The 72,089-nt window shown below is 39.2% G+C and overlaps 2 long non-coding RNA genes across 3 annotated transcripts; both read right to left on the bottom strand.

Annotated features, from left to right (window-relative positions):
- Positions 1 to 28,607: 28,607 nt before the first annotated feature.
- On the bottom strand, positions 28,608 to 31,565 carry LOC145555146 (uncharacterized). The gene is made up of 2 exons (XR_014091237.1): positions 29,469 to 31,565; positions 28,608 to 29,394 (listed from the first exon to the last, which is right to left on the bottom strand). It is a non-coding gene; the product is annotated as an uncharacterized LOC145555146 (long non-coding RNA).
- A 4,493-nt stretch (positions 31,566 to 36,058) lies between these two features.
- On the bottom strand, positions 36,059 to 36,628 carry LOC145555233 (uncharacterized). 2 transcript variants are annotated; one of them, XR_014091339.1, is made up of 3 exons: positions 36,412 to 36,628; positions 36,270 to 36,342; positions 36,059 to 36,194 (listed from the first exon to the last, which is right to left on the bottom strand). It is a non-coding gene; the product is annotated as an uncharacterized LOC145555233 (long non-coding RNA). The 2 variants fall into 2 exon arrangements; XR_014091338.1 differs by having other exon boundaries at positions 36,063 to 36,194; positions 36,438 to 36,628.
- Between the last annotated feature and the right edge of the window lie 35,461 nt (positions 36,629 to 72,089).

Raw genomic sequence — 72,089 nt, 5'->3', positions numbered from 1 at the left:
CTTTCTGCATGGAGTTTGCATGTTCTCCCTGTGCATGCGTGGGTTTTCTCCGGGTACTCTGGTTTCCTCCCACAGTCCAAAAACATGACTGTTAGGTTAATTAGCCTCTCCAAATTGCCCCTATGGTTGTGTGTCTCTGTGTTGCCCTGCAACAGACTGGTGACCTGTCCAGGGTGTACCCCGCCTCTCACCCGGAACGCTAGCTGGAGATGGGCACCAGCAACTCTCTCAACCCCACTGAGGGACAAGGGTGAAAGAAAATGGATGGAACACAGTAAAACATATTACACATGGCTAATATTTTAGAATGTGTAGGTTTCACATTTATGTTTGGCAAATTACCAACAAAAGTAAAGATGTTTTTCATAAAAATCAAAAACAGTAAAAGCCAGTGCAGATCTCTGTAGAATCAGCTTGGAGAATAAACTAGTTGTTGCTACACAACAGAGAATTTTCTACCATTGATCTGGTTTGCCTGTCTGTTGTTGACAGAAATGCTTACCTGCCATTCCTGTCAACAACGGTTTGACAAGAATGGCAAACCGTTGTTGACACTATAATTTTTTAGCAAGGCCAACCATGAAAGGAACTAAAAGCATTTTGGTGATTCACGCAAGTGGTTTTGATGAAGGGAACCACTAGGGGGCCCACGTCTATACATTGTGGAAGAATACAGTTAACTGGAACTGTAGGGGATGAGTCAAGCTCTGCAGGATCATCAAATCCTTTCTTTAAAATACGTTGAGAAATTACTCAATAGTAGACAACTTCAAATGGAAAAAAAGCGATACTCTGGTTTACTACTGAGCCATATATTCACAAATAATATAAAAAACCATAACCAATCCCTCGAGCAATAGAGAAAACAAACAAGACCCAGGTGGTAGGTTGTGTGATCCGGTCTTACAACTGGTGTCGTAAACATAATTATGCAAACATGAGTATGCAGGTGCCCATCCCTGATCGGCTCCCAGAAGACAACGGAGACGTCCAGTTGGTGGTCTGCCGGAGGTGACAGATATTAAAGCTGCTGACTTCCTGCCATCTATCCTCATCTCAACCAACCACACTGTTTCTTTGTTAAGCACTCTTTGTAAAATTTCTTGGAGTTTGTAGGAGTGAGTTGCTGTTTGTGTTTGCTTAGTCTTCTCATGTTTTCCTTAATTAGGGAGGTGAGTTTTTGTCATTTGGTTTATTTAAGTTTTGGTTAATATTCAGATAGTTTCCTTTTGTTTGTTGTTTTTGGCACTATAGCTCACTCTGAAGCCAGATACTCCACTTGAAACATGACATTAAGAAATGCATCTTTATGACATAAATTACACTACAAAATGTTTAGCTTTGTCTCTTTTTTCTGTTTGAGATCTGAAGAGGATGGATCCTTCATGTTATGATCTGGCCACCTGGGGTCATAACATCAGGTCATGAAAGGACTTGAAATTATTAGTCTTTATTCAAAACTGTGAATGGTTAGACTGCTGCTCGTGAGCTTCCATGTGCTAAAAGACTAACTGTGAAAGGTTAAGTTGCAGTTTGTAAGAGGTAAAAATAACATTAGAGCACTGCAAAGTATTGAAAAAAAATTTAAACTTAAACAAATAAAGCTCTTGAAATGTCACTCAAGGTGAGAATGTTGAAGGGGCGTAAAGTAGAAATGTCAAACTGGAGTATTATGCCCTTTTCAAACTCACAAAAAATTTCCCAAGTCTTAATGACACTTATGAAACGCTTGCTATTGAGAATATATGCTAATAATTACTGAAGAAATGGAGTCTAATTCTCCATTCAACCGTAAAATTCCAGGTTGCGTGTTTCAGATGATCAAGTGAGTTGGACAGTGAAATGAAATACATGACTGACATTTTTACTGCCATACTGTAATAATTTTTTTGCTATTTTTTGAGACAGTTCAGGTGCTATCAAGAAAGGCAGTTATTGTGATCTTAACATGTTGGGCCAGATTAGAGCCACAGAGGTTGTAATTAAGAAAAAGTTGTGCATAAATGGCAAGACTGAAGTTAGCCTACATTAACTCAACTAATTTGTGTTTTGTTGATGTGTGGGCTTGGTTATATAACTGACATTAGGACTCAAAAATGGACTAAAATCAATATCATGGCTTATTGAGCAGTTCACATAAAGATATATTTTTCAATCACTGTGTAAAACCCCCCACAAAAATACAGACGTGGGTACACAGTCATACTTGTTGATTAGTTTTCAGTTTATAGCTCAGGCCTAGTCTTCCGTACATAAATGTTTCCACTTTGCTAATATTTTATTGAAATTTGCATTTCAGTAACATTAGCTGTGTTTCCATTACAAACGTGCAGAATTTTGTCAATATTCTTCTACTGTTGAGAAAAATAAATTTCACATTTGTGTTGTTCCATTAACTAAGGAACAATTAAAGTTCCACATGAATAAGTTTGTTTATGTGATAAGTAGTGTGAAAACATGCCATGATCCTCTAACCACTTGTCTTTGTTTGATAGACAAATGCAACTTTTCAAAATTGGGTTGTCTCTATTAAGTGAATTTATTTCTGTAATTCCAATTTGGAGAAGTAAAACAATTAGAGTTTTGAAAAAGAAATGTCCAAGTTTTTGTCTAGAAAATTTCTGTTAATAAGCTCAAAATGTCAGAGTTTTTTTCTTGCAAATGTTTTACTTAAACATCTCAGAAATTTCTCTTTTTTTGGCAGGAATTTACTTCATCTTTTTTAATCTACAATGATTTTTACTCAACCAAGCAATTATTCAACCGGTAATTTATTCCATCAGCTGAGGCTGCCTGACCTCTATCTCTTTGATACATTATTTCACCTTTTCTCGCCGGGCTTATCACGTTGTCTCCTGCTGATAAAGATCACGGTAGGCAACACCTGGAGTTTAAGAGAAATGACGCCTTTATTTTAGCTTTTTCACCCAACATGTCACACTCTCTGTCATCCATTCCTTCCCTCAAAGATGACACTTCAAATTGGTTACGTCAAATTAACTTGATGTATCACAGCACCATGCTGGGCTTTTAAATTGAAGCTGTTGCCTGATGTGAGCAATAAAAAGAGACTTACCAAGATTTCCTTTTACTGTAGCTGTCTGAAAATAGATTTATGTTTTCCCATCAGGAAGTGGCTACAGATATCTGTTAAACCAGTGTGCCTTTACTGTTGTGTGCACAGAGGCTGACACTGCAATTAAAAGTCAAGCACTCTAGAATGTATTTTCTTTTAACGTGTGACAAATTAGCATTTCAGACCAAATGAAAGCTTTCACTGTGGCACGCAAGTTATATTGGCAACTGAGTGTGTGATTGGAGGCAGTTATTTTAACATCTTTTGTAATTGTGGATTCAAATGTGAAAAAAATACCATCTTTATAGAATTATACCAAAAAATCATCTGAAAGTCAGGCTGTTTTGAATATTCAATCTCCCGCTGTGTGATTCAGATCAAGTCTTTTGGTAAAAGTAGATTTTATTTTCGTTTGGTGTGGTTTGCTTTCACATTATAATTGCTCCCATCCGTCAGAAATGACGGCGGTGGAACGGTCCCACAGAGAAAACAAACATGGATACTTTGCAAACTTAACTTCTGTTGTGTACATTTGTGGCATTACGACTGCTTTACCAATGTGAATATTAAGAGAAACTCATTCAGTGCATGTTTCCAATTTTGGAACAGCATCGGCCAACGTGCTGTGCCTTGACCCACAACATGGCAGGTCAGGTATAATTTCAGTACAACACTCACTATAACTACAGCCTCCTGGATATTGGTTTGTGGGGCTGCGAGTAATAACAATGGTGGCTCGAGAAATCCAAAAAGACCTACGTCTTGGTTCAGATTAAGGCAGGTCTGTGTTCACACGGGAAGCGAACTGCACCAGAGATTGTTTGGAAGGAGACTTCTCATGATGGTGTCTAAAGAAGGACCCAAACATTTTTAATGAGAGTTAATGAGATAATGATTTGTATGACAAAATAGCTCAGTAACTGAATTTAATCATACTTCTGAATGTATTGATATGTGACGATGTTCTCACTGAGCAAATAGTGAAGAAAATACTAAAGCTAACAATCCCCACAAAACATAATTAATTGGAATTTATCATAAATCAAATGGTTTGGACATTTTTTAACAACAAATTATAATACGTTAAATGCCCATCCCTACCAAAGCATGTCAATTTTTGTTGCATTTTCATTGTGTATTCTAAAACATGAAATAAAACATTTCAACATAAAACATGCCTCTTAACTATGCCTAAACAAGACCCACAAGACTGCTGATTTTTTTAGTTACCTTTACCGCAGTTAAAAACCTTGACTACAATTTTAAGGAAAACATCCCAGTTTATTCAGTTAAGAGTAAATTTACAAGAGTTTACAGCAAAAGCACAAGAACAGCTGACAGAAGTAAAGAAGCTGCTGTCTTCATAAGGCAGCTACCCTGTAAAGTATTTCACTGTAAAATAACAGCAAATTATTGGCAGCAGGGACACCTACTACTGTAGATTGAAGGTAAAATAACAGTTAGCAACTGTTGGGCAGGAAAATAGCCTCTTACCATTATTTTACAGTTCATGTAGTGTAATTAATTTTGACACAATGATACTGTATATGAGATTACAATAAGCTGTTTTTTAAATTATTTTATTTCACAGAATGTGTATCAGCTTACAACAGATAATATCATCTGCAAATTCACATAAATCTTTGAAAATGTACGAAAAGGGAAAATACACTCAATTCAAAAATTTTATTCACAGCACACAGATTTCGTAATGTCAGATTTTAGTGAAATTATGACTATGACCTTATTTACTGAAAAAAAATTTAACCAATAACATGAAGTTGAGGTAAAATAGCTGCAACAGTGAAACATTTATTTGGAAGCAACAGTGTCATGTAGAAAACATTTCATCAATTCATCGTCTGAAGCCTTCCTCTTCTGCCTAACAACTCCATCTTCAACAGACCGCTATCCTCTTCAACAACCTGGGGCTCCATGCATAAAAGAACAGTTTTCACACTAAAACTTGGCATACAGAAAAATTTAGAAAAGTGCGACCCACAAAAAAAAATGAGATGCATAAAGACTTGGCCACGCACCTTTTCTTTATAAATCCTAATTTGCGGGAAATAGACCACAGCTGCTGGTCCGCCATGTCGCCACCCACAAATACATATGTCAATTTGTTTATATACCAGGAAGTCTGCCACCACATGAAGCAATAGGCGACGTCCTTGTTTGTAGCAGTATATTTGTAATAATAACCATATAGTTTATTTAAAAAGTGTTTTTAGGACACACCAGGTCACCTCACAAAAATAAAAATAATACATTTTAAAGAAAAAAATAAAATTCAAATTAAATAAATAAATTAAAGAGATTGTGAAAATGCCTGTTTGAACAATAGGGCGTTCAGCTGAGATTTAAAGACAGACAGCATGTCAGAGGGTCTTTGAGTGGGGAATGTGGACGTTTATTATAAATAGTCATGTGTAAAATCATGTGTATAAATTGTATATTTACAGAATAAAGATGCTTTCTGTCCATAAGGCACATTCATAAAGCGGGTGGCTCGACTGAAGGATGGCTGCAGCTGGCCGGTACCAGTACCGCACGGCTCTTTCTTTAAGTTTTGTTCAGAGCTCCTGGTTGATCAGTCTGGATTAATCTAGACACTAATAAACCATCATCAACAGATTATAAATATAATCTCTGAACAAACGCTCCCTCTGAATCCTTCCATTGGCGATGTTCTCCATCAGAGCCAAAACGCTCCACAATGTGGCACATTTTTGCGCAGTTACGTACATAAGGGATTGTCTACAGACCTTAATCACCTTAAAAATAATCAAACCTGTTTGGAGTTAATCTGTTGATCCAAACCTGTTTTTTTTTTTTTGGTGAGAATTAAATTACTCCATAGATGCATTTCATGCGCTTTGGCACACAGACCGATGCCTTACATCTTTATGAGACAAAAACTGAGGAAAAGTACTATTTACATTCTAGTGAGCCTTTCACATTCTTTTATTTTTATTTTCTTTATTTTGTGTTCATGTTACTTTATTGTCTGTGGATAAATGTGGTTCAGTTTTATCATTTACTTTTAAGCAATAAAAAACTAAAACAAAACCATGAAAAAAACATCAGGTTTGATGCTTCTTGGTCTAAAAAACACTGAATGTAGTCAGGTTTCAGTGTATTTAGGAGAGTTTTGACGCTTTGTGGTTTGATAATGTCCACAGAAAAAGTTTGCATGGCTGCCGCACATTTTCACGCCAGCGAAAATGTGTGCGTATATTTACGCACACAAATATATAACCCATAGAAAGGTCAATCATTATTGGCATGACCTTTTATATCAATTATATGACTTTAATAAAAATGAATGTGTCTTGAATGTGTCTAACAATCTATGACTGGGAAGATGTAAATTACCTGAAGGCTTCCAGTAATTTTCTCTGCTGTATAACTGGCAGCAGATCTTTGAGGTCTTCCTGTTTGACATATTTCAGGTCATCCACAGATTTGATACCAGATGTCTGGAGCGTGAAAACAGTTTGGAATTGTGTCTCCATAAATATAGTGGGCAAAGTATTAAGCATAATCCTCTTGAGATTCTCTTCCAGTGCAGGTATTCTTCTAAAAGGTTGGGAGAGAATGATGAAGAATTAGAAGAGGCATTCTCCAACAGTGTGTTCTGTCAGTGGATAATAGTCGAGTAGGTCCTCATGAGCAAAACAGCAGTACTCTCTCTGCATTGGTGTACTATGATAAGCATCTAATTCTGGAGTGACAACTTAAATCAACAGCTCGATGTAGTGCTGACCTTGACTGACCACGGTAGTGGCAGAAATTTAAATGTTCTGAACTTCTGGAAAATTCTGTGACATCCAGGATAAACACACTTAAAAGAAGCATTAGGTGTTCAACTGTGGGTCTGCATATGGGTCACTCAATGTATCAGACAGAGTCTTAGGACACATGTCACACGATATCATCTTGCTCTACTTAAATTACTGTCTTCAGAAACAAAAATAGATTTTCAGTTGTAGTGTAATAAAATAACTTGGGTTAGAAACAGAAATGTCACATACAATAGCTTACGTAAGCCAATCACAATAACACTAGGCTAAAATGAGCAAGTGTGCAAACTAATTACTGGTGCTCAAAACTGCTGAATTCTTTTCTAAATAACTAACTGACCACAGACCTATTCCACTCACTTTTGAAAAGAATTTAACTCCCTCTTGTTTAACTTGATGTAAAGAGTTTTTGTAGCTAAAATAGCTACGTTCATCTGTAAATTGTAACTGGTAAGTGTCTTAACGTTTACAACTAAATATCTTAAAAAGGGGATGAAAAAAGTCTGTGCTCTAAATACCGGAGGTTAGCTTACATTTGAAAAACTTTTCATGAAATTAACTAAGACAAAAATCAAATCTAGCAAATCTTATAGTGCTCCACTGTTAGCTTTTATTAGCAGCTCCTTTCTTAATTTTGGCAACTTTGTCAAGTTCTAAATACTGTCTGATATATAAGATATAGGAGCAGTTCAATAACCACACATACATAACAGTTCAGGAATAATCTTACCTTCTGAACTTGTGGACTGAAGCAGAAGAAGAGTGTTGTCCAAAAACAAGTTCACAAATCTTGTCCCCTCAAAAATTCATCCTCTGAGTTGATTGCTTATGAACAATGTGATGCTATCAGAACAGAACCAGCAGCCAACAGGGTTTGAAAAGATTCTCACCCATAATGGAGGGAAATTACTGTTTTTTCCACAGCATAGAAAAATACTCTATTATGTGTTTAATTCAACTTGAATTACAGTTACTGCCTAACCAGTTACGTTTACTGTAAATTAACATGTTAAATGTCAATATTTAACAGTACGTTATTGTTATTATGAAATACAATAAGATACTGTTGAAATTCACAACAGTACAGAACCAACAAATTTCTGTAAATTTACAGAAATCCTTTACAGTGTACACACTATGTATCCTACAGTAATGCAAATGTGCCCTTTATTTTACAGCCAGTTTCTCTTATATTTACCTGGATTATTAGTGCCACATACTCCCTAAAGATTAAACTTTATTCATCACCGGATCATGTAGTCACAACACATTCCTGAATGTATTCTAGCATTGTATAATAAATATGTTACATGTGGAGAAGTTATCCTCTCCGTTGGGTACCAGGAGACAAGGGGTTACCGTCTGCTGTCACGCTGAGCCAACACCTGTCTCTCTGAAGCAGAACTCACACAGCAACATTTTGTAGCGCTGCAAGCATGCATGTTTAGGGCTTTTTAAATGCTGATCAGGAACGACACAGTTCAGAGAACCCCCATCCACACCTCCACCCAACTCCCTTCTGGGAACTGCAGCCAGAAGCTGTGAGTCAGTTTTACACATTTTAACATTACTTGGCACTTGCCACAGATGGATTTCTTTTAACAATCGTATAAAACTCAGAAATAACGGGACAGATCACCACATGACTGCTCGGCTGTAGAAAAAGGTGCCAGACTGCATTAAATAGATGTTCGTCAACACCATGTCAGCATCCTTCACTTTCCTCCGCAGACCATTTGTTTTATTTAATTTATATCATGGTTTTCACGTCAGAATGTAAAAAAAGCACTAAAAATAACACAAAATCTCACATGAACTCCAAGGTAAAAAAAAAAAAGAAATCCAAGCAAAATAACCAGCGGATATTAATTTACTTTATGACAGCATCAGAACTGAAGCTAACACATCTGACTAAATATATCATTACGTATTTAACAAACTTTCTAACAACATTTTATTTCTAACAAGAAATAAATATGGATTGCAAACTAGTATTTAGCTAGCCTTCTTTACAAAACAATCAATTATTTCTAGGGCTGGGACTTTAATGCAAACATTTCAATAAATTACTACATAGATTTTAGCATGTTAAAAATGTTCATTAATTGGATTTTGGTTTTATTTTGTTACTAATATTTTTTATTTTTTAAATACAAAGGTTCCAGACAGAAGCTTTGTATTTGCGCGTTTTTGTTATGTCCCGTAATTCTGACACACAATCGAAATCCACAAACAGCAACATTACAAGAGACAAAATTACTTCTTTTGGGCCACGGGGGGTTAATTTTAGCTTTCAAAAAACAATCTAATGAGACATTAGAATAGACTATTTTAAATGCTGATCACTAATGATAAGCACAACTGTCAAAGTTGTGCTAAAAGGAGTTAGCCTATCAGTGAAACTATTCACCCTTTGGACCCCCCTTTTGTTTACAAATGGGGTCCAACCGACCCCACACCCATCACTTGTATCATTTGCCTCAGTCCTCGCACGCACCAGGGTTCAAGCCTGAAATAGCATCTCAATGCTAAATATGTGGCAGCAGCACAGACACTAATGTTAGCATCTACAGTCCATGTCTCTAAAAAAGACAAATAAGTCTCTAAAACACTTGAAAGCTGAATGGGTATATAGCACTCTGCGCCACTCTGTAAATAACAGTTTAAAAATATTAAATATCTTTGTTGTTGAGCTTATATGTGTATGTATTGAATAATTTAGCAGAAAAGGGTTTTGGCATTGAAAATATTGCTTATTTTATTGATATATAATTTTTAATTAAAATACTATTAAAAATTTTTATTGAGTTCCAACATTAGTTTTCACATTTTTGTAGATTTGTGTCGTTTTGTACCCAAAAACAACCAAAAAGGAAGTGTCTGCACCAGGAGGAAGCATGTGTCAATTCATCCCCAATACGTTGATGATTCAAACTCCTTTAGTTAGTCATGATTTTAAGTAGCTTTTTACAATGTACTCACTGTCTAGAGTAGTGGTTCTCAACGTGGGCGGTACCGCCCCCCAGGGGGCGCTCAGAGGACAGCAGGGGGCGCTGGCGGGCATTTTTACAAAAGGGGGCGCTGGGATGCCTTTGGGGGGCGTTTGGTCGAAGGTAAACTTTACACCTTAAATGCACAACAATACCAGTTTAGACTTTGAGCAACTTGGTAAAACTGTATTGTGTAACATTAAATCATGCCTGGCTGCAACTGTATCGATGGCAGCTCTTCTTCTATTCAGTGTTTGTTAGCTTCTCTTAGCTTCTTGGAGCAGCTCCGTTCTCCTTCTACTGGTAGCTAAAATCACGATACCCTCACTGTGTATCCCTCTGAAAAATGAACCCATTTAATTAAAGAAATCCCTCCATGGGTGATACCATGATAGAGAGCGTTCATTTTATAACGTTAACACCGGAGCTGTAAGTGGTCCGGTATGAAACAGTGTGATAGAACAACACAGCACTTTTACATTTCAATAATCAGAATGCATAAATTGTTTCCGTTGTTTTAAAAAGTTTATGTCAGTCTGCTTTTTCCCCATAGATACGCTTCCCGACCGCCCTGCACCTTAGGGGGTTAAAAAAAAGAGCGCGCACATTGCGCAAAACTCTGAAACAGAAGAAGCGGGACATAAAACGGAGCGACAAACTAGATGTGAATTATGGCATAAAAACAGAGAATCCAATGCTGAACAGTGAAAAAATCAACACATGATGTGAAACACATGATGATTAGGTGGCGCAGCAGGTGATGAGTGAAGATTACTGATGGTCAATAAACAATAAAATAAATCTAGCAACAGGAAAGAAACTAAAGTAGACAAAGCAATAAACCAAGAGAGGATAATACTAATCAAAGGAAACTAAATGGAAATGAATGAAGAACAAAATACAAGAATAAACTAAGAAACTAAAGTAAATACAGAGGAATAAACTGGTATGGCAAGACCTTTAGAGCAATAATTAATACAGAGGACTGTATGGCAAGAATAAATAGCCACTATTTCCAGATAAAAGGTAAAATAATATTGTTGAAATGTCATGGGTTTGTTGAGACCACATCTAGTACTGAGAATCAATATATCTTACAGACCATAACAGTAAAAAACCTATCACTTATTTATGTTTTTAATTAGATTTGATATATTTATTCAATATTATTTTTCATGTCAGTGTTAATGTCATGAGGCTGATGACTCCATGACACTTTCAGTTTGACTCATTAGGATTTGATTAAGAACCAGATTTGTTCTTTGTAATTTCTGTCCAGTAAAACTATTAATCTATAAATCAATAGACAGGTCTATATAAAGATATAATCCATGTTTATGTCTCATATTTGTATGGCATTAAAAGGATCTGGAACTTTTGTTTTTCCACTGAAAGCTCTGGTTTGCACAATAAATGCCATGTGGGTGAAGTTTTATGGTTGATACTCTGATGTCCCATTCTCCTGAAGGCAGCACAGAGCTGCACCACCAGAAACTGACAAACACTGAAGAGAAGAAGAGTTATGATTAATGTAGTTACATTCTATCCATGTTTTAATGTTGCAGAGCTCAGTCGTTTTGCAAATAGTTTAAAGTTTAAACTGGCATGTTGAACATCTTTTATCTGGTCATTTTGTGGAATATTTAACAACTAGAAAATGGCAAAGAATAAGAATATTTTGCACTCTGGCTGCTGCTAGGCCTACAGATTTTAACTTGAATGTTCATTGCATTTTTCGTAGACGCCTGTGAAAATAATTTCTATTCCCATGACTTTGTTCTCTGGAAAATTATTTTTGATGATAAATACAGAAACACGTATAAAAATCAGAACATCTACAATAGTGATAGGAATATTAATAATAAAATAATAGTCAGTGCAAAGTAGCCTACACATTCTTTGGTGGGGGCGGTGAGAGAACTGGATAAAGGCTAGGGGGGCGCTGGCCCTGAAAAGGTTGAGAAACACTCGTCTAGAGTAAGAAAATGTTAAGCTACAATTGTTTGCTTGTATGAAAGGTGTCAAACTCATTTTAATTTTAGGCCATATTGAAACCATAAATGTCCTTAAAGGGCCAGTTGGGGCAGAAAGCATTCATAAAACTGTCCATTAACAAACCGTTTAAACTTTTTAACTATAAAAAGTTGTCCTTGCATGCGATGAGTACTTATTGAAGTTAAATATGGAACATCTTTTCATACTGATGTAATTTGACAGTATACAGATAATAAACACTTTACTTGGTTTGATTGATACAATTATAATTGAAGATTAGAGTCAAGAGTGTAAAAGAAAAAAAATATTGTTAGAATTATTATTTGTTTAATCTTACTTATATGAAGCTTATAGTGTTATGCCACTTTTAGAAGTTTGTTCTGTCTGTTGTTTGTTCACTTCTTGTGTTGCAGAAGATAAGCGGCAGTACAGGAACACACTCCAACGACCTCGAGGAGAATGTGCTGTTCAGTTATCTTATATGGATAAGAGTTTGCTGTGTCAAGCTCCAACAGAGTATACTTCCCCCCCCCCTTTAGCTTCATGTAATTAGGGCATTCCTGATCTAATAAAAGAGCGAGGCGAGCAGAGAAACTTCAGAGTGTTGGTCGGAGATTGTAACTGAAGCATTCTCTGCGCACTCTCCTCGCGAGTACGAAACTCATCACTGACTCTTTGTCTCTGTTTTTTGCAGTGTGTAAGAAATGTCTAGTGTTTGAACCTGACATTTAATTGGTCCTTCGAGCCGGATACCGATACACCAGACGATTCCAGCGGGTGAGTAAAAAAACCAGGAAGCCTGTGCACAGCATTAAGACCCTTTCCGGGACTGGTTTTTTCCTCACGAGCTGGAGTCCGACGGTTGACGGTTTTCCTCAGAGACTGGAGACACAGTGAGTAGTTTCAGTTTAAAAACCAGTTAAAGTCCGCGGGAGGGCAGACTCCTCTAACTATAAGTTAAAATCTGTGTGGGACGGCGGCGTCCTCTGGTAAGAAATTAAAACCCTGAGAATCCTAGGCACTATCAGGTAAAATAAAAGCAGTTAAAGTCCGCGGGAGGGCAGACTCCCCTAACTCTATCGATCAATCAATCAGTCAAGTTTTGTTTGTGTGGTACGTTTCGGCGGCGGGGCATTTCAGGGTGCTTTGCATTATTAGAATAGGGACAGAGGTGGTCAGTGAGAGGGAGAGAAATAAAAATAAAAATAATAATAATAAACATTACATCATTAGAACGTTGAAGAAAAAAAAAAAAAAGAAAAAAGGTTAGTTAAATTCTCTGAGTTAGTTAAAGTCTGTGTGGGACGGCGGCGTCCCCTGCTAAAGGACGACGGGAGTCCTCTACTAGGTAGTTAAATTCCGCGAAGGACAGGAGCGTCCTACTTAAAAGTGTGAAAGTGTGTGAGTGAATGAAAACTGATTATCACTAGATAAACAGTTTTATACCAAAACAACGGGAAACAAATGGTGAGATTTTGTGGATGTTTGTAGACAAGAAAACTCCGCTCTCTGAGTTGAAGTGAGTTTTACCACAATCTATTTATCACCATCCTGTTGAAATTTCCAGTGTTTAGAACACAGCAGGTGTTGAGACCACACTGGACTAAATTTAGTTCAAAATGGGTACCGGGGAAGCAAATATAAACAGAAGGTCTTAGAAGACCTGTCCAGTAAAGACTGGAAAAGAGTTGAAAAAATAAATGAGGATGCAGCAAACCAGCTTTGTTACTGGGTAAAACAGTACGATTTTAATGGCAGGTTAAGTACCACAAGCATAAAAGAACTACAGCAAAAAATTAGAACAAAATGTAATGGAAAAGAAAAACAAATGGCAAAAGAGGGTTATGAACAAACAAAAGTCTGGCTCCAAATAGCTGAGAGAAGAGAAGAGGGAGAAAGAAAGGCTAAAGATAAGAGAGGACAGGAAACGGAGGAGCAGAAAAATAAGGCGGAGGGGAACCAGTCATTCTGTTCACAGCCGATGTTTTTTCAGTTTGTATTGGAATAGTTTGTTTTTGATATGCGGAGGGCTCCATCCTAATCAGACGTCCTTGAGCCTGTTCTTCTGAAGCGATGGTCACATTGTTGTTCTTGTTGATAAAATGAAAAATGTTTGCAGTGAGCAGCCTTATTCCGTGTTTGTTAAGATTGCGTCCTCCTCTTCCAAAGAGGTGAAAGCGCTGCCAGTAGATCCAGAGGTTATCGATGAAGGTCACTGAGCTGGCAGAGCAGGTTTTAATCAGCCATTTGTTTATCATGTCCAGCCTGGAATGTTTTTCGTCTCCCCATTGAGGTGATGGAATTGGACCACTGAGAAATAACTTCATTTTTAATTTTACCATAGTGTCCAGAAGAATATTAAAGTCCTTTTTCAGAATCTCGGATTTTTGCTTTTCCAGATCATTGGCTCCAACAGGCACAACTAAAGTCTCCATGTTTGGCTGATCAGTGGTTATAGAGAGCACTTTGCGGAGCTTTGTGCGGTGGATGCGTGGGTTTAGCCTCATTGCTGATGTTTGAAGGTGGATTTTCACTCGGGGGCTCGTGCTGAAGTGCAGAAAATCTGTTTTTCAGTGGGATTCCCACGGAGTCAGAATGTTTTGAGGCTCGGGCTGGTCGCTTTGTCCTTGGGAGTGGGCTCGGTGTAGTCGTTTTGGTTCCAGCTACTTGTTTGTTATTCTTTGGCGAAGCAGGTGTTGAGGTTGAAGGTGTGTTTCTGCTCAGAGCTGGCCACACTGATTCATCTAGGTGAGGGGTTCTCCCCGTTAGTCGTCTCATGGGATCTGCAGTGTGAGACTTTTGGTTTGGCTTGGCTCCCTGAGCGATCCAGGAGGAGCTGTTTGGTGCGGGGTGTACGACCTCTCCGCTGATTTGAGGAAGAGTTGTTTCATATCCACGGGTAGCGTTGATCTCAAAGTTCACCTCCAGCCGTTGAATCTTTGTTTCAAAAAACTGAAGTCGTTGTAGAATACTGCTAATGTCCTTGGGGTCGAACGGGGGCATTTTGCCCTAGTTCAACTTGGAGGTGAAGAAAAGTGAGGTAAAATAAAAGTGAGAAAATCTCCTGGTCTTTAGGTTTGAAGTAATCCAGTTATGATGTCGATGCAAAAACAAGCAAGCAAACTAGAACAAAAAACCTGGATAAAAAGTGGAGCAACTGTAAAAAATGACTTATACATCTGACCAGAAGGAAAACCAATCCTACCAAAAAATCTATACAAATGGGCAGCAATATTGAGCCATGGGAAGACACATGTCTCAACAGGAGGGATGGTAGGATTAGTAAATCAGCATTATACAACCTATGGTTTTAATCTATATTCAAAAAATTTTTGTAGAGCTTGCCTCATATGCGCTAAGCACAACGCTCAAGGTAATCTACGTCCAAAGCGAGGGAGGTTTCCAACACCTAACTATCCTTTCCAGAGTATACACATGGACTTTATAGAACTAAATCAAAGTGAAGGGAAAAAGTACTGTCTAGTGATCATAGATTCATTTTCAAAATGGATAGAACTGTTCCCAACTAAAACACCAGACGCCCTAACAGTGGCAAAAGCCCTATGTAAAGACATAATACCCAAGTATGGAATACCAGAAAAAATCTATAGTGATAATGGTACACACTTTGTGAACCAAGTGGTAAAAAACATAGGAACTGCCTTCCACATAAACTTAAAAAACCACTGCAGCTACCACCCACAAAGTGCAGGACTGGTAGAAAGAATGAATGGTACTATAAAAATAGATTAAAGAAGTGTATGGAAGAAACAGGAAGGCCCTGGACACGGTGTTTGGACCTAGTTAAAATGTATATAAATATCACTAGTACATCAGGGCTAACACCTTATGAAACACTATTTGGGAGACCATACAGACTTCCATTATTTAAAAAAATGGGAAACAGAGGATGAACCTAACTTAGCAGACTATATGAGAAAAATGTTGGAAAGACACAAGAAAGAAACTAAGACTGATGAATCTGATCCTTCTGTGTCTTCACAGGACGTCCCGTTAGTAAAACCTGGATAATAACTCTCTTAGTAATAGCCTTCACTGCTACAGTATCGCTAAGTGTTTTGGTCATCAGCCTTTTCTACCTTTTATGAACAAAGTTTTGCCTACCTTCAGTTAGACCCCCAGAGGAAGCCCGTGGTACAAAGGGAACTGTATTTCTAGTATACAGTTGTCTCAAACCGGTGAAGATAGTCCACAACTCTGCCGAGGGGTTCTTAGGAAGGGAATCAAAACATAAAACATGATGACTGAAAGAAAAAGGGTGATCCTTGGTGTAGGAGCTACGGTCATAATTATTGCAGCACTTCTGTTGTTCTGGTATGAAATAAAATTAAAAGAGGAACACATTACGCCGAGGAAAAAGAGGTACGATTCCATCGCGGCCGATGCGGAGTTTGATGAGTACGTAAAAACTACAGAAGGTTCTAAGGTTAGGAACATAGAAAATCCATGCAACGGGTCAGGTGAAGTGGTTGTAGATGAAATATACCTGTGTGTTAATGCATCTAGATTGGCAACTGTGGTTTCCCTAGACCTAAATAAGATCGAGATAGGGGGCTACCCAGGCTCTGCCTGGGCAGGTTATGATTGGTATATGGCATCACGGGACTATAGTGTAAGCTGGAACGACGTTTTTGCCTATACGGGGGATAGCTGGAGGCCAAATCCAACGAACAGATACCAAGCACAGTACTGGGCTAAAGTTATGCATCTGGGGAAAATCAATAAAGAGCTGAAAATAATCATAAACACCACAAACAATCCGATTCCTTTCAAAATGATGTTCCTTGTTTCTACTTCTCCCTATGGATCGAGAAAAGTGGAAACGACCCCTATAAAATGTTTTCCCTGTGCCAGAACTTCACAGAGTCAAGTAACACCGCCCCAGGCATAGTAGTGGCGGGCCCACACTCAACCAAACTCGCAAGTTCTGAAATGACTATATTCAATGCAGATGATGATGATGATGTAGATGAGCAAATTAGAATAACCACAGGAGTTACCAGCCGAAGCAACAACTGCAGGAAATTGTTCGACTATAGTAAATGTTACTCGGTACTTCAAACCATTATCCCGTAGTGACATCTGGTGGTGGTGTGGAGATAACAGGTTGTTTGATAAACTGCCATTAAATACTACTGGTTTGTGCACTGTAGTGACTCTGATGTTACCTGTTTCAATATACCCTATGACAAGTGCCACAACTACTTGCCTCACTAGGTAATGTGCTTCCATCAGTGTGGCAGCAGCGTCAGAAACGCTCACTGAAAGATGACGATGATCCTACCTATATAGACAGTATTGGGGTCCCACGTGGTATACCTGATGAAAATAAGCTGGTAAAAAATAAATAAAATGTTGATAGAATAAAACTACATCCACTACAATGTCCAGATGTTAGGTAACAAAACAGAGCAAGTTTTCTCAGCCGTCCACGAGCAACTGTCAGCTACCTCCCTGATGGCTTTCCAAAACCGCATTGCTGTTGACATGTTTGTTGGCTGAGAGGGGTGGGGTCTGCGCCCTTTTTGGGGAGCAGTGCTCCGCCCTTGTCCCCAACAACGCCGCTGCAGATGGCAGCCTCACAAAGGCCTTGGATGGGTTGAGGGCTCTAAACAGCAAAATGAAAGACCACTCTGGAGCTGATACAGAAATGTGGGACGTTTTGGGTAATGTATTTGGCCAATATTAACAACTAATAGTCTCTGTCTTAATTTCCATAGCTGTGTTTGCAGCAATACTGGCCTTGTGTGGATGTCGTTGTATTCCCTGTATCAGAGCTTTAATTCAAAAGCTCATCACCACTGCCATCACTCCGATGCAGGAACAAGTGTATTCTCTCCTTCCTCCTGACGACAATAAAAATGTAACAGATGCTGGGTCCAGTGATGAAGAAGATGAAATGTCTCTCAACTTTCCAGACTTGTATCCTGACTCAAATGTTCCTATGTTGAACTTGTAAATACAATGTTATTGATGTAAGGTGTGAAATGTGTCCTTTTCCCTCTGAGTGTACCTGTTTTGAACCACTTAATGAATTACCAATAGAAAATCGAAAGAAGTTATTGAGTAAGGACTAGCTCTGGCTAAAAATGGCATAAACAGGAGGGAAATGTTAGAATTATTATTTGTTTAATCTTACTTATATGAAGCTTATAGTGTTATGCCACTTTTAGAAGTTTGTTCTGTCTGTTGTTTGTTCACTTCTTGTGTTGCAGAAGATAAGCGGCAGTACAGGAACACACTCCAACGACCTCGAGGAGAATGTGCTGTTCAGTTATCTTATATGGATAAGAGTTTGCTGTGTCAAGCTCCAACAGAGTATACTTCCCCCCCCCCTTTAGCTTCATGTAATTAGGGCATTCCTGATCTAATAAAAGAGCGAGGCGAGCAGAGAAACTTCAGAGTGTTGGTCGGAGATTGTAACTGAAGCATTCTCTGCGCACTCTCCTCGCGAGTACGAAACTCATCACTGACTCTTTGTCTCTGTTTTTTGCAGTGTGTAAGAAATGTCTAGTGTTTGAACCTGACAAATATTTAGAAATAAGGTGCAATACAAGACCAGTAAAGTATAAAAATATATTAGACTAGAGATTTATGACATATTTATGATAATTTATCTACAAATAACTCAAAAAGTACAAAATATGTTTTGCAAATGAAATGGAAACATGAAGGGACAAAAAGATAAATGATTTATGAAATCAGAGTGTCTGTTGTTTTTATTCTATTTCTTGGAGGTATAAAGTTTATAAAACTAAAAATATTAAATTCACTTTTGTGAGAAACCATATAATGGGATTGAGATGTTCACATTTATTACACCAGTAAACTTTCCTTGTAATAGGAGATTAACACGTTTGGGATGTTAATTGCAATATTTACAAAATTATGACAATAGACATGACATAAACAAAGTATTAGTAAACTGCTTTAAAGAGCGTCCTTGCAATTGGACATTAACGTTTCCTCAGTGGTGTCTAATTTTCCTCATTTTCAGTTCAAAAATGATGGAGAAGTAATTACTGCCTTGCGCGGCCCCTCTGGATTGAAGCTTGTCGACAGCAAGGTGACTCCAGCTATTCAGTCCTGTTGTGTATGATAATGTCATGGTAATTTCTGCACATGCTGCTAATATATTCAAGCCTGGAGCATATCCAAAAATATGTAAGTCCTGGTGACAAACAGGCCCAAAAGTGGAAAAACCCCCAGAAAAAAACAAACAAAGCTGTCAGGTTTTATTAGCGATCCAGACGGCGGTGAAATTATAATCAGCAGTATGTCGACAATTATGTCAATTATTCACCAAACAGTGTTTATTTTAGTTTTTGGAGAAACTAAAATGTTGATTAGATTCTACAACATGTAAATAGGTATTTTGTCACGGCTTCAGTAAAAAGCTGTCATATATGTTGCCACAACATTAAAAATCTGTTGAAGAAAAAAGAGCTGCGATTTTCAAAGAAACGTCCGATACCAGCTTGAACAAAGGAACAAAGTTAAGCAAAAAACTTTTGTTGTTTGCCAGAAAAATTTTTTTATGTCTTTATCCCCATCTGTTATATTCGAAGTAGGAATGCTAATCGTTCACTGACTAACATTTTGACTCTGAAACCAGTTTTTCTCTTCAGATTTTGCTCAAATTATATGATGGACAAGAGGAAAAGTCAATTTAAGAAAATAATGTTAATTTTAAAACAATTCTAAAAGGTTCCATAATGTATCAAATTCAATCAGTTTATGTTTAAGCACATTTTGGTTTGTGCATAAAAGTGTGTAGGCATTGCAATTATATTTTGTCCCTGCTAATTTTCTACTTTTCAAACTCATAAATTTTCAATTTTCTGGAAATTTCATGAGATTAATCTCTAAATTTGAGAAGCATTTTTGGTGAAAATACTCCTATTCCTTAATACACTGTCACACTTATATGTAAACTATATTACCAAAAGTATTAATCACCCAAGTCATTCAATTCATGAGTTCCATTCACTTCCATTTGCTTATTAAGTCTCAATAAGGAGCATTTAAACTGCTTACTATAAGTATTATGTGGTGATGTAGCTTCTGGCTGATTTTTCTGACTAGAATATACACAAACTGATTTGCAAACAGGTAGAGGCTCTTTCAGATGAGTTAAGAGACACTGAATCACAACTAGCAGACCAAGATAGGAGTGCAGCCTGTGTTACCATGGTGATCTAGCTGGGCTGAAACAGATTCATCTTTTTGATTTGAAACCACAAACTATGATTTGTGTAGCTCAGGATAGCTGATAAAGCCTTTAATCCCACTGTGTAGTCCAGCTCCTCTGGCTTCACAGAGGAAGCCAGAGCTGAGCGTAATGTGGTGCACATGCATAAAGGAGGAGGACGATCCTGACTCCCACAGCTAACACACAGCAACTCCTGCAAACAATTCATAAGGATGACATTTCCAGCTTGTCCTCACATCTCATAACACAGTAAAGGAAAATAACTTTTGTTTTATTTCAACCAAAAATGTATCGTAGTAGGCCTATTACTACAATCTTTAATATCGTTTCTTGGATTTTATGTGAAAAATCAACAGAGGGCATTCTCAGTCCACACATCCTGAAAAGCCCATGTCTCTAAAATTAAGAACTTAAAATCGAGGTTGCAGGTCTTAAATTTAGTGGCAGCAGGAGAATTTGATCTCATGTAATCTGTCGGTTTTTTTCCTCATGGGACTTTTATGTCAGGAAAAAGTTTGAGTCACGGCAGACATCGTTGTATTCTGTGATTTGAAGCAGTTGCAGCTAACAGTAACTACATGCCAACATACCCTTACTAGCTAGCTAGCTTTTTTGCATCAGCTGTGATGACAAATAGGGAAAAAGATTAAAAGTAACAGTATTATTATTGACCTCAAAACCTCAAAATAGTGATATGTAATTGAACTCAAGGCCCTTTATATTTGATAACTTAAAATCCAGTGTTACTGACTAAACTCATTCATCATCTAATTGGTAAACAGAGTCCAGCTGTGCGTAATTTAATCTCAGTATAAATTCAACTATTTTCTGAGGGCCTCAGAGGTTTCTTAGAAAACATCAGCAGACAACCTCTGCTCTATGATTGTACATTATTTTAAGAAATGCTTATAGCAGAATTTTTGTTTATTGAGGAACGTAATATTTAGGTCTATAACGTGGTAATAAGCTTTTAATGTCGTTAAATTCAAGCCAATCAGAAACATCAACCCATTCTTTCACTTTAACTAAATGGTATTGGCCAGAGTGCCATCCTGTATTGTATATCGTATTTTCCGCACTATAAGGCGCACCAGATTATAAGGCGCATAGAATAGAAGCTACGGTAGAGGCTGGAGTTACATTATGCATTCGCTAGATGGAGCTGCGCTAAAGGGAATGTTAACACAACAGTCCGACTGGCCAGGAGAGCCTTCCGTGACTGGGCCGGGCGTGGCCGGACGATGGTCACCCTTCTCCGTTCGAGCACAGCATGTTCGTGGAGAACGTGGTGCTAAATGACCTGCAGACGACCTGATCATAGACGGTCGGTAGGTAGATAGGTCAGTCAAACTTTATTAATAAATTACACACCAGCGTTCTGACAACTATCCCAGCATGCACCGCGCGCTTCTTCTTCTACGGGCAAAAATGAAGTCGGCGGCTCCTTACCGTAGTTGCTAGACCTGTTGTGGCTCAATATTGGTCCATATATAAGGCGCACCGGATTATAAGGCACACTGTCGGCTTTTGAGGACATTGAAGGTTTTAAGGTGCGCCTTATAGTGCGGAAAATACGGTACTTATATGACATACAAGAAAAAACCTTTAATTTTGGAACTTGTTAAATAGTTTTCAGTTAAATACAATACAGACAATAATACCCACTGACACAGCCTTGAGATAAAAGCACGTTTGTTCTTCTGTACAAGTCATTTACAAAGATGTTTTGATGCATAACCTTTCCAAGCACGCAAAAATCTATATTGGATGCAGGTATATGGATTAATGTGGGAGGGCTTTTTACCCGTTTCACAATGAGCAGCATTTACAGTTCCGGGCGTCTGCTCAGCTCATTTAAAACATTTCGGTAGCTCTTTCAAGGAATGCAGAAGGGAAGGGCAGGAAATGAATCCACCAGTTCATGGCCGGAAATCCCAGGGGGGTCGGATGGGTCTGGACCCCATGACCCCTGGCCCTCAATTTTGAAAAAGAATTGTCCCCCCCAAAAGAAAATTATAAAAGAAACCCTTGTATTTAAACAATATCAATATGAAAAAATGAAAGAAACAAAGGACAAAGTAAATCTGCCATTCATCAAAGAAAAAAAAAAAATTTTTAGGTCACTGTTAGAACAATGGTTCAGTCCAAAGTGTAGGAGGAGCAACAGCAGCTGCAGAAGGCACAGGCTCCGTCAGAGCCGCGGAAGGGAGGAGCTAGCTGTTAGCGGTGGCTCTGCAGCACAAACAAAATACCCTGCAGTAAGTAAAAGACATGTAACACATTTTATTTACTTTCACTGTTCAATGGGAAGAAACACATTAGCAATAAAAATCAAACTGTAGTTTATTATTTCATTATTTAGGCTGAATCATGATAAACTACCTCGTTATACCATTGAAATCAAAACTAGCAAAACTGGCTATGTTGCTTTGATAGACAAACTTATATTTAGCCATTTAACTCTTATGTTGATGAGAAGAGTTTGAAATGGGAGGAACTAAGTACTAAAACTGGCCGACAGCTCAGTGTGTGGGAGCCGAGAGAAGAGAAATGTATGCCACCAAAGAAACTTCTGAGGCCACCACCTTTCCAAAATACATGTGCATTGATTTTACCTTAATTAAAAGGACTGTCAAGTTATATTTTTTAAACTGTGCAACTCCCCCACTTGAGAAGGGATGGATGAATTCATGCAGACTCTTAATGACAGGGTTTTACTCGAAGGACCAAACAGTTTTCTTGCTTTTATTTTCCATTTATTTCACAGTGTACGGACACGTTCACCGTTGATCCAGAAGATTCAGGTAAAAACCTTTAAGCAAACCCAAAAAATAATTACTAATCTGTATAAATTAATTTCACTCAATTACAAAGGAAATAGCAAATTATATAGGTAATATCAAGCAACCCATCGCGAATTAAACCCACAAAGTAATCAAAGTTAAATAAACAAGTAACTTAACTTAAGTTCTTTAACTTTAAAGTGCATTTGAAGATAAGATTTATATTTACATTTATCTACATTTCTTAACATATAAACATCTGCTTCTGAACATTAATCATAAATATTATAAATTTAGCTTGAAGTTATTCTTTTGAAGTTGATGATAAATTAATTAACAGTTGAATTTAGCCCAAATCCATTTCAGCAATACAATAATCATCCATCCATCTTCTTTACACCCTTGTCCCTCAGTGGGGTTGGGAGGGTTGCTGGTGCCCATCTCCAGCTAACGTTCCGGGCGAGAGGCAGGGACACCCTGGACAGGTCAGCAGTCTGTTGCAGGACAACACAGAGACACACAGGACACACAACCATGCACACACACACTCATACCTAGGGCCAATTTGGAGAGGCCAATTAACCTGACAGTCATGTTTTTGGACTGTGGGAGGAAACCAGAGTTTGAGATCCTTGGGTGGCGAGCGAGGAGCGGCGGTCGAATTAAGAAAAAAGTTAATATCAACTAGGATTGAGGGCTGATGGACCTTGTTCCACTATGGCAGTATGAAGTCTTTGCTTCTCCGTGGTTCTCGGGTGGGGTCCTCTGCTGGTCTTCTGTCTGCTTCAAGTTGGCTTGATTTCACATTGGAGAGAAAGTACCCCGTTCTTCTCCTCGTGGTGCATTTTATACCTTTTTTCTACATGAGTGTGTGTAGCCCTGGGGTTTGAGAACCACAAGAAGTGGGGGTTTATGTCTTCTGATAGGTAACTGGGGTTAAGAATGGGTAATGGAGTTACATAAATGTATATTTCGGTGATTTACCTATTGTAGAGTACGGAGAGGGATGATTTCCTGTGTCCGAGAGTAACTGAGATTTACGAGGGGAAGTGAAGTGTACGGAGGGAAAGAAAGAGAAGAGAGGATTCTGGGAAGAGGAAGAGAGAACGAGAGCGGGAGGAGAGAGGGGAAGATAAAAAGGAAAGAGGGATTGGAACCATACGAAAAAGAATTTGTGTAAAACATAGTTGGTGAGTTAGAAATAAGATTTTGCGCGGAGTATAGTTCACAATTAAGTAATGGGAAGCGAGGACTGTTACTAATTAGAGGACACTGCAGCGGAGCACGTTTTTGGGGTAACGCAGCAAGATGGCGGGACGCTATAGGAAAAGAAAAAAAAAAAAAAGAAAGTGGACTCGCGAAGCAGCGGTGAGGGTGAGGACGTCGGCGGAGCGAGCCGGTTTCGGGGGTCCACCCGGTTCCAACAAGAGGAACAGTAACAAGGACTTCTGCGTTCGAACTCAAACATCAACAGGCCTGCAACGGAAGCGTCAACGGATACTGGACTGTATGTGTGAGAGTGTGGGCCCTGTGTGCGGAGATGTGTGAAGTTATATGCTGAAATGGGAAGTTGGTGTAAGTTTAGGAACTGTTAATGTTTGTAAATATATATAAGATGTTATAGAGACTGATATGTATTAAATTCCTACCAACGTTCAGGGTAGAAGAAGTCAGGTTTGTGTGTTGAAGATAAATAAGAAAAACAACTTTGTGCGTCGATGTCTGGATTATTTTACTGGGAAGGTAAAAGAATGACAATAGTGGTGGAGTAACGGCTACTCATATGAGGTAAACCTGCGTGGTATCTACCTGAAAATCACGAACCCAAGTAGCCACCCCGCAAGTGAGTTAAAGTTCTGCCCTGAGAACAGGTGATGGAGCAGTGGGGTGCTACATGTGTATTGCAGAAGAGTCATGTGACAACTCAAATGTTTGTGTACGAAGATGATCAACGTGACTCCTGGAACCTTTGGTGGCTGTTATTCACCACCCTCCAATGGCTAGTTTCACATTCAACTTACTTCTTTTTCGTTACCTCTGGTAAGATGCTGGTTCTGTTCTCATTGTTGAACCTCCGCTACGCTCTGCTGGTAGTAATATTTCACAGACGTAGCGCCGTTTCTGCTCCACCTGCAGTGAACTCTCACACCGAACCTCTGCTTAAAGCTGCAGCACGTAACTTAAAACAAGAAAAGATTTTGAAATTTTTGCTGTCCTAACACGAGACAGATAATCTCTGAAAAAATAATCGCTCTCCTCTGCCTCCTCCTGTGTTCTGCAGAATTACTCAGCTCGGTCAGAAACAACCAATCAGAACCAGCATTACTCAGCTAGCCAAGCAGTCAGGAAGGATTGTTTATTTTGATGCAGGCTGCGTTTGACTTTGAATGAATGTTTCCTTCCTTTTTTACTTGACATTATTTCAGTGATTCTTGAGAAAAGGGTTCTATGGATAAAGCACAAAATTTGAATAAAATATACACAAAATTTAATTTTTTCCCTTGTCGCGGAGCAGAACTCAATACATGAGCAAAAGCAAAAATTTAACAGTCAATCCAGGTGATCGGCAAAAGATCAGTGATCGGCAGAGATCAGCCTCTGGTGATAGGTAACAGCAGCAGAAAACCTGATCGGAGCATCCCTACTACTGACTGATGAGTCAAAGGAAGAACTTTTTGGAAGAAGTATTTGTGCTCTAATCATGCATTTGATATCTAGAAAGAAAATGTCCAGCTATCAGTTTATACATGCAGTCTTTTGGTTCTAGATCTGTACAATGACTCAAGGCAAAAGGTTTTGAAGTGGCTTAAGTGAAAGTCCTGACAAAAATCCGATTAACATACTGTGACGTGCTGTAAAGTTCCTCCATGTGGCTAAATTAACACAAATCAGCAAAGAGGAGTGAAAATTTCTTCCACAGTGAAGTGAAAGACTAATTTCCGGTTAACACTTCAGCTTGATGGGCGGTGTTGCTACCAAGAGTGTCAAAAACATTTACAGTTAGTGAGCAATTTTTTTTTTCATAATAAGCCAAGCTGGTATAAGTAGTGTTTTTCCCTTAATCTTAATTACCTTTGTCTGGTTTAAAAATATGTTCAATGAGCTGAAATATTTAAAAGTAATTGGGGATCGGGACGGGGGGGGGTTGATTACTTTGAATAGCCCTGTGAATGCGATTCACAAGGCAGAGTATGAAACATACTCTGGACTGTGTTCAGCTCATATATTTTTATTTTTGTTCAGATTAAAATAAAATAAAAAATAGAACAGAAATTTAAATTCCACTTCACCTTCCACAAGATGGTAAATAATAAAGCAAGTCTGAGCAATTCTGAAGAAAATAAATGGATTTATTGCAATATATTTGTTCTGAAAATGTCCTTCTGTTTATTTGTTTTTATCGCAAGCATTACTTGAGTGGTTGCTAAAAGCATTTCTATGAGGCTATGTTCAAATTTATTTTACTGTGTTCTTATGATCATAAATATTTATACTTTTCTGTGATGTCCTTCTGGCATACATTCATGCAAGCATGCACACATGCATACAAACATCCCTACAAACCCAGGATATTCTGAAAAACGATACACACAGTTCTCTTGTCTTAATGCATTATTCAGACACTTGTACTACAATTTCTTGCAGTCCTTTTAAGTCAACAAGCCAACATAAAATGAATCAGAATAATGATACAGAGGGAATGATGGATTTCAGTGTCTGTCACTCTGAACATAAGATTATTTCTGTCAATTCCTTCATATTCTCCACTTGCAGATCACCAGTCCATTACAAGGCAACACGACACAGAGGACAAATAGCATAAACTAAGGTATTCTAAAGAGCCCAATGGTCCGAGGAATATTTTTTGGACTTTAAGGAGAATATGTTGGATCTGCACATACTTCAGTAAAATGTTCAGGACTAAATACCATATTTACCAGACTATAAGTAACAGTTTTTTTTAGTTTGGCTGGTCCTGCAACTTATCGTCCAGAGTGACTTATACATGTGTGTTTTATCCTTTCCATGACACATTTTTTGACTGATGTGTTAAATATTAATTCGCAATGACGAACATGAATCAAGGATTAGACATTAGCTGTGAAGAAAGCTAAAAAGGAAGAGGGCCAGAGCTGGAGAAATGACGCCACAGAGGACAGCCCACTGTGGGGCTCGTACACGGTGCCATTGTGTCTCCAAGTCCTGGTAACAGCCACGGAGGTGAATAAAAATGACTTCGCAGGTGGGCCTCCTTGGTGCAATGGCTTCAATAAACAAAATGGCCTCTCTATGACTGAATTTACTACAGGCGTCTCTGCACCACTCTGCTCTGCTTAACCAGCTGCGGTAGTGACAGAAACTGCCAACAGACTTCCAAGAAAAACCGACAGTTTCCATATGTTTGCTGAATAGTCGATACCTGAACACAACGTGTCACTGGAACCTTTCATCAACATGGACCATGTCAGATGGATTTCAGAATGACATAGTTGCAATCTCTGGTGATGAAACTTGTTAACTCTGCTGTTGCACACATGTCCAGGTTGTAAAGTTAAATTATCATGAGCTTTATTATTTGGGCCCGGTCATTAGCTCCGCCCGACGCCATCTTGTTCCGTTACTGCGTCACATGTTTGCCTGAGGAACAAAGGCAGCATTATGGCGTCTTGTCTGGAGCTTATTATAATAAGGTAAGTTCCATGTTAAAATGATCATATTTTTGACTATTTTTTATGGAGGCATTATTTTTCCATTTACGCAAGAGTATCGATTCATGTACATAGTTTGCTTAACGTATGTTTATTTGTTTGGATATCACGGTATATATGACTGTTTATTATCTTAACTGAACATTAAAACTGTCAGGAAAATCTGGAGATAATTTGAGTTAACATTATTTAGCTGCAGAGGTCGTTTTCTTTAAGTTTTTGGCTGTAGACTGCAAGATGGGGGAGTGGCTGTGCTGGACGGTTGGCTTGATCTAAGACACAGGTGTCAAACTCCAGTCCTGGAGGGCCACTGTCCTGCAACATTTAGATGTGCTGCTGCCTCACCATACCTGAATACAATAATTAGGTGATTAGCAGGACTCTGGAGAACATATCTACACAGTGCGGAGGCAATTGAGCCATTTGAGTCTGGTGTTTTGTACCTGTGGCACATCTAAAAACTGCCAAAATGTTTTTTCTTTGTTAGTGTGTCATGTTGGTGACTGAAGCCTGTTATAATGACTTCAACACATTTCTTCAGACAGGTTGGTACGACTTTTAATGCTGTCCAAAAATTTTTCTATAAGCTGACTAATTTCTTTAGTAATTATTTCTGACTTTTCTATGCTTTATCTTGTAAACCGGGTGGGCAGAGTAATTTGAATGACGGTGACACACACACACAGGTGAGTCTGATTAGTTTTGCTCACACTTTTTTAAAAATATTTATTTATTATCCTAATATTTCTGCTATATTTCCTGTTTTTCCTTCCAGCCTGGAAGTCTTCCTCCTTCATGTTGGCAAAAACAAGAGCAGCACCAAAGACACTTCATCAGTGATCACAAAACCATCCATGGCTGTGTGGCGATACTAGACGGAAACTCAGATTTGGTGAACTTTTAGTTTTAATAGGTTGCACAACAACGCCACCCTGGGAATTTCACCCAGAGAATATTTCTTTTGGTATAAGGCACACAGGTTCAGTTATGCATGAATTTAGCACATCTGAGACAGTTTCAAATTTATAAAACAACCATTTATTAAGCTCTTTTTAAAACACTTTTTAAAACCAGTTTCTTTTTTAAGAATGGGACACAAAGGAAAACAAAGAAAATCAAAGTAAGTGCAGTAGCTGAAGTTACCGGCCAGAGGGGGCGCTATAGGGACGGAATCCACCAAACACAGCAAACAAACAAAAAAAAACCCTTTGACACACCAGACGCAGTGAGACAACCCAAACTCAAGAATCACAGCACGCAGAAGAGGAAGACACCGTCACCACACCAACACCGCCACCGGACCTCAGCAACTGCAAAACAACAAAAGAAAAACAGTTAACCAAGATAACAATCTTAAACCTAATTAGAAAAAAACAATATCAGCCCAACAAAATAAAAGACAAAAAGGGCCGTAAGCAAAATAAGTAAAGTAATAGAAATTAACAACAGCCAATGCAAGTTAAAACATCAGGACCATGCGTGGCCCGCTTGTCTTGCCACAACAGGAGGTGAAATGGGTGCGCCGATGCCACACCCCAAACACCGCTTCGATGGAGGCGGATAATACCGCCGCAGTCCAACTTTAAAAACGACTGAGATGGAAGTCCGGGAAAACGAACGCCGACTGACAGATCCGGGAAACGAACACAGACAGAGCAAAGCAGAGTAGATCCGAGCAGAACAGAGCAAAGCAGAGTAGATCCGAGCAGAACAGAGCAAAGCAGAGTAGATCCGAGCAGAACAGAGCAAAGCAGAGTAGATCCGAGCAGAACAGAGCAGCAATGGTCCAACTGTGGGGGGACCTAGGAAAAATTAATTAGCCACCATTTTAAATAAAACTAACAAACTATTGCTTAGATGAGCGTTAGTTTCCTACCTGCCGATCCAAACACGCACACACACACTCGCAGAAGGAGGAAGAGAAGGAGCGCAGCGCAGTGGCGCTTTACCTATAATCACAATTCAATTTAGATTTTCTGGCCAAGATCAGCTGAAGTGCAGGGAGAGAGAACACCTACCACCAGGATCTTAGTGTAGCACGCACCAGCCAGAGATTTTGTTACTTTCCGCTGCCAGAGTCCACAGGATGCAAGCCACACAGCGGAAGAGCAAAGACGACACATCCTGAATGAACGCCGCAGCTCCTTATATACCACGCCCACCTTAACAACCGGAACTTCTCACCTGACAACCACCTGTGTGGAATTAGGTGCATTTCTATACCACTACATTCTACCCCCCCTTCTTGCATCGTCGACCCGACGATGACCAATTCAAACCAATACCATTAGTTCCAAGGTCTAAACATCGCTGATACAGTTGACAGGGATGCAGAAGAACCTCCAGGAAGATCGTCTCCTGCTGGCCGTGGAAGATGGTACACATTAGAATGTTGTCCAGCAGTTGTACGTTTGGAGCGACGTAGGGCCACTGGATCAAAACAGCTGACAGTTGGAACAGTCCCAGATGTAGAGGGTTCAGCAGATACAACTGGTTCACATGGTGACCCCGGTTCCCGGGATGCAGCTGGAGGCTGTGATCCACCAGAAGGTAAGTCAGAAGCAACCACCAGGGGTTGTTCACAAACAAACAGATCATAATCAAATGGGCTACTGTCCTCAGACAGTCCCTGTTTTACAGGAGGCAAGTTGTGAGGAGGAATGTGATCAGGAGGAACAACACCAACCACAGGCTTTAGCATGGTCCGGTGCACCTGTCTTACTTTACTCTGGTCATTCATAGGTGCAATGGTGTAAACAGAGCCATCCTCCTTTGGTGCCCTCAACACTTTATACTTAACCGAGCTCCATCGGTCCCTGGTCTTATGAGGCCCCCTAGCAGTAAAGTCACGCAAAAACACAAATTGACCTTCCTTTAGTGGCAGATGTTTCACATGAGTGTCATGGGCATGCCTTCGGCGATCTGCAGCATGTTTCAGGTGCTCTCTAGCCCCATCAAAGGCTAGCTGCAAACGAGCCTGATGCTCTTGAACCCACTCATGGACAGAACCACCAACTGGACTCTCAACTCTACCCAACAGAAAATCTAGGGCAGTCTAGGTTCCTGACCAAACATCAAAAGGAAAGGAGACTCTCCAGTAGATTGGTGAGGAGTTGTGTTGTAGCAATAAAGAACCTGGGGCAAACAGGCATGCCAATCTCTTTTCCGAGATACAGGCAGCGTCCTTAACAGATTGTGCAGTGTCCGATTAAAACGCTCACATTGGCCATTTCCTTCTGGGTGGTATGGAGTGGTGCGTGATTTTATAATACCATACAAGCTACACAGCTGCTGGATAAGTGAGCTCTCAAAGTTACGACCCTGGTCGGAGTGCAACCGAGCTGGAACACCGAACTTATAAAACCATTCAGACACCAAAACCTTAGCCACAGTGGCTGCTCGCTGATCCCGTGTGGGGACAGCAACAGTATATTTACTGAAAACATCCGTCAAGACCAAGACATTTTCTAAGCCATTCTGAGTGGGCTCTAAGGTGGTATAATCAATAGCCAAAATTTCATTAGGACGTGATGCTAGTAAATGTCCCATGTAGCCATGAGCTTTAGGGTGGACATCCTTTGCCACCTGGCACCTCTCACAAGCCTGGCACCATTGGGCCACTTCAGAGGCCATATGAGGCCAGTAACACCGGGACCGCAAGAGCGCCAAAGTTCGCTCCACTCCCTGGTGACCATGTTCTTCATGGACTTGGGTCAGAACATCTTTAATTAGCACACTTGGTAGCACCAACTGGAACACAACATCACCCCCGTCAGATCTAAATACCCTTCGATAGAGAACTCCATTTCTCTCGACAAACCGGTCCCACTGTCGAAGCAAAACCAACGTGGATGAGGACAACTGGGCCCGCTCCTCTCGACTGGGATGCTGTCCCCTCTTCCAGAACACCAACATGTCTTGTAAAACAGGATCTGCCTGCTGCAAAGCACAAAGTTCAGCTGTAGTATGCTGTGGCAAACTGCAACAACTGCTTGGGTTGCCTCAACCTTTTCAATCCCCAAAGCTTCCTGCAATGCTCTAGGCATAGCTGTACCTGGAAGCATGACTTTCACATCTGGTGGATCAGGTGGGTGCTGGCGAGAAAGTGCATCAGCATTGGAGTTACTCCGACCTGACCGGTACTTTATCTCAAAATCAAAAGATGCTAGCTGAGCAGCCCACCTCTGTTCAGTGGCAGCCAATTTAGCGGTGGACAGATGGCTGAGAGGGTTGTTATCGGTGTAGACAATACATCTGTTCCCCAACAGATACTCCCTAAACTTGTCAGTCATGGCCCACTTAAGGGCCAGAAACTCAAGCTTCATGGAGCTGTAATTTACCATGTTTCGCTCTGTGGGTCTCAAACCTCGACTGGCATAAGCAATCGGTCTCACCTTGCCTCCTTGCATCTGAGAGAGAACTGCTCCCAAGCCACCATGGCTGGCATCAACCTCCAAGATAAATGGCTGAGTGAAATCTGCATAGGCCAACACTGGTGTTGTTATCAACTTAGCCTTCAGGATTTCAAAGCTCTTTTGACACTCATCAGTCCAACATGCAGCAAGTCCACAATCTGATTTCTTACCAGCTTTGGCACCAGTACACTGAGCCACAGCTCTATGCAAAGGAGCTGCCAGTTTTGCAAAACCTTCCACAAAACGACGGTAATAACTGGCAAAGCCAAGGAACGACCGAAGTTCTGAAACTTTAGAGGGAGTTGGCCAGTTGGCTACAACTTCAACTTTACTAGGATCTGTAGCAACCCCTTCACCAGAGATCACATGTCCTAAATAACGTACCTCTTTTTGAAAAAGGAACATTTACTGAGCTTTGCTTTAAGCCCCTGTTGTAAAAGTCGATCCAGCACCACCTTCAAGCGTTCCAGATGTTGATCCACACTTGAAGAGAAACAACAATGTCATCAAGATATAACAGGACAGATTGGCACTGTTGATCCCCAAAATCCGCTGCATTAACCGCTGGAATGTGCTAGGCGCATTACAGAGCCCAAAAGGCATCCGGTTCCATTCAAACAGCCCAAAGGGGGTACAAAAGGCAGTTTTTGAACGATCTGCCTCCACAACTGGAACCTGATTATACCCGCTAGCCAGATCAAGGGTGGAAAACCAACATGCACCAGACAAAGCATCCAACGACTCTTCTATTCGTGGAAGAGGAAAAGAATCTTTTCGGGTCTTGCTATTCAACTGCTATAGTCAACACACATCCGAATACTTCCATCTTTCTTTCTCACCAAAACTATGGGAGAAGCATATGGGCTGCTACTCTCTCTAATGATCTGTGAAGCTAGTAATTGGTTGATATGGTCCTTCACCACCTCATAATCAGAAGGGGGAATACGCCTATAGCGTTGTTTAACTGGGACATCGTCAACCAAAGGAATTTCGTGAGCTATCACACTAGTACAGCCCAGGTCACCATCATGAGATGAGAAAACTGTCATGTACTGATGGAGCAATGATCTCACCTGACCTTGTTCTTCCACAGGCAGTGAAGACAAATCCAAGTCCTTCACCTGCTGTTGCACACTAACTGAAGCTGTCTGGCACCCCAGCGTGGCTACTTTTGCTGGAACTTCAGTAATTCCTGCAGGGAGACTCACCACATTAACAACATTCAGTGTGCCAACAACAGTGCGGGGGTATAACACCACTTCAGTCAAACCAACATTAATAATGGCACATAGCTGTACCCCTGATTACAGGAACCAAAGCAGGGGAAGCAAGCAAACCAGAAGGCAATCCGGACTCTAAAGGTTCAAACAGAGCGGTAGAGCTCGAGTACCCATCAGAACATGTGGCAGCCACAATTTTCATGACTCCACCAGGGATCCGACAGCCCTTTCTACCCTGACCTTAGCCCTTCCAGGACTACGAGGCTCTTGCAAGTAGGCAGATTGACACTGCTGCAGTGCCTGCACAACTGCCTGGGGTGCCTCAGAGACACCAGACAAGAAGACCAAGCTACACCATGCAGCCCAAACAGTTCCTGATAACACTTCCTGATCACATTCATCCCCAAAACACCTGGGACTTTAGCTGGGAACTCACCACAAGGGTCCTGCACAACTAAAACACCACAGTTGGGAATCAATTTGCCACAGGTTGTACATCAGTTCTAAATAGCCAAATAAGGAATCCTAAGACCATTGGCAGCTCTAAGCTCCAACCATGACACGAATGGAGGCGCTCCCAACCCCAGGACTCCATATGCTGACGAAAAAAACTCTCAGAGACAGTGGACACCATTGAACCAGTATCCACCAAACATGTGATGTTACACCACCCATGACTACATCTGCATGAGGACAAGCTGAAATCAATTTAGAAGACCCAAGCTTCCAATAACGGCTTGTGAGCCAGTAGCATCCCCACCCAAACTGTGGCTCTGCAGTTCGGTGGGAACTAGTTTTCCGCTGCTGAAGCAGAATGGGACCGAGTAGCTGAATCTGACTGAACTTGGGTTCGACGAGGGGCACGCACCCCGTCACACTCTCGTGCAAATGACCAGGCTGATTACACCGCCTACAGATAACTGGACCAGCAAAGGGTGGACGGTTAGGACGAGGAAATTCTGCAACTGAGAAATGCTCTCACTAAGCTGCTGGAGCTGCTCTTGCTGATGCTTTAGCATTTCTTATCTGACTCATTTCCGTTGCTGATGTCAAAGAAGCTACCTGAGGACCGCCATGAACCCCATACTGGACACCATAAACTGAAGGAACCGACTGACTGCGGCTTCTCACAGGATGAGGTACCCTTCGCGTTCCCACTGGATCGCTGCAGTCCTGACATCAAGCAAAGTGATGTCTGGCCTCACGCGTACAAGCTGCTTCAGCTCACGACGCAGAGAACCGTCCAACACCTGCTCAACAAACTGATCTCTTGGCAGCATCTCAGAATTCAACATACCAGCAGGTGCGCGTTGCTTTACCTTCTCCATAAGACCATTAATGCGAGGGAGAACTCCTGAAGACTCTCTCCCTCTTGTTGTCTTCTGGAAAAGAGGCCTCTTGCAGAGCAACATTGACTCTGAGCAACCATACCAATTCCTGTAAGATTTCAAATATCCTAGCAGGGTCCTCTCTCTCGCACTAGAGCGATACTTTTTCATTCCTAGCCTCTCCATCCAAGTGATCAACAGGAAAAACGCTTGGTCAGCCACAGATAATGTCGCGCTCTCATACACACCTTCGCTTCCTCCATCCACTCACTCAATCCTATGCCTGTCCTTCCTCTAAAGTGGGCATTTCTATCTCTAGGCACAAAAATCAGTCTCTCTGCTACAGGGAGACTAGGCGTAGGAGGGGCATTAGGCAATGCTGAAGAAGTGGACGGCTGAGCACTTAAGCTAGCCTGCCCTTGTCGCAACTGCTCATTGTCAGCTCTTAAGCTTGCTACCAGCTTTTTAAGTTCCTGAATTTCTTCTTCCATTGTCACAAGCTTATGCTGCTTCTGATTACTGCAGTGCAAAAATAAATTAAAAAAAATCTACGGTTAAACTATTAACACCTCACCCACCACTTTAAAGCTCTACATGGAACCACTGCTGCTCTGTCTCTGGATCGGCCAATCTGCACAAATAGGAGGGGAAAAAAAAAATACACAAAATATTGAAAAACAAATGCTTGTCTCAGATGTTCATAAAAAGCATAATCCTGCCAACAACGCCAAAAATGTGGCGATACTAGACGGAAACTCAGATTTGGTGAACTTTTAGTTTTAATAGGTTGCACAACAACGCCACCCTGGGAATTTCACCCAGAGAATATTTCTTTTGGTATAAGGCACACAGGTTCAGTAATGCATGAATTTAGCACATCTGAGACAGTTTCAAATTTATAAAACAACCATTTATTAAGCTCTTTTTAAAACACTTTTTAAAACCAGTTTCTTTTTACGAATGGGACACAAAGGAAAACAAAGAAAATCAAAGTAAGTGCAGTAGCTGAAGTTACCGGCCAGAGGGGGCGCTATAGGGACGGCATCCACCAAACACAGCAAACAAAAACCCTTTGAAACACCAGACGCAGTGAGGCAACCCAAACTCAGGAAAGACAGCATGCAGAAGAGGAAGACACCGCCACCACATCGCCACTGGACCTCAGGAACTGCAAAACAACAAAAGAAAAACAGTTAACCAAGATAACAATCTTAAACCTAATTAGAAAAAAACAATATCAGCCCAACTAAATAAAAGACAAAAAGGGCCGTAAGCAAAATAAGTAAAGTAATAGAAATTAACAACAGCCAATGCAAGTTAAAACATCAGGACCATGCGTGGCCCGCTTGTCATGCCACAACAGGAGGTGAAATGGGTGCGCCGATGCCACACCCCAAACACCGCTTCGATGGAGGCGGATAATACCGCCGCAGTCCAACTTTAAAAACGACTGAGATGGAAGTCCGGGAAAACGAACGCCGACTGAGACAGAGCAAAGCAGAGTAGATCGGAGCAGAACAGAGCAAAGCAGAGTAGATCGGAGCAGAACAGAGCAAAGCAGAGTAGATCCGAGCAGAACAGAGCAAAGCAGAGTAGATCCGAGCAGAACAGAGCAGCAATGGTCCAACTGTGGGGGGACCTAGAAAAAAATTAATTAGCCACCATTTTAAATAAAACTAACAAACTATTGCTTAGATGAGCGTTAGTTTCCTACCTGCCGATCCAAACACGCACACACACACTCGCAGAAGGAGGAAGAGAAGGAGCGCAGCGCAGTGGCGCTTTACCTATAATCACAATTCCATTTAGATTTTCTGGCCAAGATCAGCTGAAGTGCAGGGAGAGAGAACACCTACCACCAGGATTTTAGTGTAGCACGCACCAGCCAGCCAGAGATTCCGTTACTTTCCGCTGCCAGAGTCCACAGGATGCAAGCCACACAGTGGAAGAGCAAAGACGACACATCCTGAATGAACGCCGCAGCTCCTTATATACCACGCCCACCCTAACAACCGGAACTTCTCACCTGACAACCACCTGTGTGGAATTAGGTGCATTTCTATACCACTACAGCTGCTTACAATGAACTTTAAAAGCACACTTCACCTTCAATGCAAAGTACCATGAATGTATGACATTTGTTGAATATTGCTGTCAGTGCTGTTTGATGTTTTGAAATAAAAGTAAATTATAGTCTGTGAATGGTGTTGGTGTTTTCGTAGATTCAAGTGGCATCTAATGTCTTTTAAAATGAATTTGGGGATTATTGATGGCCAGTAGTTTCTGGGGGGAAAAAAAGTTCTAATTGCTCTAGTGGCTTTTATTTGGTAGTAAATTGACAAAAAAAAGTGGGTAATGAGAGAAGGGGAAGACCTCAGAGGCGAACCCACAACGGTCGCATTGAAAACTAGAGCCTCCATATGTGGGTTGTGCTTAACCCCTGCACCACCACAGCACACCTTGCAGTAGTATTTCAAAACTCAGATTTCTATGTTTATATACTTTACACCATTCTGTTACATTAACATGTTCATAGTGTTAACTTTTGACAAAATACACTAGTGTTGGGTAAGTCAACACTGATGTGTGTTTAATTTCAACTACTGTGAGTGTTGATTAAACTGTATCATAAATAACACTTTCAAAAGTGTCATTTCTACACTGTTAGTCCACCATCCAGAGTGGACTAATATAGACACTTTCAAAGAATTGAATTAAACTCTGCAGGAGTTGACTGAATACTTCCAAATTTGCTATGCAGCTTTTAGTCTCACGATACTGCCATCCATTAAGTGAAAACATCAAACTGTTCCTTATAGAAATGCAACAGAGGTTGAATTATGGAACAAAGTATCTTATTGCAGTGGAGGGAAATAACCATTTAGTTTTGTTTTATTTTATTTCATATTTCAAACTGATAAGTTTTCCACTTGGCAAACTTGTTGAGCCAACATGTCAACATTGCTGTCCGACATGCTAACAAATTTCTGACTAATCACGGCTTACAGTATGACTCAACTGTAGCTTTGCTTTGTATATTTGAAGTGTTTTGAAAGTGATCAATCTTCATGTTGCAAACCTTACACATGTTGAAGGTCACGGCAGGCTCATTCTTCTACTCTTTCATTTGTCATTTCCTCTTTGCTCTGGTGCCAGTACTGGGGTACCTTCCAGTACTGTCAGAACGTCCCGCCCGTTACAAAATGAAGGCCAACAGACAGCGAATTTGTTTTATTTATTTTTATTTGTTATATTTATTTTTATTTTTAAATCAAACTTGGGACATTTGAAGTTGATTCTGAATTGTAGAAAAAGAAAATCCTGATTTTTACGCAAATCGATTTTTTTGGCACTCTGAATCTCCTGAGGTGAGCCAAGGGAGGACATGGTATGAAGGTAGGAAATGGATGAATGGATGTCAAAAATTCCAATAACATGATAAAAATGACTATTTTGGAGTCTTTTAAGAAAGTCTTTTCTTTCTCCAGCAAAGTTGCTATGGCATCCATGTGTGCCGATGTTTTGATGTGTCTGAAGTGGTAACAAGTTAGAAAAATCACGAGGTCCAAATATAGTCACACATACATCCGCCTACATGCATGCAGGCATATACTGTGTTAATGTGTCATGCTTGGTGTAGGAGAAGCATACAAACTGTATTCTTATTAATGCTATCCTTACAGAATTGAAATAATGCAAATATTTTAGACTGTAAGAAAGTGTGGTTTTTTCATTCGTTAAATAATTTTAGATCTATTTTGATACTTTTACAGCATTGATAAGTGAGTGAAAGGCCACCACTAATGCTTTATGATGCTGTAGCCATGACTTATGATAAAATAAAAACGTCAGACACACAGAAGATGATTTTTCTGACAAAGTAGAAAGGTTGTCAGTGGGCAGCATTTGGCAGCAGAACTCATAACAGCGACTAACTTTGGACTTCCAGTGATGCTGCCTCCATTCTCTTCTGTATCAAAGTGTCATATAAGCCGTTATACAGAAAAGATGATGCGATATGTTGACCGGGAATATAATGGCCTCTTTTAATGACCTGCTTACAGGATAAGGAACAGGAACTGACGTTGCTTGTACTTGAATCTAAATATCAAGATTGAGTTTCAGAATTTCACCTTATTTTAGAGTATTTTCAGTGAGACACTAATTTTGTTTTACATGTTGTGCTGCCTTGGTGATTTTTGTAAGCATCTCTGGCACTGTAATATCTCCTATAATGAGTAGCCATGGCAACATGACAAGATTTTTACATGAAAGAATGGATGATTAAGCTTTCCAAGGCTGGAGTTAAGGAGGAGACATCACAGATGTGGGACGTGGAGAAAAAAGTTTAAATTAATCCTGACATCGAACATGAAATCCCTTGGGAGTGCTGATGAGAACATAACTTAAATATTATGAATTCTGAAATTTGTATTTTCATCAATACATAGCTGTAGATATTGGCAGTATTATTTTTGTTTTTTATAAGATTAGATAGGAAAACTAACACCATAAATGATGAGATTCTTCAGATTAGCAAACTGTAATCTGAAGAATTCATTCATTCATTGGTAAGAATTCATTCGTCTTTGTCTATTAGAGAGTTCACCGGTTCTGCTGGCGGCATGCTACGCCTTCAGCTTCTGTTGACACTGAGTGTGTGTTGCCAGGCTACAAACACAATCCACAAACAGAGTCCTGACGATTACTGAAGATTTCAACAGCTTCTTTGTTTTTTCACATTTCAACTCCTTGCTAAAAAAATATCCCAGAAAATAAAAATCAGACACGGGTGCCGTTTACAGATTTCTTCAGTTTCTCTCACACTTAAATGTTTCAGATTATCAAATAAGATTCAGTATAAGTAAAACTAAATCAAAATGTAATTACTAATTATTACAAAAAGTCAGTGATTTAAGTTAAGAGAAAAAAATGTCCAAACCAAGTTGATCCTTAAGAGAAAATATATCTGTTCCCCATTTGAACCAATTGGTTTTTTAATTTTTTTTTAATAATTAGGTTTTATATCACTGTAACTGGAGTCAAACAATGGAAAGAACTTAATATGGAACTAAAACCACGTCCAAACAAACTATGAAAAAACAGGGAGTCCAGTAAACGGGAAGATCAAACCTGAAGGTAGAAATCACACTACACCCTCAGCTACAGAGTTAGTGCCACACAAAAATGATCAGTAAAAATGTTGAGCATGTAGCACACTAAGCTAGCTTCTCACCCAACTGGTGACTTCTGATGCTTGTCTCTTTTTGCACATTATTAACCTATATGCTTTCCATGCGATCGTCCTCCCAGCATCACATCTGTTACCTTCCCTTTAAACAGATATGCTCTTCCTTCAATGCTCATCATCAGCTGGAACGCCTGCAGCATGGAACGGAGTGCAGCCACTAACAGGGAAAGGTTGAGCTTTGGATATGCAGACGTGGACTAATCCACACGGAGATGATTCAAAATAATCGGCGGCACACAAGACAAGGAGCTCTTTAGAACAAAGCAAAATGACAACCAACAAGCTGGCAGGTGTCCTGGCACATCTGAAGAAAGTCAAAGTGTTGGATAGGGATAATATAATCTAACAAAAACAGCTACAAAGCTGAGGATAAGAACATAATCTTTGATTTTTGAGACTTTATAATAAGAGTTCACAGTTAGTGAAACTGTAGTGAGAAACACAAAATATCAACTATTGCACACTCTGAAGGTATTACAAAAAATGAAACAACAGAAGAATGCCTTGGAAAAACCAGTTGAACAGAGTTTACCGGACTGTCAGGTGTGAAAACACCTTTAATCTCACTGTTCAATAAGTTGTTCTGTGAAGGCCTTTTAGAGGTTGCAACAACACTAAAGCCGTTTTCGCACTACAAGGAACGGAACGCTTCAGTCCGGTTCCACCCGTACTGCAGCCCTGTTGTGATTGCATATAACTGAGGGCGGCATCGAAGCTGTACCTGACGTCATTCATTTTTTAAAAACTAAACAATGGTTTCGATGTAGCGGCCGAAGCCTTTTCCTCAGAGATGTGGCGGAAAACTTTCTCATTCCTCGTTGACAGATCTAGTTCTGTACTCGTTCATCAGGGAGTAAGCGGAGGAAAAAAATTATCTCATCTTTAAATCTCAACTTAAAACCCACCTGTTTAGAGCTGCTTATTGCTAAATTAGGGTTAGAGTATGGGTTTTGATGTCTTTGATGTTTTTAATGTTTTTTATCTTTACTTTTTATCTATTTATTAATTTTCTTTTTTTTTCTCTTTCTCACTGTTTACGTTTTAATTATGTAAAGCCCCCCGGTTTAACTGGGACGTTAAGATTTTTTTTATCTTTTTTTTTCAAAATATCTTTCTCTTTCTCACTGTTTATTCAATGTCACATGCTGATTTTATTTTAATTATTTAAAGCACTTTGAAATGCCTTGCTGCTGACATGTGCTATACAAATAAAATTTGATTGATTGATTGATCATCTTTACAAAATACAGTAAGAACAGGTTAGTGAGAGCCAGCTAGACCCGATCAACGGCTGACTGCAAAACAACCAACGGCTGACTCTAAACCAATCAGCTGCTGAGTTCTAAGCAGCCCTGCTTGGCCAGCCCGATTGGAACCACAGCTCTTGTAGTTCCAAGGAGCCAGGTGGAACCGGGTCGGAGGTTCTAATGCAAACACCGTCGGTCCTATTTTGAACCTGTGCCGTTTCGTTCCTTGCAGTGCGAAAACAGCTTAAGCATGAGCTACAATGGAATAGTTTAGTTCTAAGCATATTAAAAATGGTCTAGTAAAAGTCCAGACTTAAATCCACCAGAAAATCTGATGGAGAATTTGAAATATCTTAGTTTTTAAATTTCCAAAGCTGGTTGGAGGCACAGCAGAGGTAGAAGAATGTTCTCTGGCACCTGCACTCTGACCACACCATGCCCACAGGAATGGTGATTATACAGAGAATTGACTCAGACAAACTTGATGGAAATGAACACAATACTTGTCATATTTGTAACTGTTAAAAATTGAAAACAAAATTATTTCAATCCCACTGGAATCCATTGCAGATTCGGGTTGTAACGTGCCAAAACATAGAAAAACTGTCTTCTTTTGGGGCGTTGCTCATGCAGCTCACGTGGAACGACATGTTCCTGTAAACATAAATATTCAACACTTCTTTGGTGTTCGACACTGATACTGATGCTGAAGAGCAATTACTCTCAATCCCCAGTCCACCCGCCACATTTGACCCCTCATTGACAGTTCGCCTGCCTGCAAGCCATTCGGCTAATTCTCCAGTTCACTTCTCCTATTAACATATAAGTGCATTCAGTGTTATCTCTCCACTGGTGCAGAAACAGAAAATTAAAAAGCCTGTACAGAAAAAAAAGCTAATAGAAAAGTCATTCAGTTTCAGTTTATACTGCGCTGCATTAAACTATACCATTTCTTTTATTTCTATTTAAGGGAAATGTCTTTGCAAGTTGTAAAGGTTATGATTTAATGTGCTGTAAAAGTATTTAGCTTCTGCCCAGTGAATCTTTCTCACTGTGATAATTGGCAGCCGCCCACTGCTGACATTGAACAGCTGCCAGATAATTTTTTGAATAAAATATTATGTGGTGAGTGCCATGCGAGAACTCGTTCCTGCTGTTAGTGCTGCTTGGCTCTTTCAAAGGGAGATTCACATGGATGTTAGGAATAATTTGTCCAAACCTCAATTTAATTTGTAATCTGTATTTTAAATAATAATGCTTTAAGGTAATTTTATTCCAACACTTTCAAAAACCTAAATACAACTCCAGGATTAAAAATAAAACATATTGTATCTTAAATTTTTTTCCTAAACCCTTGAATCAAATGACCGGCTTTTGAGGAGATTGTAAATAAAAAAAAGAGGTAGTTATCTACTTAAATGTGACATTGTTCTGTTTATATACATTTACATCCCTGGTGTTATTACCCAGTAATCAGCCACGCCCCTAACACCTCCCAACTCTAACGGACTGACTACTGACCAGCTCTCCAACTAAAGGGTCCGAAAAGCCTCTAATTCCTGGGTATTACCACGGCTGAATCGTAGAGGACATTTTGTTTAAGCTGGCTGCGAGAGAGACACGTCTAAGCTCTAACTACCTTCAATTCGAACGTTATGACCCGCTACAGTTCCTGTATCAGACATCGGAGTAGCCTGCCGGTGCCCGAAAACAAAACCCACATTCGTTAACACATTCGCTCTCTCTCTATTAATAACGTGCACTTGTTACAGCTTAGATAATTTTAGAAACTCGGCGTGAGTCCCAGGGTCATTATTTATCATTACCAAAGAAACGTCTGAAGCCCCCAATGTACTAGGATTATGAACATTGATTTTACATTAACCTGAAAAACTAGTTTCTGAGTGACTTAATTAATTTAACTGTCCACAGCATCAATTTAGACTTTAGTATTTTATTAGCAAGCTTTAGCAGGGGAAAATGACATACAGCTTCTTCAATTAAAATGAAAAAATTAAAAGATTAATATAAGTAAAATATTTGGAAATCACACTCCCTACAGTCCCTACTGTGTCACTAACTAAAAATGAGAGGCTTTGGGATGCAGCTCCACTCGGCCCCCGATGATGAGGTTAAACTTGGCAGCAGAAAACTTTAACATCCATGGACAAGGTCCTGTCTTGAGAAGGCGGAATCCCATTTAGAATAAATCCAAAGTTGAACTGGTGGACATCCTCCATGAAATCAGTTCTTTATCCATATGCGATCTTTGTTTATTCCCCATGTCTGCTGCTGCATCGTTGAGATGGTCTTGGGTTGAGTGTAGGGCGGTTGTCGAATCAGAACTCGGGTTGTGGACAATCGGATCTTGTTCCTTTCTCGAGCGGCGCAAAGTCTTCACCTCCCCGTAGTCCCGTTGCATCGCCTTATCTTAATTCTGCATCTTCGTGTGGTCTCGACTCGAACACCTAGGAACTAAGAACACTGTTTCCTCGCCTGCATATATTTTTATACCTTTTACATTTCGGGGGGGCACGTACACAGTTCTTTCACTTCCTGCATCTCCGGTGCGTATTTTCCCTGACGTCAGGTGCCTTCCGTTAGCCTCGACCTTTATTCCACTCAACTTCTGACCTTCCTTGTTCTTTAAAACTTCTTGCTTCTTCTTCCTCTATCTGTACTCATGCCGGGTGCAGATATAGTCTAAAAATCTCACTACCTCTTTCCTCTCTGTTTCTGACCTTTAAAGAAAGGGTTACATGTATTTTACTCACCTTTAAAACATAATAAATTCATATTGCATTTTGCTTTTTGTGTGTCCTGGAAAGATCTCAACCAGTTCCAGCCAGGTTTCACAACACTGGGCAATACTGCATTCTTATGAAGAAATACACAGTATATTTAAAAAACAGTAATTGCGTTGACAGTATAGACAGAACTGTTGCCTTTTCTTTTTTTTTTTACTCCAGTAGTAAAAATGGAGCTGATAAAGCACAGTGGTGGTTTGGGTCAGCATCTGGCTAACATGTAATAGGTAATAGATGTGTTTTGTACCATAATGGGTCACATAAATAAAAGACAAACTAATTTTAAGTTGGAACAGTGTAAAAACAAGGCACAGCTGCCTCTGTTCTCTAAGGCATTCTGAAAGAGAGAAGTACAATATCAGTAATACACGATGCTGTCCTTGATGTTTATTTCTCAGAACACTTAAACGTGACCCATTATGCCTGCGTAAGCAGCTTAGGACATATCTATGGCATATGCAAAACATGTTAATTACATTTTTTGGACAAATACATTCTTAGATAAAGAGGTTTTAGGCTGTTCAGTTCTGCCTGTTTTGAGCTCCTTTCAGAATGTGCTGTTTTAGGGACTCTGTCCCTTTAAATCCACATAAGCTGCTGCTTAAACTCAATGTTTACTCTTTTATGTGAAAATGGCTGCAAACAACAATCATATAGTGGTCTTTGAAAAGCAGAAGAAGAGCCTCCTGCACAACCAACAAGGAAACAGCAAGTGATTTCTGGATGGTAAGTCAACAACAAAACATTTGTAGTTTCCAGCAGCCATTGTGTGTTGCACACAGTGGTAAACCCAGTTGACCAAACATGCTGGATCCGCTGGGGTTGCTAGGTGACAGGCTAGGTTGGGCTCCAGTTGCTTGGTAATGATGCAGAGCTTGTCAATTGTAATTCAACAATCGGAAAGTTTTTGAAAGGAGTCCTTCTCTACACATCAAAACACACAAGCTTCTTCCCAAAAAAATAGCTGAGATCCAAGAAGTTGAGATCCAAATGAAAGTACAAATGTGCAAAAAGTGAATTTTGCAAAATAGGTCCTGTTTAATCTTTACCATGGTCCAGTGTAATTCTCTCTCATATATTTACATCTCTTTCATGAAATAATAACAGATCTAAATAATAATTGCTATTTAAGTAAACACTTTCTTTCAGTCATGTATCACAAAGGCTTTTTCCCTTTGGTGAAAAAATATGTCATACCTCAGACTTGTAGAACTGTTGCATATTATTGTTTACATCTGGAAATTTTGGGCACAATGCTGCAGGCCAAAAACACAATTCTTTTACTTGCCATCCATAGTCACACTGCAGTGGTGGAACAACCTTTCTATTTGCTTGTTAACAGAAATTGTAAATTTGACAATCTCAAGGCTGCAATTCATCAAAGACAACTTGCTAAGATTGAAAAAACAAATGCTAGATGTTGGAAGGTCAGGGATTTAATGACCTTGAACCTGCATGGCTATAGGTTCCATAGAAACGGTTCCAACATACCAAAGTAGTGAAAGCTGTGAGAGGAACTTGTCAGAATACACAGACTAGTTCTACAAGACAGAAATGCTACAGTTGCCGAAAAAACTACTTCTTACAATGAAGATATGAAGAACACATCTAGTGAAGGGAGAACACATTTCATCCTGAAGCAGAAAATATGAAATAAAGGTTGGTTTCTCTCCATTCATACAGATTACTGTAGACTTCAACAGCATATCTGATCAAAGCATCAACAAACAATAAAAACTTTTCTCTTGGATATCAAGTTACCACGACTACTGGAGAAATAAGAACTAAAAAAACTGTGACTCATTGCTACATCAGTAATGAAAACGCTGATTTCCAGAAAACAGGTTTATTTCACTAGAAATCTCCCAGGAGTCTTTTCATCTCAGTAGCTCTATCTGTGGTGTGTAAAGATTTCACACCCGTGAGGATGGCTCATCCTGGATGGAGTGTACCGGGTCAGCGGGTCTGGATGATGTACCAGTCTCTGTTTATTGGATATTAATGGACATACACAGATTGCCTTGGATAGTTTGAATATCAAACACAAGCTTCTGACCCGAGCAGCAATATCGTGATTCAGAATGATAATACACACTCAGCAGCGGCCATTAAAAATCAGCCAAGCTCAGAAGTTTACATGCACTCATTATGGACATGAATGTTTGACATTTATAGATTTTTCTGTAGCGTTTGACTGGCTCTTTGTGTTTGAGAGTATCATTTTACCATTCATGTTTCATTTTCTCAACTTCATACCGGGTCAGAAATATTAATTGAAACTGAGATATACATAGGTATTCTGTTAGATATCTCTGAGTGAATAGCAAAGAAATCTGAAATCAGTTACGGTTAAAAAAAGCTATAGCCTTTATTTACTGTTATTCCGATTTTTAATTTTTATTTCAATGTCTTTGAATGTTCTACCTTATGAAGCCCCCTAGAGAACAGCGGAAATCTTTGTTTTTGTTTTGTTTTACGTTCCCTTGCAATATGTTAACTGCAATATCTGCTGGTCTATTTTGTATACAGTCACAAATGTCAACTTAAAATTTCACATATATGCACATTTAAAGATCCGCAGTGACTCTGCTGATGTTGGTTCTGAGTGATAGAGAAACTCCTTCGAGCCAAGATGCTTTTAACTGAAACCAGCCCTAAGTGGCATTCTGCCACTTTAATTTGTTGACTTATTTATTGTTATTAAGCAAACAGATGCTATCAGAGCAGCTGGGTCTTTATTGGTTAGATAAAATTTCGGCACATTGTCTTTCAGATTAGCAAAAGAAGAACAAATTTGATTTTGAACTCCTGAAATGTGCCCAGTAAGTTTATATGAGGAACTCAAATTGACTGAATTTGCTTATTAATTACTTCCCCTTCGGCAGATACGCTACCGTTGCTTACATACACAAAGAGCAATGAGTGATTGATTATGGTTCTAATCAGCAGATGAGCAGCAGCTGCTTTCCTGGTTTCAAGAGCAAGTAGACAGATGTTAAAAGAGCAGGGGGATATTATGCTGCAACGCGTTCTCCATTTTTCTTTCTTAACCTGTTCTCTCGTCTCTTTCTCTCCTCTCATTGCCGTTCTCGTGTTATTTCACCTTTCTATAACCCCTTTTATTGAGATTCGTCTTGTTCAGAGGCAAGGTGATTCTCTTATTTCAACATTTTTTGAAGGTTGCCTTATTCATGATCAGTATGAACTGTTGCTTCTCTTGTCTGTCCGTCTTATTCTTCTTTATTTTCACCGTGTTACCTCAGCCAGGTCATGTCTCGCTCTCACAATCTTTGATAAAGTGCAGATAAGACAGATTCTTTTTTCTGTTAGCACTTGAAAAAATTTGATTATTAGAATGAACAGCTGGAAAAAGGTGCATTCATCAAGTCATTTAGTTAATTAGTGTAGCTCTTTTATCTCTCTACAAAGGAGTTAACTAATAAAAAGAGTAAACAACCATAAAGAACATGACTGATGGCAAAAGTTCTCCCTGCAGAAAAACATCTTTCAAATATTGTGAATATAATTCCTCCCTGGACTTATTTTAGAGTGAGATATCTTTAATGTACTCGTTTCATCTGGTTGGCATTTCTGGGTACCTTCTGGTAGTGATTACTGCATGTAAATGTTGATTGTTTTACTAGCAAAAACTTACATTTGACTGCTTCATAATTTGCTAATATCTGTTTATTGAAAAACATTTTAGAATATTTCTTTTAAATTTCCTGTTCTAATTGAAACTAACTTTAAATTAATTGCACTTCATGAGACTGAAGTGGTACAGAACCCCCTAGGGGACATAGACGATTTTTTTTTCTTTTGAGTTCTCTCACTGATCAGTCATGTGGTTTTCTATATATATAAGGCCCAACTCTTCTTTCCCATTATGTAGAAGATGAAATTTATTGCAAACAACCAGTTATTTGCTTTAAGGGCCAATTTCAAGTCAGTCAAGTCGTTATTTGAAAACTGCTTTTTATATTTACTCAAATTGTCTTTTTCTGATGTTAGTTTGTTTTATCTTCTGAAACATTTAGGTGTATTGAAAAGTTGTCTTCATTCCATCCCATCACAGTAATATGGTGGCACACACTTTACTGCTACAGAAATGATCATAAAGAATTTCATCTCAACTCCTAAAACTTATTAAAAACGTTACCATGGCTTAAAATAATTTCCCAAATTATGGCATATTGTATTTATCATCCTACCTTTTTAATTATTCTTTTGTATCCTGTCAAATCAGCCATCTGTTCAAAAGTCATGACACTAATTTAAAGACTATAGAGAAATTAGAGTTGGTTTTGTTCAAACAAGTCAACAAAAGTAACTGAATGAACTAGGGCTGTTGTAAACTAATATTTTAGTAATCGAGTAGTCTATCGATTATTCTTACGATTAATCAAGCAATTGGATAAAAAAAATTATAAAATAAAATATTGGTAAATCTTCCATAACACCGGTGTTACTATCACATATCAATATCAGTCAAATTTTTCATATTTGAGCATCTCTAACAGTTACTTTTTTGTAGTTTAAAAAACTAACCTGTAACAATAATAGCTCACTTTTTAAGTTAACCTAAAGAAAAGTTATACAAAGATCTGAAATTATATTGAATTTAATAATAAAGAGGCAGGCTCACAAATAAAAAATGTTTATGATCCAGCTTTTTGTTTATGTATTCATCTTCAGTGATTTTAATAGATGAGCTCTCACCTTGCCCCATACCTGTCAAGCTTTGGGTTTGAGAATACGGGAAATGTTGCCTGGAGTGGTGGGGGTGGGAGGCAGGCGAGCGAACGAACGAACAAACGTAAGATGGGGGTTGAGAGGAGGAAATAGACCAGGGGACAGACAAACGTAAGTCGGAGGGGGAAGACGATCGGTAGATCAGGGGACGAAAGCCAGAACTGAGGGGACCAATACGGGATATTTCATTCGTCACACTCAGAAACTCATCTACCAGCCATGTACCGTCACAATGATTTCCTCCACCCGTTTGTTGAGACCGGGATATGAAATTTATTGTCCGTAAAGCTACACTTACACTGTAACCATCAACTACTCAGCCGCCCGCCGTGTTCAGTCTATCCGCCCACCTGTATAAATACTCCTCAGCAATCTTCCCGCCGTTCACTTTGAACCAGCAGCTCACAGAGGAGAAAGGCTGCAGTACTCCAGGCATCGCGCCATTCATTTTAAGGATGGTTATTGGTCCCCCAAAAACAATGAAAACCTGGGCATTAGCATCAATCAATAAAATCCCCATGGGCCAAACTTGAAAATTGGACGTTATGTCTATGGTTATGCTGCTAACATTTAGCTTTTGTCAACAACTAAGAGGCGGAAGTCAGAGCTCCGCACAACGGAACACGGTGCGCTAAATAATAAAACATAAATTAACAAAGCTTCAAGGCAGGTAAATGTTCAAGGAATTTTAATAATCGAGGTACTCGAATCATTCGAGGAATGTTTCAGCCCTAGAATGAACCATTTGGGACTCAGATATTTGCCAGACACAAACATGTTCAATTGTTTTCTATTTCATGGGAACTAGTGCATGAAAACGAATAAACTGACAGGTCCAACTCTGTGTGTATATGCGTGCTTGATATTAGGTACCGTATTTTCCGCACTATAAGGCGCACCTTCAATGAATGGCCTATTTTAAAACTTTTTTCATATATAAGGCGCATAGAATAGACACTGCAGTTTGGGTTACCAATTTGTTCCGTACTCTATTATTAGACATCCACAGTTGGTAGTCCCCGAGTACTTTATATAGTAGTCTGCCCCAGTCATTGTTTCACTCATGGTGTTGGTGTTGGTGTTGCGATATTGTGCCCAACTGCTTTCTGGGTAACACAGACCAACCAACACGCTGCCGCCGCAGTCCCTTCTGTCTCTCTAAGAAACTTCAGCTCTTTCTGAAACTCTGCCTTCAGGAAGTTATTATGTTATAATGATGAAGTCAACATAACATGGTGTTTGCTAATTGCTGCTGGCTAGTCTAAAGGAGCTGAGGGTGTGGACATGGGGGAGAGCTGCTCTGTAAGGAGCTGCATCTGCGTAGGTGGGACTAGGTTCACCTGGGCGTTTTTGAATGGTTGCTATGGATATTAAAGGATTTCTTAAACATTCAGGAAAGAATTAAGGCAACACTCCAGGTTTGTTTTTGATGAGGGAATAACAGCATAACACAATAATAAGATATAAAGCTGAAAGAAGTTGATTTTAAACATGCAATCATATAATTGAATTAAAAGTTATTGGTTTAACTCTGTCAGACCCCTCGTCCAAGGGCATAAATCCCATCTTATTATATTATAATTATCCAATTCAATTTGTTAATTTTTTAAACAAATTTATTAAGTATTTTTAAGATAACATATTTAAGTCAGTCTTACTCAAATCATTTAGTTTACTTCAAAAATGATAAATAATCTTATATAGCACTTTTCCAGGCATTTTGACCACTGAAAGCACTTTACACTAGAGTCACATTCACTTAATAAGCAGATTGGTAGGCAACTGCCCTTGCCCAGGGGGCACATTGACATGTGGCAGAAGGAAGCTGGAATCGAACCTACAGCCTCCCAATCACAAGACGACCACTCTACCCACAGAGCCACGCTCACTTACCAGGGAGTCTGTTCCTGGAAAGCTTGAGTTATTGTGTCAGATGAGGGATACAAATATGGTATTGTAAAAAGAGCATTAAAATTTAGTTTGGAACTACTTAAAAGTTTGAGTTGACTTTCTGTAGAATTAAGTCAGAGATTTTAAACGTTTATTAGAAGAAAATAAATTATTTGAGTAAGAGTGACTTAAATTTGTCATGTTAGACACCCTTATGAATTAAGTTATAAAAACTTAGCAAATTGAGTTGGAAGGACTTAGTGAATTGAGTTGGTCAGACATAGGATACAGAACTGGCATTGAACTCAATTGTTTTAAGTAAAGTCAAAGTGAAAAGTTCCTTTAGTTTAAAGATTTGTACGTTTTGAGTTAAATGAACACAAAAAAGTAAATTGTCATAGCAAAAGCAAAAGAATTAAGTGAAATTAATGTAAATAAGTCCATAAGATGAACTGCAGCCCAAATACACTTTTTAGAGTGAGCATCGTCAGACACACGGTCTTCCACTTCCATCCTGAATCCATCGTGTATCTAGCGACTAATGTCCCATCGGGATACGAGGGTTCCCCTTTAACCGGTTTCCCAGTGGAAAAATTTTTATCAATTGCGTTGAGAGACCAGCTGACCAAATCCATAATTTGCAACTTCAGAAGCTATATGCAAAGGAAAGACTGACAACACAGGACACAGATGCTGAGCAGGGAAGATAGGGAGGGCAGGGAGACAGAGAAAGTGTGTCCTCCTCCTTCGAAGAACAGAGCAGAAGAGGATGCAATCTACCTACATTGAATATAGCTAGTGTAAGCCTCAAGCTCTGATGGAATGAATAGCCTTGCAACACGTTAATGATGGATAGCTGAAAAGTTCCCGGGTTTATCAACTGTGGTAGCAATTTTGCTACAACTCCATTCCTTAGCATTTCTGTGGATATTCTTTGTACTAAATGCTGCATAAACATTCAATCTGTTTTCACGTATCATCTCCTATGTCCGGCATGTCAGTCTAGCTGTTTGGGATTCCCCTCCTTGAGCTACATCACCGCGCTTTCTGACTGGCTACCTGTCACATTCAACAGGCTGAGTTCTTGCTCCCAATGAGGGAAAACCACACACACTGCAAGTATATGCACGATTTTAGATCGAAGAGGTCCCAACATTCAACCGACAGGACGCGATCAGTCTTAGCATGCCACACACGGCAGGATGATCGGTTACGATTATTGCAAGTGATGTTCTAAGATTGTCTAAGGGGAAATTCAGGGGGAAAAAAAAGAAGACGGGCTGCAGAAAAATTGCCAAGTCTTGACCGGTCTGCGGTGATAAAAAGGTTGGGGACCACTGATATAGACTATATCAGTGGTCCACTATATGTAGATGACATTGTGTAGATGAGAATAGAACACAGGTAGAGAAAAAGCAAGAGAGGTGGAGATATGTAGTCGAAAAGAGGAATGAACAGAATACGTGTGTAAATGACAAGGACACAAGTAAAACTTCAACCTGGAGCATCATGGTTACAGAGATAAGAAGAAAAGAAGGTAGAAGACCATAAGTACTGAAGGTCAAAAGTCCAGATCAATGGAGAGTGTGGAAAAGCGGTGAAGGTGTGTGTTCAATCAGGTTGGAATAGGTGGAGAAAAGTGAGATGTGTAATTAAAGGGTAAGAAAAGAATAAAAGGGAAAGTGTAGGAGACAGTAGTGAGATCAACAATGTATCATTTAGACACAATACCAATGAGGAAAAGACAGGAAGAGGAATGGAAGTCGCAGAGTTCAAGATGTTGCAGTTCTCTTAGAGAGTAACGACGATGGATGGGATCTGGTATGATACATCAGAGAGACAGCTCATGTTAGATATTTGGGAAGGCAGGCCAGACTAGGGTGGTTTGAGCCTGTTCAGAGGGAAGGCAGTGATTATATATTGGTAGAAAAATTCTGAGATTGGAGCCTCAGGGAAGGAGTCTGTGAGAAAGACCAAAAAGTAAATTTATCCCTTGTGCGCGCGAGAACTGAGGCAAACGTAGAGGACTATGGCAAATGATACAAGTTTTACATGTGTGGGGTCGATTGAACCCCATTTCTACTTTCAAGGGTTAAGGATGTGGTGACAGAGAACATTGTCACCACATGTTCTCTGTCACCACAGAGAACACCTGTGAAGGGTTTATTCACAGGTTTGTAGAGAATAAACCTGTGAAGGGAAAAGCCAATAGACAAGAAGCGGGACATTGCTTTGCCAAAGTAAATTGTTGATGAGCAGAAACTTTCTAGTCCTGCTGCAGATTCTCAATAGAAAGAAAAATAACATACACTGTATTTTTTAGGATTATCACCACATCATGTCACTGCAATCATTGTGTTACACCATTATGATAGGAAAACTGCCTTTTGAATAATTCAATGACTCACCTTGAATCATTCAAGGTTTTTCACCAAACGTAGTGTGTGGTATGTAGTCCACCCATTGTCCACATGTCTGCTCTGTCCACTAAGTTGCTTGTAAATGGCGTTCTTCTTAGAGTTTTTATGGCTTTCTTCCTGACTCTCTTCCATGTCGGCTGAGTTCTCCAATTTGAAATACGGATCTCTGTCAAAAGCGGACTGGCCATCAGGAGCACCAGGACATTTCCGGGCCCGCTCAGGATCGTTGATGGGTGGAACCAAGTTTGGTCACTCATAATAACATTAAATGCAAAATCATTTATTAGCATGCAAAACATTCATACATGCCAAGTTAAGCTAAAATATGATTAAGCCATTTTGCTGTTTTCTCAAAGCTTTTCTAGTTTCAGATGATGGATTGAACAGTGCTCAGATGTTCAAAATTTGGGACTGTTTTAAAACCTAACCCTGCCTTAGACCAGAACGTTAGCCTGGAATGTCTGCTGTGTCTTTTCATCTTCATTATTAGGCCTGTCATGATAATACATTTTGCAGGGCGATAAATTGTCCAATGATTATTGCGATGTGTTTTGATAATGGCATAATAATACAAGTTCACCTTCTCAAAAACTGATAAACTTTAATTTTGTACAGATCACTTGACAATGGAACTATCTAAAACAAAAGAACTAAAAACAATTAATAAAATGAAAATAAAAAACAAAACCATAACTAAATTGGATTAAGTTTCTGTAAACAAAATTGATCATCAAAAAATACTAATCATCAGAATGGAAATGATCAAACTCATTTTAATTCATCATGTGATTAATTGACTGATTTCTTATTGCGACAGGCTGTCTGTATTCATGACAGTTTTTTTCCACTAATGTTCTCTAAACAGTTCTCAAATCTATAATTAATAATCCAGAATGACACTATCGTAGCTAGAGACATATTTTTAACCAACTTAGAGAGTTTTATAAGAACAATGTTTTGAGGTCAATGTAAGCAATGTAGCAAGTGAAAGATCAGTGCTGTAGAGATGAGGTGAGGTGAGCTCAGGCCCGGTGCGGCTGTCAGCAGCGGCGTGTTTATCTGAATCATGACCTCTATGTCTGAGGTTACCTTCCCACAAGGGGGTCTTCACTCCAGGACTGGGATTAATAAATTCATCCCAGGCACAGCTGACACCTGGCAAGGATGTAGTAGAAGAGAAGTTGAAGAAGCTGGAGTGGGGATTTGTCCTGCATTAAGCGTAATGTTTACATGTTGACTCTAAAGCCTCATTCTTACTGCGGCCAGCATTACCTGGAGATCTGAAGTGGAGCAAATATTTACCCTTAACAACATAGACGGCGTTTAGCTAGAAGGTACACATCCCTGGGTGTCTCTGGATTTGCAGCTTGATGCATGACAAAGTGTTCCCAACAGAAGCAGCCATACATCTCTCTCTTTTTCTGTCAGCTTCTTTCTTTGTAATGTTTTCCTTTGTTGTTTTTCTCCAAAACACCAGCTGTAAAACTTCCTGCACCCCTTGCCAGGCTCCATCTCTCTCCACAGAGGTGACTCGTAAAGAGCCAGCCTTCATGCATGAAGAGGGAATAAGGGATCTCACTTTCTGTTACTGTGAGGACAGAGAAGAAAGGCTCACAAGTGGAGAAATGAGTAGAACTAGAGACATGCCAAGATTACTGACAGATGGAAAGCCTGCAAGCGAGTGATTCTCTCAAGTGGCAACGTTGAGAAAAGAAACTCTTGATTAGACAAACCAAGAGGGCCAGTGCAACCTTAATATTAACTATGTTTTATGTTGTATAATTAATCCGTAATAGTAAAGGAATCCTAAAAAAGGATGTAGGAAAAGAGAAATTTTGGAAGTGAGAAATTTTATTCTATTCCAGATTAAGAACAAATATTTTACATGAAGGTCTATCTCAATAAGTTTGATTATTAAAGAGTCAGTTTATTTTACAATTATTTTCGCAAAGAGAAACTTTTACAAATGTTAATAATGTTCATACCAGCTCTGTTTAATGGGCTTTAATCAAACTCTAGCTCATTTGTGCAAAATGTCAGAATTGTTTGTGGACATTTAAATGCAGAATCGAACAGAACTGCATTCATTCAACACAGTGCTTATACTGTATCGAATGACATGTGAATACCAAGGAGATCAGAGACCGCTTCAAAAGCAGGAAGTGGATGATAGCGCAGTTCATTCTGGGTAAATATAACCTAAACAAATATGAGAGTCTAGTTCTAGCTCTTTACCAGAGACAAAAGACAAATCCTTCAACTGCTAAAATCTGACACTGCTCCATTTTATTTTTACATTTTGTAAAAAACAAATGTAAAAAAAAAAAGGGAAAAGAAATGTTCCTTCTTCACAATTTTTTTTACATTTTGTGAAGAAGGAAGTTGTGCTTGTATTTTCATCCGAGGTTAATTGTGTCATTTCCTTCAGTGGTTCTTGTTGCAGCGCTCCCACAGACGAGAGATTGCAATTGTTTTGCAATTTTCAGCAAAACAGCTGAAAATTGCAAAGCAAATGTTACAACTTTGGTCTCCAATCGAACCGAGTCAACTGGACCTTCAGGTGTGCAAACATCTAAATGAAGCCTAGGTGAAAATTCAGCCTGGAAGACTATTATATTCATCCCACCTGCCCAACGAAGATGTCGTCATGCGCCTCGATTCCAACCTATCGGTGATGGTCTCCTCCTCCAATCATCAAGCGTCGTTCCCTTTATAAGGTCCAGCTGTTCACCGACATCCGCTCGTTGACTGAGCTTCAACCTTCCTCCACCACTCCTCCACCATCAGCCCAAGACTTCTTCAATGTCCATTCAGTCTCCACCATCCTCTCCACCACCAGTGTCTGCGCCCAGGGGGGAAGACGTCTCTAATTTTCATACACACAGCGGCTCATTCTTTCTGACAGCGGTTTTCAGCGTAATGTTTGCCTCCTGGGTCCGAGCGCCAAAGACTTTCATTTGTCAATTAAACTTTCTAATACCACTCTCTCTCTCTCTGTGTGTGAGTCTCTCCAGGTTGAAATACTATCGATACAAACACAGTTGTTACAGCCTGTCAACTGTCAAACCAGTTGACTGGCTGGTCAAACCAGTTGGTAAAATACCTGAAATACATTTCAGGTATTTTACTTCTATCAAATGATGATCATGCTTTACATCTAATAAAAGATAGAAAATGCAGTGTCTTCTGAAAACTACCATGTTACATGGTATTGATAAAACATTGCCTTTACAACTCAGAAATGTTAGAATGCAGTGGATCCCCACCTACTCGTGGTTCAGTGATTCATCTGAACGTGTATTCTAATTCAGTGTTTCCCAGCCCCGGTCCTGAAGGCCCTTCAGGGGCCCATGTCTCTCTGCTTCAGTTCATTAGCTCATTAGCAGAGCCCTGTAGAGCCTGACTGCATGCTAGTGAGACAGTGTCACTGTTTAAATGTGTCCCTTGTCCTACACACTTTAATTAAAATTGCAGGACTATGGTCCTTGAGGAATGTGCCTATCAGACCACCGATTCAGGTGTTTCCTTGCTTCAGCCCAGCTGATTTTTATTGATGTCTGATTAAAAGGCCTTTGTGAAACTAATCAGCTGAATCAGGTGTGAAGCAGGGAAACAACTACAACATGCAGGGCAGTGAGCCTTGAGAACCAGGGTTTGTGTATACCTTTGTATGTGCGAGGACTGAGGCAAACGTAGAGGACTATGGCAAATGATACAAGTTTTACGTGTTTGGGGTCGATTGGAACCCATTTCTACATACAAGGGTGATGAAATACTTGTCATTTTTTTGAATGTGACTGTACATTGCTGGTGTCTCTCATCCAAAACTCATTGGAGAATCCATTCACAGTGGATTCTAATTCAAGCAAGTTAACCTAGAACCAACTTCTTGAACTACAAAATCCAAGAAAGTTCTTGAACTTATTGAACTCACAAGAAACAACTTCTAAGCAGGTATTGGTTCTGCTGGCACAATGGCCAAGTCTTGCTTGCCAGCAGAGGAAAGGATTAAAGTATGCTAATATGTCCTGATTACTGGCTACATGGCGGACGTTGGACTTTATAAAACACAGTGGACCAACAGCAGCAGCAGCTGACATGGCTCCCTGAATCTTCACTGACTGTGGAAACTTCTCTCTGGATCTCAAATAGCTTTGACTCTATGGCTGTCCACTCTCCTCCTAGATTCAGGAACAATACTTTCCCATAGAAATGCAAACATTTCCTTTAATCTAAAATCAGCCGGAAAGTGGTTGAACAGCTTTTCAGTCATTTTCCTCCTTCTGACATCTATTGTTCAGATGTGGCTCAAAACAAGGAATGCAGCATTGAAACCAGATATGCAGGGTATGGCACTTATTTATCCATAACCTTTTTGATGTTCACCATCCTTGAACAGTATGTCAGTACTCCCTTTATAAAAGAAGAAAGGCTCACAAGTCTCTATTATAAATAATAGCGATAGTCTCTATTATAAATAAGTGCAAAATTTTGTTGATATTCCACTGTCAGAAAATGAAAATTTTGCTATTGTGCTATTTCTATTAAATAAGAAACACAATTAAAACCTGCATGAATAAGTTTGTTCACATCATAAGCCATTAAAAAGCCATGATCCTCAAACTACTTCCTGTCGCCTTCTTTGTCGTTTCCACAAGTAGCAACATCTGGCTGCTGATCATGTGACTTGTCATGTCAATAAAGTGTTTCTATCCAAATATACCAATTTTGATAAAGCAAAAAACCCACCTCATTCTAGCGTAAAACCTGTCTAACATAAAACGTGAGTTTCTTCAAAAACAGCGTATTTCCATGAAGCAAATTTATTTTTGTACTGTAATTCCAATTTGCACTATTATGTGGTCAAATGCAACTAATGACTGACAGACACTGTCAAGACAAAGAAACTGAATGGTTTGTGTGTAGTGAAACTATTTTAGTTTTGCTTTTGAACTGAGTTGCTGACATTTTTTATGGTATACTGATTTAGCTAGATGCACCTGTACGTAAGATAAACTCCCTACTAGATGTGAAGCAGAGGTTCCTCCACTCCCAGGATGCACTATTTCAGACAGAGTGCTTTTAAAGTGCTGCATCCTCATAAGAACCAATTATGCTTGTCCTTGTACATTCATGCAACATCCATGATTGATTGTTAAGTTAAAGCAATGCATGGAAAAGAGTTAGCAACAGAGTCACGGGGTCTCGCTGCCCTCATTACAGAACATTTCCAAAACATTTGGTTGTGAAAGAATCCTCTCATGACAGCCTGGCGACCTGTCCAGGGTGACCCTGCCTCTCGTCTGGAAAGTTAGCTGTAGATAGGCACCAGCAACCCTCCTGACCCCACTGGGGACAAGGGTGTACAGAAAATGGATGGACGGACGGACGGAGAATCCTCTCACCTCCTCCCCCAGGCACCTTAACCTTCTGCCATCTGGAGAGAAACATCCCTAACAGGAAACAAGAACATGTGAGGGTCCATCCATCCATCCATCCATCCATCCATCCATCCATCCATCCATCCATCCATCCATCCATCCATCCATCCATCCATCCATCCATCCATCCATCCATCCATCCATCCATCCATCCATCCATCCATCCATCCATCCATCCATCCATTTTCTTCCGCTTATCCGGGGTCGGGTCGAGGGGGCAGCAGCTTCAGAAGGGAAGCCCAGACTTCCCTCTCCCCAGCCACTTCTTCCAGCTCCTCCGGAGGAATCCCAAGGCGTTACCAGGCCAGCTGAGAGACATAGTCCCTCCAGCGTGTCCTGGGTCTTCCCCGGGGCCTCCTCCCATGTGAGGGTCATAATCCATAAACAGTAACATGGCAAAACTCCCTATAATAGTCACAATAGGAGTTTAACAAAGCACCCAAGACAGGTGGGGTGGGGGGCAGTGCCCCCTCCCCCCCTCCCCCCAGACGATTGACATGTAACAGCACCAGGTCATTCCTGTACATTATTTGGAATCATTCTAAGCCAACCTAATATCTAAAGAAGAAAAACAATGATAAATATATGAAAAGAAAATGTATAAAACTTTATATAAGTCCATGTGATGACATAAATAAATAGATTTAGATCAGGCGCAATACCAGCCTCCTTTATACTCGTACTCATAACAACAAGCTGATATTCTTCTCCTGGATATTTCAGTTGTGCTGCGTGGTGCAACTCAAAGGTTAAAGCACTTCATACCTGATGGTGATGGTAAAACACCAATAAGTTATTTACTAATCCTCCGCAAAAAGAAAGAAAACGAAGAGGGGCCGACAATGTTCGTAGTTTGGAGCAGAGGTGGCGCTAGAGTTTTTTCGAAAAAAATCATTTTATTTCCAATTTGTAGTCATGAAACGAAACATTTAGTATTTCTCTGAGAGAACGTTTTTGAAATCGGGTAACAATTCACGAAATTACGTGATCAGAAGACGGCAGATCGTTTCCTGATCCCGACTTCCCTCAGCGGGAGAAAAATCCCGCAGAAGCGGATCAGCTGCGCTAGACATTCCAAAGTCTCTGGTTCGTTATAGCGACCAGATCAGAGATGATTCTCTGACAGATATTGTTCTTATAATGATTAATAATGAGCTCCGCAATGTTCTCTGTGCGTAAAGTTGAAACTGTCTGCGCACCAAGTGGTCAGCTGCGCTTGATCACAGTCTGGACAGAAGACGAGGGTGAGGAGGGAATCTGACATGTTAGCTAGGTTAAGTTTTTACTGGTTTTGTTTTTAAAACACCATTAACTAAGCAGTGTAACTATATATTGTATATTTGGCGTTTGCCATCTCATGTGTGATTAATTGGAGCGTAACCGTGGAGCATTTAAGCGCATTTATTGCCCAGCGCACTGCGCTTGTTTCCGTCTAACAAATCTGCACTTTAATGTCTTTCCTCCCTCAACAGCCGGCTGCTACTCCTCTATTTAAACTACAATAAGTAGATCAACACAACTTGATCACACATTCTCTTTAGTTTTTCTCTGTGTGCTGCAAACTCATTAAATGTAAACTCATGAGAAGCCCGAACCACCATCAGGCAAATAATTCTGGTCCGACCAGAACTACTTTTACCTGTCAAATTACCTGCCAAAACATACTAACATAGACTATTTTGCCGCATTTTTATGGGTAGGTCAATTAATTAATTAATGGCATGATGAATTTAAACAAGTTCACTCATTTCTATTTGCATAATACATCATTTTTTCTCTTTTGCCTTTCTACCAAAAACTGGATGGTAACATCTTCAGTTTGGTGTTTAGGTCTCAACTTTTTTTTGAAGGACAGTTTTGTTGAGACTTCATAATTCATTTTATTTACCAACTTTTAAAAGTTTAAGCAGTTCTCTGAGATTTCCATGACATCCCAACTTAATTTGGTGCTCATTCAAGTTGCTAGCAATTTGTTCATCATTTATTGCTGTTCATATTCAGCTTCAAGAAAAAAAAAGCTGCATCCTCAAGGAAACCATGAGAACGGTTTGAAAAGAAGTCGTTTGTGTTGTCAAGCCGTTCTTAAGTCCAAACAAAAGGATCAATCACAGCTGATATTGAACAACTCAGGCCACATCTGACTGAGAGGCAGACTGAAGACGGAACCATACACGGAGATCTTTCTTTTGATTCTTACAGTCCTAATCTCCATTGCAAAACACACTGACTTAATGGTAAGACTCCAATTTCCAATATGCGCTTCTGCACATGCTGTATTCTTTATTCTGTAAGAATTGAAATATGTACTGCAATAAACAGAAGCACAGGGTAAAAAAGGATGTAAAACAGAGATATGTTTGCTGCTCATGGCCAAGGACTGCTACTACTCCTGAGGGTAGACAGCTTATTGCCGGGGAGTGAATTCATTGCCACTTGTAGTTTGGATGGAGGAGATAGACAAGAACGAGGAGCCAAGAGTGTGGCTGATAAAGAAGAGGCGAACAAACCGGAGAACCCGATAGAATATAAAGCAGAGCTGAAAAGGAAGATAAAAACAAGGAATTAGGAGAATGTCAATGAAAATGTCAGAGAAATAACAGTCCAAGATTTTTCATTATCATTCAGTTTTATTTCGTTGTAACTTTTAGTCTAATCCAGTCAGTTTTAAATAGATTTTGAGAGTTTCTAGGTTTTATTAGTTCAGTGATTCTTGGGAATAGGGACAAAACAGGTCCTATGGATAAAGCACAAAATTTGAATAAAATATACACAAAATATTATTTTTTCAAATATCTGACTAAACTAACCTGGGTCATGTGAGCACAACAATGTATATTTTCCTGGTGTTTACTGAATATTTTTTTATTTTAAACATTGTCCTGGAGCAGAACTCAATACATTATAATAGTTTAAAATAGCGGTTCTCAACGTGGGCGGTACCACCCCCCAGGGGGCGTTCAGAGGACGGCAGGGGGCGCTGGTGGACATTTTTACAAAAGGGGGGCGCTGGCTGCCCTGCGATGCCTTTGGGGGGCGTTTGGTCGAAGGTAAACTTTACACCTTAAATCCACAACAATACCAGTTTAGACTTTGAGCAACTTGGTAAAACTGTATTGTGTAACATTAAATCATGCTTGGCTGCAACTGTATCGATGGCAGCTCTTGTTCTATTCAGTGTTTGTAGCTTCATGGCGCAGCTCTGCTCCGCATCAGTTCAGCGTTACACCAGCTGATGACGCTGCTGTGATTCACTTTGTCTGGTATTTATGTAGGCTACATATGTTTTGGCAGTTCTGTGATCATGTCAAAGCAGCAATTTATATTAAAAAAGTGTTTTATGAAAGCTGCCCGCTTCCATGGAAGGACTACAGAAAATTGCTCTTATAAACATATAATAACTAAAATCACGATACCTTCACTTTGTATCCCTCTAAAAAATGAACCCATTTAAATAAAGAAATCCCTCCATGGGTGATACCACGATAGAGAGCGTTCATTTTATAGCGTTAACACCGGAGCTGTAAGTGGTCCGGTATGAAACGGGGGTGATAGAACAACACAGCACTTTTAAATTTCAATAATCAGAATACCGAAATTGTTTCCGTTGTTTTAAAAGGTTTATGTCGGTCTGCCTTTTCCCCATCGATATGTTTCCCAACCGCCCTGCACCTTAGGGAGTTAAAACAAAAACAAACAAAAAAAAAAAACGCCGCGCAAATTCTGAAACATGAGAAGCGGGCAAACGGAGCGACGAACTAGATGTGAATTATGGCATAAAAACAGAGAATCCGATGCTGAACAGTGAAAAATCAACACATGATGTGAAACACATGATGATTAGGAGGAGCAGCAGGTGATGAGTGAAGCGTCAATAAACGATAAAAATAAATTTAGCAACAGGAAATAAACTAAAGTGGACAAAGCAATAAACCAAGAGAGGATAATACTAATCAAAGGAAACTAAATGGAAATGAATGATGAACAAAATGCAAGAATAAACTAAGAAACTAAAGTAAATACGGAGGAATAAACTGGTATGGCAAGACCTTTTGAGCAATAAATAATACATAGGACCGTATGGCAAGAATAAAAAGACACTATTTCAGATAAAAGGTAAAATAATATTGTTGAGGTGCCATGGGCAGGGGCGCAACCACACATTATTCAGGTGGATGCGAAAACATAAATTGGCGCCCCCCACGAAGGAGAGTAGAAACATACGCTCGCCTCCCCCCCAACCCCCTGTCCTCCAGACGCCGATACACTTAGGCAAAATTCGCTACATTTACCCCGTTATGTGCGCGAGGTGAAGGAGCGTAAGGCTCGCTGAAGTGTACGGGAAAACATAATCGGTGCGCCGATTCAAAACATCTACAATAATGATAGTAACATTAATAATAAAATAATTGTCAGTGCAAAGTAGCCTACAAATTTTTTGGTCGGGGGCGGTGAGGGACCTGGATAAAGGCTAGGGGGGCGCTGGCCCAAAAAAGGTTGAAAAACACTGGTTTAAAACAAATAAAAAAATAATAAAATAATATATTATGACAATTAAGTATAAGTATTCATATAAATAATTATAAAAGTATCAATAAATTGAATAAAAAATAATTTTTATATATTTTCCAACACCATTGAAATGTGTCCCTAGTTTTTGTCAACACTGTCGGACATGAAAAGAATGTCCAGAACTTCTGAGGACCCCATGACCATTTCCTTTATCTTCCTTTGCTAAGCTAACCAGAACATAAGCTCTGGTTAGCTTATGCTATTCTTTATTTTTTTTTCTTCTTTTTATTCCTAAGTTGTTTGTCACAACCATGACGTGTCATCTCCATAACTGCACGTTAGCATCTTTACATTTCCAAAACATTATTTGTCATATTTGCATACATAAGGTTGAGAAATAACAGAAACATTTTTTGGGGAAAATTAAAACCCATTTTCTCCTTATTTTCAAGAATCACTGAGTTATTTAAAATTGTTTTACTTTAAAATTTTTATTAGTTTTTTGTTTTTTTTTTCCTATTTTGACCTTTTTGATTTCTGCACCAAAAAATTAACCAAATAATCGTAATGCGATTATGAATACTCAACAGAAGACACCATTTTCAAAAAAATAATTCCATTATATTTTTGAACAAATTCAGATTCTGGTGTTTCCTCCCAACTTTTGCTGTTGCAGTGCCGACTGCGGATATAAACTGTTTGTATGGAAAAAAACAAAAAAACTAAATCAATTTCACATCAGTTCTAAAGGCTAATAAATACATTCATAAACATGAAACCAAAGGATATTATATCTATAGCTTATGTTTATATATCAGTGTATATAAACATGAAACATGAAATAGTGTTGTTTTCAGTTTTAGTTTGTTCTATAAATGGAATGATATAGTTTCAGTTAGTTGTAGTTTTTTCCTATTAATTACCATTTTTATATATTTTAGTTAACGAAAATTATTTCCCAATTTACAATTGTTTTTAATTTCACTTGTTTTAGTTAAATGTAATGACCTTGGTCAGAGACAGTGTAAGGAAAGAAAACTTGCAGAATTTCATTTAAAGATATAGATATTGCAAATTTACTATTATGAAGATACTTGGTAGTTAGATTTTTCCTGAATGTCTGACTTGCTGGTTTTGTTCCATAATCCTAAGGATTATACCAGTGGTCCCCAAACTGTTTGGGTTACAAGCTTCTTTTGTATTCCAGGTCAAATAAGTAGCAGCTTATACTTCAAAACGAGCCTTTATGTTAACATATGATGAATTCATATGTTAAAGTTACTTTCCCTCAATGGAATATATACTAGTCAGTCCCAGTGACCGTTTCACTAACGGTTTTTGCCCATGAGCTTTCTGGGCAAAAATCAATCAAGAAACGCGCAACGCCCCCCTGGCCCCCCATCAACAATTTCCGGCAGCGCAGGTGATAAACGTGTAACACTTTTTCTGTTACAAACTGACTCCGGCCCCCACCAGAGAAGGGAAACGTTATGTGGCCCTCACAGGAAAAAGTTTGGGGACCACTGGATTATACCAACAAACTCATCAATAATGATTTAGCTTGTTTAAAATTTATGTGTCACAATGTTACAAAAAAAGATAAAAGGATTTAGAATTAGATTTTTTTTTAAATCCTAAAAGAATAAAATAGAACAACGTACTTTAAGCCTTCCTGTTCTGCTGAACAAGACAGAAATTGCTCACATGTCGGTTGTATTTTAATTTTGAATCTCTGAAGCTATTTAAATGAGTCACATGGTTCTCTCTCTCTCTCTCTAAATGAGGACAACAGGAGGGTTAACTCATTCTGAAACACCAATTCTCTAATCATACCAGTAAAGGTTAATAAAGTTTCAAGTTTTCCCAAACAAAGTTATTGCTGATTGTGAACATAAATCTCAACTGACAGAATTGGTTCTATAGCTTTGCTGCCCAGGCGCCCTGTCTGACTAAATCCATTTTAATGAGCTCCTTGATACAAAGCTTCTCTTGTAAAGTTGTCAGATTCTGTGAGATTTATAATATTTTAGTCATAAAAGAATCCATTTCTGGATTAAACAGCAAAGTTTGAATGAATCAGGTTTGTGTGCTGTCAGCTAGAGGTAGATTTAAAATGGGACACAGTCAGCAGTCAGCAGCAGCAGCGTAAGTCACTCAGTCATCAGTTGAGTGATTTGTTGAAAATGTTTCTCACTTCATTTAGTGAAGCAAACCTGCAGCTGTTTGATACCGACGCTCCACACGTTTCTGATCAACATGCACATCCACCGCACTGTTTTGTCTGCTCTCTCTTTTTTTATCTCTAATGTGCCTGTAAAAAATAAAACTGCAAGAATAACGTCATATTTTTACTAGGATAAACTCAAATGAGAACAGTCATATTACAAGAATAGTCATACTATGAGAATAAAGCCATGCTATAATGAGAATAAAGTCATAGTATTGATCTTTATCATTGTAACACAGCTTTATTCTTGTATTATTTTGATTTTATTCTGGAAATATTTTTTATATTGTTTTTTTAATTTTTATTATAATGTGAATAATATGCCGTCAGACACGTTGCCACCTATTGGCGGAAATAAAAATAGCAATAGCATTGCGCGTTTCTTGATGGATTTTTGCCCAGAAAGCACATGGGCAAAAACCGTTAGTGAAACGGTCACTGGGACCGACTAGTATATATTCCATTGTGGGAAAATAACTTTAACATATGAATTCCTTTAACATATGAATATGTTAACATAAAGGCTCATTTTGAAGTATAAGCTGCTACTTACAGGTATTTCTTCGAAGAATTTGACCTGGAATGCGGCGTTCATGTTCATCTGCTCTACAATGGCAATGGCAGCAATGCGCCACAGTTTACAGGACACACTTCCTGCTAAAGAGCCCCCTGGTGGTTGAAGAAAAATACACATATAAACCGGAAAATACAATGTATGAAAAAAAATCTGAATGCTCTCTGGTATTGTTCAGGGGGCCGGACCAAATGTGGAGGCGGGCCGTAGTTTGGGGATTCATGCATTATGGGAACAAATCCTTACCAGGTTATGTTAGTTTTGGACTTTACATTATAGTTTAGTTTTATTTTTATTTCATTCTGAATTTTTGTTCATTAGTTTTAGTTTTTGAGAGTGAATTTGCTAGTTTTTATTAGTATGAGTTACATGTTGTTTAGTTGTAGTTAAGTTTTTATGAACTATTGTGGTAGTTGTAGTTTTTTAATACTTTGGTTAATATTTAGGTGCAAAATTCAAAAAGGTCAAAGTATAGTATTGTGTTTATGTATACATTGATCAGGTGAATAATGCTCAACAGAAGACAACATTTTCAAAAAAATGTATTCAACGATTGTAAACAACCAACTGACTGGTGTTTTCTCCTATCTTTTGCCGTTGCCATTTTGTGAACTAGCATAGGAAGATTATGGAGTGTCGTAAGTTGCCGAAAGCTGACGGAAGCTGCTTGTGTGTGTGGGAAAATCAATTTCACATCAGTTCCAAAGGCTAATAAATATATTCATTGACACCAAAATGAAGGATGTTATATCTATAACTAACGTATGTTTTAGCTAGTTCTGTAAACGAATTATATAGTTCCAGTTTGTTATTTTTCTCGATTAATTGCCGGTTTAATTTAATTAAGTTAAAAATGTTTTCTCAATTTCAGTTTTTGTTATTTTGTTACTTTTATTTAACTTTAATAACCTTGATTGTTTCTCACACTTATTTCTCCCTGCTCCTAAAACATCCACTTGAACGACAAAATATTAATTTGTTCCCTGCTGAAGCTAACGTTCATCCAATAACATGTACCATAATAAAGATGTCATCAGTTATCATCACAAAATAAAATGTTTCTTCAATTTTTTGAGATTTTTTTTATGAGAATAAAGGAACAAAATCCATATTATTATGTCATGCAGCACCATAGTCATAATGTTATGCCTGATCTACTGTTAGGTTTTTACACTAGGATACCTTTATTGGCTGCACACCCTTTTGCATAAAATGTAAAAGAGAAAAAGTAACACAATGTGCAATTTCTACATCATCACCTTCAAGCCTTATTATTATTATTATTATTATTATTATTATTATTATTATTAATAATGTATTTTTTTTTTCAGAAATCACTTTTGGTAAAAAAAAAAAATAACAGGAAGGTGAATGTATGGCTGTTTGTGTGCAGATAAATTCAATATTTTACATTCTGTTGTGGGTCAAAAGTAGTGAGGCTCAAGCAAAACCTTTGGAAGTCTAGAATAGTTTTTTTAAAGGAAAATATTTCTGTGTTTGCCTTTAAATGCTAAACCTTAAAAAACAACAGCAACAAAAAAAACCCCACCAGATATAGAAACTCAATGAAGCCAGACTTACATGGAGTTTAGGCACAGAAACTGAACTTTTGCCAAAGAACAGGTTTTTATGTGGAACTGAAACACCACCCCCCAGTGGCCACTTCCAGTGGTGCACAGCAGCAGCTCCTTCCTAGTAGAGACGTCTTCATTGGCCCAGTCGGTGTGATGGTTTAGAGCCCAGATGAGCGGCCGATAGTCGCCTCAAGCTCCAGATCCAAATCAACTGCAGGGACATCTATCTTTCTACTCTCTTTATCTCCGTTTCTGCTTCATTTTAGTCAATATACGGGTGAGATAAGTGTTTTCATGCCATCATTTTAGAGTAAAAAAAGAAAACAAATGCTATTTTAAAGTCTGATTGTGCTTTGTGTATGTGAGTTTAAAGCCATAACGCAGGGGTGTCCAAGTCGGTCCTCAAGGGCCAGAATCCTGCATGTTTTAATTCTCTTCCCGGTTTTACACACCTGCATCAAATAAAGACCTAAGCAGAACACTGACTTGCTGAGGAGGTTGTTACAACCACTAGGGAGAGAATTAAAACATGCAGGATGCCGGCCCTCGAGGACAGACTTTGGACACCCCTGCCATAACGGCTCATTCAAAGCTTCCGCTTCGTCCACAAATATGTTTACTTGCTTTGCGCAGGAAATTATGCAAAAGTATTCAAACACATCAATGTTTTCTTAAATTCCACGACACTGGGGCATTTTATTGGGATATCTAGAGCAGCTCAAAGTTGATCAAATATTTCATTTAAAAAAATCAGAAAAATTTGCCTTGCATCTTTAAATGCCTTGTAGTAGAGTCCATCTGTGAGTCACTTAAAGGTGCAGTGACATGTATTTTCCAGGCACATAGTGCCATTTTATAGCACAATTGAGCAACTGTGATTTGCAGTTGTTATATAAATGCCACGTATTTCAGATAAAAAGCCATTAACTGTGTGGAAGAAAGAGCTTCAGTCAGATAAGACCTAAAGTTTAAAACTCTATCTAGAGGAAAACGGTTATTTTACATCTCCCTGAACACACTACTTATGAAACATGGTGGTGGCAGTGTCATGGTGTGGGGATACGTGTATTAGAGCTTGCAAAAACCTTGGAGGTTGAGGTAGAGGATGATTAGCTAAATATGCTAACATACCAACTACCAACTTTATTTATAAAGCACTTTAAAACAACCACAGCTGATACATAGTGCTGTACACTAAAACACAACATAACAATAAAACAAATAAAAAAAACACTTACAGTTTAAAAACAAACAAACACAATTTAAAACTAGAACCCACTGGAGTTGAAAGCCAAGTAAAATAGATGAGTTTTAAGACGAGCTTTAAAAACATGGAGCAACATGGCGAACGTGAAGTTTATCATACAGGTTCTCAACTCAAAATTACAGTTACATAAAACATCTCAGGAAAAAAATACTTATCAAGCATGGTGAACAACTCACCATGTGGAAAGCAAATTGTTCTGAACTAACTTGGCTTCTGTCACTTCGCTTCGGTGGGAACCTGTGATTCTGGGGGCGGAGTCAGTGAATTAACTCTATTGCCTGTAAGAGTTCAGAGTTAAGAAGTCAAGAGTTACTGATTCCATTTTAACACCTCTAGATTTGATACGGAATCACTTTGTTTTAACACTTGATTTTAACTACACACCTCAGAGTTACATAAACGGAATGTGACTCTATTAGAGTAAAATTAACTCTGCTTTTGCACACAGTCCACTAACACCAAAACATTTAACACTTTTGAATTTAACGTTTAACTTGGGGTTGTAATGTGACAAGACATAACTTTGAGTTTTCCTTCTAAACTAAAATATAGATTAATGATATTATACATTGTGTAAAGGGGCAGGAATATGTAAAATTTACTTTTTTGAGCTTTACATCATCTTATAATGTTGCCTCATCAGACACACATGGTTGCTTTGATTCTTTTCATACATTTTTGAGAAATCCTTTAATCTCCATGGCAACCATTCAGCTGTGCAGAACGTCTGGGTGGACCTAGCTCCACCTTCCAGGATGCAGTTTCCAAGCTTCTGCCTCACAGAGCAGCCCTCACCTGTGACACCCCACTCAGATCCTTCAGACTAGCCAGCAGCAATTCCTGAAGGTGGAGTTTCAGAAAGAGCAGGAGTTTCTTAAAGAGATAGAGACCCAAATTCAAGGCATTAAATCAGGAAGTCACATTTCTTTATATAAGTTATATTTAAATGTATAACATTCAACTTTCCTTTGGAGTAAATAAGTATTTTTATTCTAATTCTATTCTAATTCAATGTCCCACTTAGCCTTAACGGAATTCTAAAACATTTTTTTTGATTATGGAGAACTTAATGTTATAAATGTGGATTTTGAAAATGTTGTCTTCTGTTTAGCATTATTCACCTGATCAATGTATACATAAACACAATACTATACTTTGAACTTTTTGAATGTTGTGCCTAAATATTAACCAAAGTATTAAAAATTTAACTCGGTGGTCCCCAAACTTTTTCCTGTGAGGGCCACATAACTTTTTCCTTCTCTGGTGGGGGCCGGAGTCAGTTTGTAACAGAAAAAGTGTGACGATTGCAGGAGTGCCTAAATGTAAAAATATTTTGTTTTCCAGAAAGTGCAATCAAATAACTCTCTCTGGGTTCTTCACAGAACAAGTCAGGAAATAAATAATAACACTATTAATGAAATAAATAATAACCAAACAACCCTCTCTGGGTTCTTCACAGAAAAAATCCAGGAAGGATTGTAATCCGTATTTTCTGAACTATGAGCCGCACCGGACTATAAGCCACAACCCCAAAGTTTTTTTTTTAAACCAGTAAACATACACATCTATATGGAAGCCCATTTCCGCCACTCTGTTAAAAAAATAAATAATAATTATTTCATTATAATGAGATAGTATCTCATTATTTTGAGATAATATATATATTTTTTTTAACAGAGTGGCGGAAACGGACTTCCATACATGTAAGCCTCAGATATCTCTGCCGCGCTAGGTTTTCCACAACGATGCAGCAGCAGAGGGGGGCGGACACCCAAAATTTGAGTCATAGCAGTTCAATTGAATATCACATTTATTATGGTTGAAAAAGAAAAAGTTGCCAAGATTTAACAGAACTGATTATGGTAGTTTCCGAACGGTAACTAACGGTAAAAGTGCTGATCCTTCGTGTCTGTTACTAGCACGTGCTAAATCCAGTGGTCCCCAACCTGTTTATTACCGCGGACCGTCAAGACTTTTATCTCTTAAAATGACTCCACAAACTATCACTACCGCTTCTACATCGTCATCCGTGTTTGCTTATTCTAAATTCCCGCTATGTTGGGGGTTTTACTGGATTATCCTGTGGAATCGGGATGTTCGTGACTGGAATCGGTTCGTGCCGTGTGGCTGAACACGAACCGATCGAACCTGTACTTTTATCAGCTCTGTGGTCACAGAGTTTTGGAGAATCGGCCGACAATTCTTAAATTTTGCCATCTAAACCAGACTTAAGACTCAAAAGCTCTACTCCTCTCCTCTTGACCACTGCCCAAACGCTCTGACTCTGGTCGCTATGGTAACGTTTATATATCCCTTCAAAATAATATACAGAAGCGCCACAAAAACGAACATTTTACTTTCGTGAAAATTTTAACTCACGATAATGATTAACGGGAGCACTGAGCTTGTTTCTCTGCAACGAGACGGACCCATCTGGGAGTGATGAGAGACAATAACACCCGAGGTGTTGCTTTTATCCACAGCCTGCTTGGTCTCTACGTGGCAAAGCAGCTTGAAGCTTCATTGTCTCATTAGCAGCCGGTCGCCGCATGTTACGCACAGTGGCTTGTAATGTGAGACTCACCTACCGGTCCGGCATAAATCCATTCTGCTGTCACTTTTTTGGGCCTTTTCCCCTTTGCAAAGAAACTTTCCAAAGACATCTGATCTGTTTCTTACTCATTTTGCATGGGCTCAATGTTGGCGCGCAAGTAACCAGACTTCCAATGATTTTCTGCTAAAGAGCCCCCTGGTGGTTAAAGAAAAATCCACATATCCACATCCACGGCTTGTAGTCCGGAAAATACGGTATATGAAAAAAAATCTAAATGCTCTCTGGTATTGTTCAGGGGGCCGGACCAAATGTGGAGGCGGCCCGGATCCGGCCCGCGGGCCGTAGTTTGGCGACCACTGATTTAACTCTTCCCTCATACAGACAGCAGAAAACAGAAACAACATGACTACGGTGGAAGGATGAAGACGGTCCTTACAGCACAACGTTTATCACCGTTTTCTTTTTTTTTTGAAGATCTTTGAAATGTGTAAAGCCTTCATTGTGTATCTGTTGTCATGGTACCATGTGTCCACGGCGATAGCTAAGATGAGTGGTGAAGCACCAGTAATTGGTTCCATTTATCCTCTTCAGACCTTCTGGGCATCCACACAACTGTGCAGAGGTCGCCATAACACACACACACACACGCACACACATTTCCAATCTATCCTTCTAGCTAAAGGTACCTCCTTTTTGAATTTGCATTGTTTTGTGCCATTGAGCTGAGCTGAGTTATGGTACTTCAGGATGGAAACCTGAGTGTTTTTTGTGTTTTTTTTCTCTCCATCACCCGTATTTCTGTCCAACTCCTCACCCGACCCTCAGTCAGACGCAATCAATGTCTACGACTCAGTTGCCTCCGCCATATTTCCTCTCATGCTTCTGAGCAAGCCGAGAGTCGAGGTCATTTAGGAAAACAATAAAGTTGTTTTCTGCTCCCTTATTTAAAGCCGTTTACTGGCATTAACCTGACGCTCTCTGACGTTCGCTATTAAGCTGGAATGAGTCAGTGAACGCCGAT

This window comes from Poecilia reticulata, chromosome 15 (genome assembly GCF_904066995.2).
Source record: "Poecilia reticulata chromosome 15, P_reticulata-male-v2, whole genome shotgun sequence".
NCBI classification, from domain to species: domain Eukaryota; kingdom Metazoa; phylum Chordata; class Actinopteri; order Cyprinodontiformes; family Poeciliidae; genus Poecilia; species Poecilia reticulata.
Note: the sequence above shows the minus strand (reverse complement) of the source record. Positions and strands in the feature narration are given on the sequence as shown.